Here is a 70,558-nt window from a genome sequence, read left to right as displayed (position 1 = left end):
CTTTTCTTTTTTAAAAATAAATACTTCAGATGAAAAAAAAAAAAGAAACCCAACAACACACGAACTAACAGAAGCAGGTGGAAACCTATCTGCCTCTACTGGCAAGACTCGAAGGCCTCCCAACTCCTGAATAGACAGGTTGTTTTCAGTAGAAGATATCAGTTCCTGATCTAGGAAATGAGCCCCAGAAAAGTGGGTGGAAAGTGAGTTTCCTTAATTACCGTAAGAAACAGTAATTTTCCACACAGGACAGCAGAGCGGGGAGGGCAGAGAGCAGTAGGCTTTCCAGCCAGCGCACTGCAGAGGTAACCGTCCACTCACATTCATTAAGTCACGCTGTAGAGTCGGCCGCCACCAGATAACCAGAGAAAGGGAAGGGAAGGGCAGGCCTGCTGTTTGGCAGCGGAATTAACTACGAGCCATACCTTGGAGAGAAACTTGACGGTGACAGGAGCTGATGGGGGCTTCGAGTAGATACACTCCTTTTTGTGAGGGGGGTTTCTGGAGTGGTGATAGCTCGCTTCTGAGAACCCTAGAAACAAAACAGGAAAAGGGCCCAGTCACTCTAGATCCAGGCTGCTAATTAAGTGTACAGTTCCTTAGGAAGAAAGGGAGAACAGTGCCCGAATGAAGGGCACAGATAGGATAGGGCTGGCTTTCTTCTTAAGGCCCCATTTTCCAAGCATAATCTCAGAGAGAAATCCTCAGCAACTGTAACCCAGTATTCATCAGTATAATGTCTCCGTTTTGGAGGCAATTATGAAAAAAATGCCAACATTCCCAAAAAGGATTGCCAAGCAGGCAATCTGTCCTCTCAAGTCACTCACATGTTCACTTTCCTTCCCCACCTCTCTTTGCTTTACAACAGCTGTGAGTTTTGCTATGCATATGGTTCTGACCTGCGTGGACACATTTTCCTGACAAGGGATGGGACCATGTTACTATTTATTTTGGCAAAGTCTACCACGCATTTTCAAAATTAAAGAAGGGAGTGACTCCAGGCAGATAACATGAGTGAGCTCATATTTGGAGAGGATTTAGCAAATGCCTCACTGATGGTCACTTCTGTTTTCTGGGTTTTGCTCATCAAGAGTCCAGAGACGCCCAGAGTAGAGGGTGAAACCCGCAAGTCCCGAGATCCATTGCTCCCCAGAGTCTGGGACGACCAACTGTGGCTGAGGAATGACAAAATCCTTGCCTGGATGGCAACCAGGCGGCCAGCTAGTCTGCAGACGTTCCCCTACCCTTGGGCTCCTCCTGGCTGCAGGTTTAAGTTATGCCACCAAAGCTGCCTACAGGGGTGACGACGGACGGATGGGAGAGAAAGGATTCAAAACCACCATTAAGGAGCTGGAATGGAAGCTAGATTTTAAAAAGACCCTTATGCTACCACCCTTATACAATAGCCATTTAAAAATATTCCTTCCTAGTATTTCAATATTTTTCCAATTAAAAAAATCCTAATAGTTGTAATCTTATTTTGAATATGAACCTTCATTTAAGTAATACATACACTGAATTTTTTGCTCTATATTATGAGCATTTTCCCACAGTCACAATCTTCATTCTTTTTAGTAGCCGTGTTAATTGAACTGATATACAATAATTTACTTAACTACTTCTCTATTGCTGGGTGCATTTGTAATTTCTGGTGACTATAAATAATGCTGAAGTGCCCATTTTCACACTCATAGCTTTTCCTAGAATTTGGATTATTTTTTTAGGAGAGACTCTTAGTAGGGACGATTATTGGGCCATAGGATGGTAAAGATTTTATGGTTTTGATATATTTTCTCAAACTATTTCCCCCAAAGACTCTTCTAATATACAGTGGGCTACAGAACTCTAGGTCTCCCAGGACATGGACAGGGGATGGGACTCTGGGAGAGAGAAGAGCCTCACGGCTCTCATCCTCAGACCTTGCGGTGAAACCTGACTGTGTCAGCAAACCAGCTCCAGCTACGCTGCTGGGGGGTGTGCTCACTCTAACCAAGCTCAGGAGACTCGCCGCTAATGCTACGTGCCAGTTCATTCACCTGTAACGAGAAATACCGAGGGACCACAGTCTCATATCCTGGGGTGAGCATATCCTCACACCACACAGGAACCCAAATTATAGCCAAGCATGCCAGCATATTCACTGATTAGAAACATAATGCCGACATCATGGGAACTTCAAATCCTCAGGCGAACGCATCTCTCCCTGTCAGGAAGGACACGTGGAGAGCCAAATTATAACCAGAAGATTTATGGTGAGCATGGGAGCAAAAGTGTAGCTGTCAATTGCACAAGCCAAGTATTTAATGGTGACAAGCTAAGACCACTGACATCTTCACCTCTGTAACAGGGGCACTCCTGCCCCTAAGATCTGACACTGGCACTGTTTGGGTGGGAAAGGCCAAGGTTTGGCTCTGACTGTCATCATGCTGCCACTGATGCCTGACAGTTTCCGTGTGATGGGCACCGTTCTAAGCATTTTTCCTGTTTCTGGCCCAGCCCCATTCTGCCTCTCCTCTGAGCTTCAGACACATATTTCAAATTGTGTGCTCATTTCAACCCAACTCTCTCAGCTCTGATTCCATGGTCACAAATTTTAATCCGTGATTGAGCCTCCTAGGTACTTTTTTTTGTTTTTTAATTTATTTATTTTTGGCTGCATTGGGTCTTTGTTGTTGCGTGGGGGCTTTCTCTAATTGCAGTGAGTGGGGGCTACTCTTTGTTGTAGTGTGTGGGCTTCTCATTGCGGTGGCTTCTCTTGTTGCGGAGCACGGGCTCTAGGTGCGTGGGCTTCAGTAGTTGTGGCACGCAGGCTCAGTAGTTGTGGCTCGCGGGCTCCAGGGTGCATGCTCAGTAGTTGTGGCACATGGGCTTAGTTGCTCCACGGCATGTGGGATCTTCCAGGAGCAGGGATCGAACCCGTGTCCTCTGCATTGGCAGGCAGATTCTTAACCACTGTGCCGCCAGGGAAGCCCGCCTCCTAGGTACTTTTGTAGCAGGAATGGGGTGTCCTCGATATGGTATTTCAGCCATCAGAAGGGTGTATACTTCAACAGTAAATTAAGTAAATTTGCATCTGACTTATGCATCAGTCTACTGAGAGCTGAATTACCATAAGTCAGTCCTCCAAAACACTATGAACATTTTAGCTTTCTTGCTCTGCATAGGCACACCTAAACTATTCACCTTCTTTCTTACAATGTAATTTACTTTGAAAGATTAAGGCTTACTCCCTGGTTAAGGATTTCCACAAATGTATTTTCTATAAAGAGTAACTACTATCGGTATTACTGAATACATTGCTTTGGGCTTGGCGCTTTACACATTCATTTAATTTTCAAGCCCTCTGAGATAGGAGATATTATCAGCGCTGGCTGTCAGCTTCTTGAGGGCAGAGCACACCCAAACCTGTTTCATTCACCAGTTCACCCAGTGCCTGGCACATAGTAGCTGCTCAATAAATGAATGAATAGGTCCTGATTTTAAAGGAAAGGAAAAGGCAGCTCAGAGAGATAAAAGCAACTCACTCAAGGTCACTGAGGTCTCTGACTCAGGCGTGGAGGGCAACGCTTTTCCACTGCCCTACTCCACCTCTCACACTGGGGTCCAACACCCAAGTCAGATCATTCAGTTACATTCCACTTGATACAAAACTAGGCAACCATTAAAGAAGAGTAATTATGGAGAAATTGCATTTATAAAAATTTTATGATATGCTAACTGAAGAAAGCAGAACAACCATGTGTCCACAAGGACTGCCACCGTGCAAAAACATCTATGCATGTGATCGGAAAGGAAGATGCGTAAGTGGAAATAGAGCAGGAAACTGTATGAGTGGTGAATTTTCTCCCTTAGAACTTCAAATGCTGTGCTGATATTTTTAGACTAAAGGAAAAAATGCTATGTGTAGAATGCAATTTCCAAACACGGTACACGCACCTTAGAGGGTGTGGTGTAAGAGTTCAAGAGGGTCTCCTCTTCCTCCTCCACTTCAATTCTAAGAACACTGGTTAAGAGAAACAATAAACTTCCACCCAAAATCTAAGGCAAGGGTTGATCAAATAAGAAATCTGAGTATTAGTTACATTTGTTGCTTGTTTCTAAAATTATACATGCAACAGATAACAATAATGCAACGATAACAATAACGATAGATAAATGATGAAATACAATATGTGGTTTGATGCAAAGGCCTTGAGCAGAAAAGGATACAGCTCTTGTATGGAAACAATGTCTCTGGCTCCCGCATGCCCACTGCCCTTGGAGGCACCGAGCCTGGCTTTGGACAATCTTTTGCTCAGAAACTGAGGAAGAAAAGATAATGAATATATTATTCCATAGTCAAGTAATAGGGGAGGCGTTCCCCACAGCCATGAGGTAATAATGGGTATTTGAAACATAATCAAAGATATAAAATTCCTCAAAGGAAGAATGCAGAAGATGCACGATAGACCAAAAATTAAAGACTTCACCTGTGACTGTTTCCCTACAACACATAACAGTTCTAATGTTAACACCAATTATTTGTTGAAGACACAGTTTTAGGTGATTTATGTCCATTCTCATTTCATTCAATACCCATAAAAAGTACAGATCAAGAGAACCACTGAGAGGAGAGGAAACTGAGGCTCGGAGCCATTAGGTTAGTTGGTCCAAGCTCACACTGGGACTGAAATCCAGGCCCGACTCCAAAGCCCACACTCTTCTCAGTACAGCGCACTGCCTCCCGACTGAGCAGACACGGAGAGTTACATTATCAGTTTGCCTGCAGTTTGTTCTTTTTTCTTCTTTTCTTTTTTTTTTACAGTTTGTTCTTACCTCGTGCTCAAAAGAGTTCAGGGTCTCTGCGGTGAGGCAGTCGTTACGTGTACTGGTGCAGAAGGCTATGAGCTCGCCGGCCATTCCCTCTTCATTCTGTCCATACAGAGCGCACAGCTCTATCACTGCAGGGGGAAATTGGACACGTAAGAACTTAGTTCATTGCTTGCAGCTATCATCTTGAAAAGTGAAAATCATCCTCTACTTAAATTCAATCAAAATTTATTCGGCACCTACTAGGGACAGGCACTGTTCGAGGCCCAAGGACACAGCAGTGAATAAAAAGAGACGCACCCTTGTCCTTACGCAGCTCACTATGGAGGGGAGACAGAAAACAAGTAAGTAGGGCTTCTCTGGTGGCTCAGTTGTTGGGAATCTGCCTGCCAATGCAGGGGACATGGGTTCGAGCCCTGGTCCGGGAAGATCCCACATGCCACGGAGCAACTAAGCTCGTGCAGCACAACTACTGAGCCCGTGTGCCACAACTACTGAAGCCCGTGCGCCTAGAGCCCCTGCTCCTCAACAAGAGAAGCCACCGCAATGAGAGGTCCGCTCGCCGCAACTAGAGAAAGCCCGCGTTCAGCAACAAAGACCCAATGCAGCCAAAAATAAATAAATAAATACATACATTTTAAAAAAAGAAAAAGAAAAGAAAACAAATAAGTAAAAGACGCACGTTAGACGATTAAATGTGCTTTGTAGGAAAATAAAGCTTGGACAGGGATGGGGGAGTGGGGGAAGGGGCTGGCAATTAAAAATTTTTTTTTTCCCTGCACCACCAGGGAAGCCCTGGGCTGGCAATTTTACACCCAGTGATTAGGGAAGGCTTCACTGAGGAGGTGACATCTGCGTAAGAACTTGAAGGAAGTAAAGGAGCGAGTCAGGCAGTGTTGAGGGGAAGAGCTTTCAGGCAAAGATCCTGAGGGAGAAGCAAGTTCAGTAAGGCCTCTGGGGCTGGGATGCACGGAGGAAGGAGGCGACAGAAGATGAGCTGAAAGGGTGAAGGGGGTGCAGACCGTTGGCGACTGTAATTATTCTGAGCAAGCCAAGAAATCACCAGAGGGTTTGAACAGAGCAGTAACACGATCTGACTTCCACTGAACAGGGTCACCCTGGCTGCTGCGTTAAGCAGATTGAAGGGGACAAGGGCAGAATCAGGGGGACCAATTAAGAGAACCATGGCAAAGTCCAGGTGAGAGATGATGGTGGCTTGGATCAAGGTGGTGGCAGTGGACGAGGGGGAGAAGTGGTTGGACTCTAGGTGGGAAACACTTTGAAGGTAAAGCCAGTGGGATTTGCTGACGGATGTGGGGTGTGAAGAGAGAAAGGCGTCAAGGATGAGGCTGTGGGTTTAGCCTGAGCACCTGGAAGGGGGCAGTTAACTGAGGTGGGGAGGCAGCAGGAGGAACTATGAGGAGAGGGAACAGAAGCTTAGCTTTAGACACGTAGAGTTTGAGATGCCAATCAGACATCCAGCTGGAGACATCTAGGAGGCAGACCAGCCCGCAGATCAGGCAAAAGGTCTGGGCTGAGATATAAGTTGGGAATCATCAGCAAACACATGAATGTAAACCCAGGAGACCAGGTGAGATCACCAAGGAGCCGAGTGTATCTCGCGGCTCAGGATGCGGGTGAATCTGCAAAGGCTGAGAGAAGGTGACACGCATGGTAGAGAACACCTGGCCGGAGCATCCAAGCAGCTATGAGAAAAAACGTGTTTTAAAGGAGAGGACACGATAAACGGCATCAAATGCTGCGATTCATCCAAACGAAGACTGAAAATGCATCCCTGGCTTTAGCCAGGTGAAGGTTGTCGGTGACCTTGAGAGGAGCAATTTCAGTGAAGTGGTGGGGATGAAAAAGCTGACTGAAATGGGCTTAAAGAGGAAAAATTTGAAGAATAGGTAATCCTGAGGAGGAGGTCTGTTGTAATTGGGAGAAGATAACTGGAGTGGGAAGGCGGGACAATGGAGTATTTAAACGGAGGGGGTAGGAGTCACATTCCTAGGCTATTAGGAAAAAAAACCTTATAGAGAGAAAAAGGGAAAATAAGTAAGGGGAGAATTATTGGAGTGATGTCCTTAAGGAGGAGAGAAGGAATGGGATTTAGGACTCAAGTGGAGCATGTGGCTTTTGCTAGGACTATAGAGAATTTATTTACTGTAATGGGAGGAGGCAAGGAATATGGCACCGACACAGGTCAGTGGGAAGAAGTAATGGGGGTAGCTTAAAGAAGTTTTCTAATTCCTTCTATTCTTCTCAGCAAAACAGGAGGTTCATCGGCTGAGAAGTGAGAGTGGGACAGAAGGTTGTTAAAGGCGCAGCAGGTGACGAATAATCATAGGAGACTCAGGGTGAACAGACCAGGGAAATATGGTATGACTGTCAGTCAATATTTAAGTCCCAGTGAGGTTAGCAATTATGAATTCCAAGTCTAGAATTCCAACAGCACTGCCAATGGAGTCCTACATGAGATGGAAGCCTTTATAAATTCTCTTGTTTTGATTTCAGGCTCACCAAATAAATTTCTGACTATGATTGGCTTTCTCATTCAAGTCTCCTGTTAGGAAGAGAATGCCCTGGAGATAAAAACTTGGAGTATTCTGGTCTCTCATAAATTACCATGTTTGCGTCTTGGTTTTATATATTAGAAAAGAAGTTCAATGTGCTGATGAATGATTAAGGCAGGTGCACGATCACCCTGATTCTAAAACTGAGACTGTCCACACCTCCAAAGACTTTGCTTCCAACAACTCCTTACACTGCCCCAGACCCTGACCAATACGATGGACCAATACAATGGAGCACCGGACTCGGGCACAGGAGATCTGGTTCACAGACCAGCTCAGGCAATTAACTCTCCTTATTTGTTTCTCCATCTGTAAACAGCTGACAAGCTCCTTAAAGTTCCTTCCAAAAGCCAAAATTCAATTTTAGGAACCCACCTAAAGGGACTCATATTTGCACAGACCACCAACAGTTCCGATGAGAAGTGATGGTTCAGCAGAAGTTCAGGTGTAGGCTGGAAAGGGAGGAGCCAGGAATAAAAAGCTACTTTTCAAAACCCCAACATCTCTTGCTTTGTTATTGAGCTTTAAGCAGTTTCCAAACTCGGTGTAACTGCGCCGATTTAAAATCGCTCTTCATATTCTTATTTTTGATTTGGGAATCCAAGCAGTACCCTATGAGCATTTCACAGTCCTCACATCCAAAATCTCAATACTCAGTTTAACTCATCTCACAAACACCGAGAAGCCCCATCTAGGGGAGGTGAACCTCGGAACCGAGCGGGAGCGTGAACCTGGGCTGGGGTCCGGGGAGGGGGGCAAGGGACTCACACTTCTCAACCAGAGCCTCCTCGCATTCTAGGCCGAAGATCTCCAACTCCTCCACCAAGAGCTGGGCGGACACGGCCATGATGACCCAGGAGGGGGGCCGGGCCCACCCAGCTCCGACCTGACGCCAAGAAACCCACAGGCGTGGAGATCGATGAGCAGGACGAGGTCCCTCTGATCCTTTCACCTTCCGAGGGACCGAGACGGAGAGTGACCAAATGGCCCAAAACCTCAGGCCGTCAGAAGGCTCCAGCCGTCAGTCACGGAGAAACACGTTTTCTTTTTTTTTTGAAGTCCCCAAACGCCTGAAGGAAGAGAGCAGAAATCTTGAGAAGTCGTTCTCCTGGGGAGAACGGCCAGCTTCCTAAAAGCCACCACTGAACATCTCAAGGACGGGATCAGAGAAGAGCAGCCCGGAAAAACCCGCCAAATGCTTTGTATGGCGCCCGCATGCGCGAGACCCGGGTTCAACCCCACCCCTTCCCCTCTGCTTCCTGTTCCCAGTTCCCGGACTACACGCGCGCACGCGCGTCCGAGGGCGCGTGCGCACAAACACCTGCGCTCCCGCTCGCGCGCCCGCGCCTGGCGGTCGGCCCGCCCTACGGCGGCTGCGCAGTTATCCCCAGCCAGGCGCGAAAGCAAGGCCTGGGCGCACGAAAACCCCGACTCCCAAAACCGAAACCGCGGTTCTGCACCAGCCGCGGATGCCTTGTTTTCCGGGCTTCGCGAAGCTCCGTGACGTATGTTCGTCACCCTTTCGTCCCGTGCCTTGGTGCGCAGGCTCTGTCGTGTATATGCCCTTAAATGTCCCATTCTGTGCCCAACGCGGGAGAAGACGGGCTTGTCGTCCCTCTGTGTCTCCTGCTTCATGTCTGCACTCCGTGTGACTTCGTTAGGGAATCTGGTTGCCATGGTTATCGTCATGGTTACCACCCACCGTGGTCCCAGCCACAGCGATAGGTCAGTTTTCTGGATCTGGAGCATTTCAGTGGAAAAGAGGTGGAAAGGTGACAGAAGTGATTTAGTTTTGGACACATCAAGTTTGGGTGCCTTTGGAATTTCCAGGTAGAGGTTTCCATTAGGCGCCTGGAAACGGGAGTGAAGATGGATCCCTAAGGGGGAGAGAGTTCAGAGGTAAAATGAGAAGAGGGTCTTTCCCCGAAATATCTCCTAATTCTTTGACCCAAAATCTCCACTGGCTCAGCTTAGATAAAATAACCTTAGGCATCATACTTGACTAATGGGATGGTGGATTGGTAGAGTCTCTAGAAAACTTTGGCGGTGTATATCAGGAGCCTTAAAAATGTTCATCCGCCTTGACTCAGCATTTCTTATCCTAAGAAAACCAGCCAAAATTCAAAGTTTTATGAACAAAGATGCTCTTCGTTTTTTAATTTACGATAAAAAAATACAATTAAAAAATGGAAACTGAGCATCTAAAGGTAGGAAAGTATAGGGTATCACTAGAGCAGTGATTCTCACGACTGCACTAAAGAGACCAAAGACTTTTAGGGGGCACCTCAGGACATGAGATGAGGGAGGAAGAGCCAGGCAGAGCCCTGTCTTGGCCTCAATCCAGCCGTGTGAAACAGGGTGTAGTCTGCATACTAACCACAGTTGGGGGAGGGCTGGAGAGGGAAAACCACCTTACATTCCCCTAAGTCTTCTTACTGGTGGGTACCAAGGGCAGAGGGTGGGAGCGGTCCACCTGGGTATGGGCAGTAGAGCGTATATTTGTTTTCTATTGCTATGTAATAATTTACCACAAATTAGTGGCATAAAACAACATTCATTTATTAGCCCACAGATCTGTAGGTCAGAAGTCTGGGCACAGCATGTCTGGGTTCTCAGAAAGGCTGAAATCAAAGTGTCGGCTAAGTTGCATTCCTTTCTAGAGGTTTCTTCCACCAGCCAGAGACACTGCTTTTAATGGGCTCATGTTATTAGGTTAGGACCACATTGATAATGTCGCTTTCTTAAGGTCAGCTGATTTGGGGACATAACTACATCTGCAGAATCCCTTTATAGCATGTGAAGAGGGCACTGTTCCAACAGGAAAAGACATTGGCCCAATAGAGCGCAACAAAGAAAAAAAGCAAAAGAGGAAGTTACTGGAACAATGGCATGATCTATTTTGAAATATGTAATGTCTTCAATATTGGGTATAGCTTCATTTCATGATAATTACCAAAATAGTCTCGTAAAGTGGCGAGAGTTAAAAAATCATCTGTCTGGGTGTCAAATAGGCTAAGTATGACACTGACCCCCTTCTCTTTCCTTTTCTGAATCATTAGGAGTCTGTTATTATCTGGAGGTGGGTGATGGAGGTTGATAGTCAAAGGACTGGTTCTGGCCTCTTCTAGAAAGCTTTCAAGAGCATGTCAAGGCCCTTCCTCTAGAATGTGGGATTGTCATATATTTACTCTGATAACAGGAAAAAAATCTCTCCACATCCTGTTACAAATGCTTACTGACCATTTGGATTTCCTTTTCTGCAGGTTTACATCCTTTGTCCTTTGCCTTTCTTACCAAGTAGCAGGAGTTTTTGTATATCAAAGATCAGGGGTTGTAAACTATGGCCGTTAGGCCAAATTTGACCAGCTACCTGTTTTTATGAGGCCTGTAAGTTAAGAATAGTTTTTACATATTTATTTAGTTATTTATTTATTTGGCCACGCCAGGTGTCTTGCGGGATCTTAGTTCCCTGACCAGACATTGAACCCGGGCCCGTGGCAGTAAAAGCGTGGAGTCCTAACCACTGGACTGCCAGGGAATTTCCAGTTTTTACATTTTTAAATGGTTGGAGAAAAAAGAATAATAATATTCCATGATGTTATGATGTATGATGGAAATCATATGAAATGCAAACTTCAGTATCCGTGAAGTTTTCTTGGAACACAGCCATGCTTATTTGTATATGAATGGTCTATGGTTGCATTTGTGCTACAGAGACAGACTTGAACAGTGGTGACAGAGACCTTGTGGCCCTCAAATATTTACTGTCTGTCTCTTTACAGAAAATGTTTGCAGACCCCTGCCATAGACAATAACCACTGTCCATCAAATGTGTTGCACACATTTTTTTCCCAACCTTTTTTTTTTTTAGCAAAGGTATTTTTATTTTATTTTCTTCCAGTTTTATTGAGATATAATTGACATACAGCATTGTATAAGTTTAAAGTGTACAGCATAATGATTTGACTTACATACATCATGAAATGGTGACCACAAGAAGTTTAGTGAACATCCATCTCTCCTAGAGATATATTAAAGAAATAGAAAAAAAAAACCCCAAACTTGTGTGTGTGATGAGAACTCAGGATTTTCTATCATAACAACTTTCATATATAATGTACAATGGCATTAATTACATTTATCATGTTGTTCATCACATCCCTAGGACTTATTTATCTTAACTGGAAGTTTGTACCTTTTGACCACCTTCATCCAATTCCGTATCACCCCACCCCTGCCTCTGGTAACCACAAATCTGATCTCTTTTTCTATGATTTTGTTTGTTTTTGAAGTATAGTTGACCTACAACACTATGCTAGTTCCTGTTACACAGCAGAGTGATTCGATATTTCTGTACATTTCAAAATGATCCCATGATAAGTCTAGTTACCATCTGTCACCATACAAAGATATTACAAAATTATTGACTATATTCCCCACACTGTACATTTCATTCCTGTGACTCATTTATTTTGTATTGGAGGTCTGTACCTCTTTATCTCCCTTACCTATTTCTTTCCTCCTTCCACCCCCCTCCCCTCTGGCAAACGCCTATTTGTTCTCTGTATCTATGACTCTGTTTCTGTTTTGTTATGTTTGTTCATTTGTTTTGGTTTTTTATTTTATTTATTTATTTATTTATTTGGCTGCATGCGGGCTTTCTCTAGCTGCAGGGAGCGGGGGCTTCTCTTGTTGCAGAGCACGGGCTCTAGGCTCACGGGCCTCAGTAGTTGTGGCTCACGGGCTCTAGAGTGCAGGCTCAGTAGTTGTGGCCCATGGGCTTAGTTGCTCCACAGCATGTGGGATCTTCCCGGGCCAGGGCTCGAACCCGTGTCCCCTGCATTGGCAGGCGGATTGTTAACCACTGCCCCACCAGGGAAGTCCTGTTTTGGTTTTATAGATTCCACATATAAACAAAATCATACAGGATTTGTCTTTCTCTGTCTGACTTATTTCACTTAGCGTAATATCCTCTAGGTCCATCTATGCTGTCACAAGAGTTCATTCTTTTTTATGGCTGAGTAATATTTCCTTGTATGTGTGAGTGTGTGTGTGTGTGTGTGTGTGTATATATATGTATATGTATCTATATCTATCTATATCTATCACATCTTCTTTATCCATTCATCTATTGATGGACACTTAGGATGCTTCCATATCTTGGCTATTGTGAATGATGCTGTTATGAACATAAAGGTGCAGAGAGCTTTTTTTTTTTTTTTCCAGAGAGCTTTTTGAATTAGTGTTTTCCTTTTCTTTGGAAAAATACCCAGGAGTGGAATTGCTGGATGTTATGGTAGTTCTACTTTTAATTTTTTGAGTAACCTTCATACTGTTCTCCATAGTGGCTGCACCAATTTACATTCCCACCAACAATGCAGAAGGGTTCCCTTTTTCTACATCCTCGCGAACGCTTATTTGTTGTCTTTTTAAAAAATATTTATTTATTTATTTATTTTTGGCTGCATTGGGTCTTCGTTGCTGCACACGGGCATTCTCTAGTTGCGGCGAGCAGGGCTACTCTTCGTTGCGGTGCGCGGGCTTCGCATTGCAGTGGCTTCTCGTTGCGGAGCACGGGCTCTAGGTGCACGGGCTTCAGTAGTTGTGGCACGTGGGCTCAGTAGTTGTGGCCTGCGGGCTCTAGAGCACAGGTTCAGTAGTTGTGGTACACAGGCTTAGTTGTTCCGCGGCATGTGGGATCTTCCCAGACCAGGGATCAAACCCGTGTCCCCTGCATTGGCAGGTGGATTCTTAACCACTGCACCACCAGGGAAGTCCCTGCTGTCTTTTTGATAATAGCCATTCTGACAGGTGTGAGGTGATATTGTGGTTTTGATTTGCATTTCTCTGATGATTAGTGATGTTGAACATTTTTTCATGTGTCTGTTGGCCATCTGTCTGTCTTTGGAAAAATGTCTATTCGGGTTTTCTTCCTACTTTTAAAATTGGGTTGTTTTTTCATGTCGAGTTATATGAGTTCTTTGTATAGTTTGTATATTAGCATCTCATCAGATATATCGTTTGCAAATTTCTTCTCCCATTCAGTAGGCAGCCTTTTTGTTTTGTTGATAGTTTCCTTCACCATTCAAAAACTTTTTAGTTTGATGTAGTTCCATTTGTTTATTTTTTCTTTTGTTTCCCTTGCCTGAGGAGACATATCCAAAAAAATATTGCTGAGACCTATGTCAAAGAGCATCTTGCCTGTGTTTTCTTCCCCAATCTGTCTTTTAACCGTGTTTCTTCATCCAAAGTTTTACAACTTTTATGTCTATCTTTTCCCTTACGACTTTTAGGTTTCCTACTTTGCTAAATAAGATCTTCCCAACTTAAGCTTATGCAACTATTCTTCTAATATTTCTTTCGTTAATTTAATTGCTTTACCTTTTACCTTTTACACTAATCCAAACCTTGAAAACATCATTGAATCACAGTGGACATCCTTGTCTTCTTCCTGTGTCTGATGGCAGTGTTTTCAGGATGACCTCATTTGGCTTGATGGTTGCTACTGGTTTGTGTGAAGAATGCACAATCAGAGTTTAGTTATTTTCTTCTAGTTCTATTTTCCTTAGAATTTATTAGGAACGGCTGCTGAATAGTACTCAATACCACATGAGAACGATTTCCTCTTTTAACTAATGGATATATTAGCATGACACTTTTAAAATGATAAAATATTCACTTTAATTTAAAAATTTGTGCATCAAAGGACACTATCAAGAAAGTGAGGGGGCTTCCCTGGTGGCGCAGTGGTTGAGAGTCTGCCTGCCAGTGCGGGGGACGCGGGTTCGGGCTCTGGTCTGGGAGGATCCCGCATGCCGCGGAGCGGCTGGGCCCGTGAGCCACAACTACTGAGCCTGCGCGTCTGGAGCCTGTGCTCCGCGGCGGGGGAGGCCGCGGTGGTGGGGGGCCCGCGCGCCGCGGTGAGGGGTGGCCCCCGCTTGCCGCGGCTGGGGAGGGCCCTCGCATAGAAGCGAGGACCCAACACAGCCAAAAATAAATAAATTAATTAATTAAAAAAAAAAAAAGAAAGTGAAAAAATAATCCACAGAATAGGGGAAAATATTTGCAAATCATATATCTGATAAGGGTCTATTTTCCAGAATACATAAAGAAGTCATAACTAAATAACAAAAAGACAAACAGCCCAATTTAGAAATGGGCAAAGGACTTGAATAGACTTTTTCCTAAAGGAAGATATATAAATAGCCAATAAAACATGAAAATATGCCTAACCTCATTAGTCATTAGAGAAATGCAAATCATATTACTTCAAAATAGAATGGCTATAACAAAAAAAGATGAACAACAGCTAATGTTGTTGAATTTGTGAAGAAATTGGAACCCTCAAACATGCTGGTGGGAATACAGAATGGTGAAGCAAACAGTCTGGTGGTTCCTCAAGTAGTTAAATACAGAATTACCCTATGATCCAGCAATTCCTCTCCTAGGTATGTACCCAAGAGAATCGAAGACATATGTATACACAAAATGCTTCTACAAAAATATTCATAGCAGCACTATTTATAATAGCCCAAGAGTGGAAACAACTCCAATGTCCATCGACATGAATGGACAAATAAAATATGGTATATCCATACAATGGGATATTATTCAGTAAATAAAAGGGAATAAAGTTACTGATATATGCTATAACATGGCTGAAACTTGAAAGCATTATGTTACGTGAGAGAAGACAGAAACAAAAGGCTACATATTGTCTATTTCCATTCATGTGAAATGTTCAGAATAGACACATCGGTGGAGACAGAGAGTAGATCTGTGGTTGCAGGGGCTGGGGAGGGAAGAACGGGTAGTGATTGCTAATCGGTACAGGGTTTCTTTTTGGGGTGATGAAAATATACTAGCAGTTGATAGTGGTGATGGTTGCACTATAGTGTGAATATACAACATTGTGAATATACTAAAAAACATCAAATGGTACCCTTTGAAAGGGTGAATTATCTCAATAAAGCTTTTATTTTAAAAATGTTCATGTAGCTGTTTTGTAAGCAATATAGTCCAATATAAGTGCTTGTTATATAGTATCTCACATTAAAGAAAATAATATAATTCCTGTTAAGCCACAAAAAACCCTTCATATCCTGAAGGGCTAAGGTGGGTAGGGTTTATCGTTATTTTTTCAAGTGGCTTGTCATCTCAAAGGAACAGTTTGGTCAGGGAATAAAATACAATGTTTCATGTAGTGACATGCTGTTCTCCCAATATAAAGTCTGTCTGTGGGCATAAAACCCAGGCTATCTATGGTGGAGAGAGGCGTAGCTTCTGGCCCACGTGGCCGTGTGGCCAGTCAGGGAACAGCCACTCTCTGGGGGGCCTTCCAGACCAGGCTGTGCTCTAAGAGAGCCCGTGGCTACCAGGTACTGCACACCTGCTCTGGGACAGCTCTTTGACCTTCACTGTGTCATGTAATGATGATGCAATCCCTGAGTTATTGGTATTGTTACCTCTATTTCCCACATGCAAATAAGGAAACTCAGAGAGGGAAGTGACACGTCTGGAGAGAGTTCTAGCTTAAAGGTGGAGGCAGATCCAGCCCAGCCCAGGTCTCCAACTCAAGTTCATGTTTTAACTGCAGCCCCAAACAAAACCCCCCAAAACCAAAAAAGCAAAGAGAATCCCATCTTAACATAGGAATACAATACTTGCATAGTGCTTTACAGCTTATAATGCTTTTACTATACCTTATCACTTGATTTTTAGCACATTTTTAGCACATGCAAGAAAGACGTTGTTAGTCCCATTTTACTGACAGGGATTCTACAAACTTGGAGAGTTTAGATAATTTGCTGGAGGTTACATTGTTGGTAAGGAACAGACTAAACTGTGGACCAGTTCTTTTATATTGCAGCTGTGAGTAGGTGTAGCAAAACCATTGTGGGGAACTCCCAGGGAACAATGAGGTGAGATTTCAAACCAGCTCCTGTCACGGATCCTGGACTTCGATTGCAAATGGGGACCTCATGGACCTCACATTTGCTAGAAATGATTGAAAGGCTTAAGGTCAGGGCCAATTGTACACTGCTGTTGGCACACACAGGGTGGATAGGTCACATGTATTCTGTACGCCAGCAAGAGCTGATGCAAAGTGGAAATCATATGGAACACGATGCTGAGAACCTATGTTTGGAAAATGCAAACTTAATAAAGGGTGGCTTTTGAGCCAAGAGCAGCAGTATATATAAATATAGCATATAATATTTTATATACTATATAGCATAATTAATAATACATGTATAATAGTATATAATTATATACACCCCCCCAAAGGTTGCCAAATAGAAATTTTAAAGGGCTTGAGGGAAGTGTAGAGATAGGACAGAAATACTTTGAACTGTCATGTAATAATGTAATTTATAATAATGAGAAGTAAATTTTGAGACTACAACATAATCCCAAGATTAAGCAATGTTATATCCTAAATCAAGTGAGAAAGGACTTATTTTACACTTTTAATTTATTTTATTAAAAAAAAATTATTCCATTCTATATATAATAATTTTATTTATTTTATACTTTTATTATTTTATTTATTTTTATTGTGGTAAAAACATAAACGAAAATTTACCATCTTAACCATTTTTATTTGTACACTTCATTAATGTTATCTTTTATTTATTTTTGACCCATATTGCCTGGAGGGCTCTGCTCTGCCGTGTGGACATGTTACCACCAGGTGGCGGTAGTGTAGTACAGTCCCAGGGACTGCGCTTCTGCAGGATTGTTATTCAAACCCTTCCCAAATTCCCCACGCTGTTGCTATGGGAAACTAAGGCTTTCTGGAGAGGGGGAGGCAAGATTTTAAAAAACAAAGCTATGAACCTTGAACCAATTAACTACAGTTTATTGACTTACTACCACGTCTGAGGCGCTGCGTTGGCCCCGTGGTGCGGAGATGGTGGGAGGGGGACGGGCGTTACAAAGACTGTACATCCGGGGAGGGCTGAGGGCCGGGGCCATACCAGCAGCTGATGTCTACTGCGCACTCACCCTACTGGGTGCCTCTCCTGTGTAGTCCTTACTCCTAAGGCAACCCGGTGTGCGTTACTGCGACTAGCCTCTACTGCCCAGATCGTTTCCTTACTATGGCCACTGCGATCTGTTTGAAATTCAAGTATGGTCATGTCAGCCCCAGCTCCCGCGTAGAACCCTTTCAGTGGGTTCCTCTTACCTTTGGACCCCCAAGGTCCAGCCTTTGTTCTCCTGTCTCAGGCCACACTGGTCCATCTGCCACAGAGCTTTAGTCCCTGCTGTGGTCCAACTCCTCTTTCTCAGGCCCTCTTCCTTGACCTCCAGAGTGTCTCCTTCATAAGCCTTATCACAGCTTTAATTTCACATTTGTCCTTCTTGGATTCATATCTCTCCAACTCATTTTACTGTAAGCTCCCTGGGGCAGATCACATGTCTGTTCTTGTTTTTTAATGTTTTTTTTTTAATTAATTAATTTTTGGCTGCGTTGGGTCTTCGTTGCTGTGTGCAGGCTTTCTCTAGTTGCAGTGAGCGGGGGCTACTCTTCATTGTGGTGAGCGGGCTTCTCACTGCGGTGTCTTCTCTTGTGGAGCACGGGCTATAGTCACGCGGGCTTCAGTAGTTGTGGCTCGCGGGCTCTAGAGTGCAGGCTCAGTAGTTGTGGTGCACGGGCTTAGTTGCTCCGGGGCATGTGGGATCTTCCCGGACTAGGGCTTGAACCCATGTCCCCTGAACTGGCAGGCAGATTCTTAACCACTGCGCCACCAGGGAAGTCCCACATGTCTGTTCTTATATTCTGGTGCCTGACGTGTGGCAGGTAGATGCTCTCAGGAGGTGCTTATTGACCAAACAAAGGAAAGAAGTGGAGGTTAGAATGCCTTGCTTAGGGTCCAGCAGCCAGTAGAGATGCCAGCCTAGACTGGGTGCAGATTTCCACTCTGTCCACTCAAGTTGGCTTTGAGCCCTTTGTGACCTTGGACAGATGAACTTCAGTTCATCTGCACTTCAGTTTCCCAGTTTGTCAAATGGGTATAAAACCAGGTGGACTCCAGGATGGCTGTGAAAATGAAATGAGTTGACACATGTGAAGGAAGCATCTGGGCATTGGAGTGTTGGCTGGAGACCAACGAAAGAATGTAAAATATCTCATTAATAATGGTTTATATTGATTACATATTTAACCCAAAATATTGGGTTAAAAGTGTTATATTTTACTATAATGTATATTATAAATTAATTTCTTTTTTAAAAAAGTAATGTGCCTATTTATTCATTTTTCTGACAAGTCACAATAGATTTTTAAAAAATATTTATTTATTTGGCTGCATTGGGTCTTAGTTGCGGCACGTGGGCTTCTCTCTAGTTATGGTGCACAGGCTCCAGAGCGCGTGGGCTCAGTAGTTGTGGCACGCGGGCTCTCTAGTTGTGCTGCGTGGGCTCTAGAGTGCGTGGGCTTAGTTGCCCGTGGCATGTGGGATCTTAGTTCCCCAACCAGGGATCCAACCCGTGTCCCCTGCATTGGAAGGCAGATTCTTAAGCACTGTACCACCAGGGAAGTCCCTATAAATTAATTTCTTTTTACTTTTTTTAATGTGACCACTAGAAAACTTTAAATTACACATGTAACTTGTGTTATACTTCTACTGGTGCTGTTCTAGATCGTGGTTCAGATGTGGAATTAGCTGGGTGGTCCAAATGCAGGCTTTGCCTTGCACTACTGGGTGGACTGGAAAAATTTGCCGATATTCCTGAATCTCAGTAAGTGTAAGGCTTGTGAAAATCGTGTGATAATGTAAGTGAAACCCTTGCACAATGCTTGGTGCCTGGAATGCCCTTGATAAATGTAAACTATCCTGCTTATGCGCGTGGCAGGGATTAGACAGAACTCTGATGGTGGGAACAACTAGTTGCCCCATATCCATATTTTTCTTCTTATGCCAAGACACTCCTGCATTTTAGCTGGGCCCATTGCTGCCCAGAATCAAGACTGCATCTCCCAGCCTCCATTGCAGCCAGGTGTGGCCATGTGACCAGGCTCTGTCCGATAGCATGTGAGTGGGCATCCTCTGGGCTGTGCCCTTAAGAGGAAGAAAGGGCATGCCCGCACTTCGCATTCTTTCCCTTCCCTGTGGCTGGAATGGGGACATGGTGGTAGCCATCTGGAATGGGGACTCTGAGAACAAAGGAAATGCTCAAGGGATGACAGAGCTACAAAGAGAATAATCTTGGGTGTCTGATGCTGTAGAGACATATTCTTCCCAGCCCTGAGGCTTATGCCTGGCTTATTACAGAAGAAATTAATTTTTTAGGGAATTCCCTGGTGGTCCAGTGGTTAGGACTCAGTGCTTTCACTGCCAAGGGCCTGGGTTCAATCCCTGGTTGGGGAACTAAGATCCCACAAGCTTCCTGGCGTAGCCAAAATAGTGATCATAATAATAATACAATTTTAAGGCCACTGTTATTGTGGCTTTCTGTGTACTCTAACTCATGCAGCTCTGGTGCCCAGAAGTTGCCCAAGCTGGCACCTTGGATACCAGGATTCCCATGCTTGCCTTGGTCCAGATCGGTTCAGAACCAGGCAAGGCTGAGCTTGTGTCTTGAGGTCCTTGGTGTGGCTGGGGGAAGCTGGGCATGGACATTGTTGCTTCTCCGAGGGCATCCATCTCTAATCCTTTGTCCTGTTTCCTGAAGGAAGAGCCCAGCAGGCTGGGTGTTTGGATGCACTTAATCCCTGGTGGCTGACCAGGTCCTCTTGGAGATGCCCAGAGTGGCTCCGTATGGCCCTAGGTGGACCTGCATTCATAAGGCCTAAAAGATTCCTGGGAGGCCACAAGAACAGAGGTGTTCTGGTTTATGAATTATTCTAAGTATTTATAAACTAGTCTCTCAAAAATGAGTTTAGTGGGGACCACTTCTCCAGATCCTGGTTATCTCTGAGGATGTGATACGTGTTGTATGTTGTTTCCATCACAACAAACATGTGATGCATGTTTGTTGTTTCATGCAAAGCTGAGGACCAGAATCTGGAGGATGAAGGAGCCATGAAGAACCAGTGTAGACAGTCAGGGCTTCATCAGTGTCAGTTCCCAGCTCGCAACTCACCTTTTGTGTTCTCAGAAGGACAAAATGAAAGCCCTGGGCTTAATTACAGGTGGTTACTGAAGAGCCAGGGAAATCAGTGGATGTGGGTTCGACAGCCACTCCCTCTGAATGTGGAAGGCCATGGAGAAACCCAGAGGAAGGAGCTGATTCTTGTCAAAGAATTTGACTGTGTAATTTCAGTTTAGAGGTTTAAAATATGTCCACAGGGCTTCCCTGGTGGCGCAGTGGTTGAGAGTCTGCCTGCCAATGCAGGGGACACGGGTTCGAGCCCTGGTCTGGGAAGATCCCACATGCCACGGAGCAACTGGGCCCGTGAGCCACAATTACTGAGCCTGCGCGTCTGGAGCCTGTGCTCCGCAACAAGAGAGGCCGCGATGGTGAGAGGCCCGCGCACCGCGATGAAGAGTGGTCCCCACTTGCCGCAACTAGAGAAAGCCCTCGCACAGAAACGAAGACTCAACACAGTCATAAATAAATAAATAAATAAATAAAAGAACATGAATTTCTTTTAAAAAAAAAAAAATGTCCACAAATTCATTGATACTTCTCCCTTTAAAATGTGAAGCCTCATCCCCCTCCCCTTGTGTGTGGCCTGGACTTAGTGACTTGTTTTTAGTGGACTGAATGTGGTGGAAGAGCCTGTGTGTGACATCTGGAACGAGGACATAAAAGCCAGCCTCTCTCCGTTCACTTGCTCTGGGGGAACCAGCTGCCATGTCATGAGGACACCCAAGCAGTCCTAGGGACAGATGTACACAGCAAAGACTGAGGCCTCCTGCCCACAGCCATGAATGAGCACCTTGGAAGCAGATCCTCCAGCCCCATCCAGATTTCAGATGATGCCACCCCAGCCAACATTCTGTCTGCAACCTCATGAGGGACCCTGAGGCAGAAGCACCCAGCTCAGCTCCCCCCAGCTCCTGACCCATAGAAACTGTGAGATAGTATGTTTGTTGCTTTAAGCTGCTGAATTTTAGATGACTTTGTTTCACGGCAATAGATAACTAACATACTCAGGTTTTCTGAGATTTCTCTGCGTGGGAGCTTCCCTTGAACTCATATCCTTCTTGGCTGGATGAATTCTTATATTGTATAAAATCTTAGGAATAAAAAGTTTAAAATATTTATTCAATGATTTGATTACAGAACAAGCATACACAAGAAGGTATATAATTTTTATAAGTTTACAAATGATCCAAGTGGTGTTGAGGCAGTCTCACCCCAGGCGCCACCTCTACACGGATGACTCATGGATTTTTCTTTTATTTTGGCCGTGCCGCACAGCTTCTGGGATCTCAGTTCCCCAACCAGGGATTGAACTTGGGCCACGGCAGTGGAAGCCTGGAATCCTAACCACTAGGCCACCAGGGAACTCCCAACATGGATTTTTATCTCTAGCTCAGACCTTTCCTCTGAGGCCAGAGGTACAGGCACAACTGCTTTTTTGGTGCCTCTTTTAGAGAGGAAGCATCTTAAATTCAGTATTCCCAAAACTAAATTAGGGTTTCGCGTACAACCTGATCCTCTTCTAGCATTGTCTGTCCCAGCAAATGACACTAGTGTCCACCTAGGTCCGCACATCAGAAGTCTAGGAGTCCCCACGACAAAGCTCTCATCCCCTCCCGCCACATCACCTATTCTGTTTATAGGCATACCTCATTTTACTGCACTTAGATTGAAGGTTTGTGGCAACCCTTCGACAAGCAAGTCTATTGGCACTATTTTTTTCACGGCATTTGGTCACTTTATGTCTCCGTGTCACATTTTAATTCTCGCAATATTTCAAACTTTTTCATTATTGTCATTTTTTAAAAAAAATTATTTATTTATTTTTGGCTGCTTTGGTTCTTCGTTGCTGTGCGCGAGCTTTTTCTAGTTGCGGTGAGCGGGGGCTACTCTTCGTTGTGGTGTGCAGGCTTCTCACTGCGGTGGCTTCTCTTGTTGTGGAGCACGGGCTCTAGGCGTGCGGGCTTCAGTAGTTGTGGCACATGGGCTTAGCTGCTCCGCGGCATGTGGGATCTTCTGGACCAGGGATCAAACCCGTGTCCCCTGCATTGGCAGGTGGATTCCCAAACACTGCACCACCAGGGAAGCCCCAGTCATATTTTTTATGGGGATCTGTGATCAGTGATCTTTGATGTTACTACTACAACTTGCTGAAGGCTCAGATGATAGCATTTTTTTAGCAATAAAATATTTTAGAATTAAGGTATGTACTTCTTTTAGACATACGCTATTGCACATTTAATAGACTACAGTATAAACAAAAATTTTATATGCACTGGAAAACCAAAAAATTCATGTGACTCGCTTTATTGTAATATTCACTTTATTGGGGTGGTCTGAACCTGAACCTGCAGTATTTCCAAGATATGCTTATTTCACTCTCCTGTTCCCATTGAAACCGCCTTCCTCTTTCCATCACCATCATGCTAGTCCAGGCTACCATCCTATCTCACCGGGATGGCTGGTAGTGACCTACCAATTGGTCCCCACACCACTCTGGCTCCCTTCCAATCTATTTTCTACTCCGCAGCCAGAGCAATCTTTTCAAAAAGCAATGTAATCCTGTCACACCGGCCACCTCTCACCTCTTGCCCCATCTAACGTAAGACCAATCTTTCATTTCCCATTGCTTATAGGATGAAGAACCACATCCCCATTGAGGCCTCAAGCCTCTGCCCAGTCTGGCCCCAGCTACCTCCCTCCAGCTATCAGCCTCTGATATTACTCTTCCCCTTGATTCCTGTGCTCCAGCCCCAGTGGTCTAGCTTCCATGAAGGAGCCAAGCTTCCTCCTGCCACAGGACCCTTGCACATGCCCTTCCCTCTACTTGGGTCTCTCATTGCCTGGTAGCTCCCACTCTTTCTCCACATCACAGACCAACAAGAAACTCTCCTCGACCCACCTGACCAGGCCAATTACCCTTCATCACACTCTCTCATAACTCATCTTAATGGAAACTTTATACTATTTTTGACCCCATTCTAGATGGTAGGGGCCCTATCTATATATTCACAGTTGTGTTTCAGTGCCTGGCATGTAACAAGTGCTAGTAAGTATCAGTTGAATGAATGAATGAATGAATAAATGAATGTTACCTCCTTTAATCTTCAGAATAGCCCTATGAGGTGCACGTTATTATCTCCATTTTCCAGATGGCGAAAGTGAGGCTAAATGACTTATCGAGGTCATGTAGCCATAATCTGAACTCACCTCCAGCTGACTCTAGAGACCAAGTCATCTATCCCTCTGTTGCACCTTTGCCCAAATACCTTTCTGAGTTTTGTCTCATTTTGTTCACTTTCTTTTACATAACCAGAAAATTTCCTGAGACTCTCTTAACAGCCTCCTCTTTAAAAAAAAAAGAAAGTAGCTATTGCTGTGAGGCTTTAAGAATTATCAGTAAACTGTACACTATAGGAATTGGGCCAGGCAAATTGCTTTCCTCCTATTGTAGAACAGCTTAATGTTTAGTGATTAAGCAGAACCTCTGAGTGCAGTTGTGCAGGCTGTTCACTGAGCAAGGAGGCCTGGCCAAATGGGTGAGGACAGGCTGCTGAAATTGAGCCTATGTTTTACTGGCCAAGCTGTGCATCCTGCTGTGAAGCTGTATCTCCCTGGGGGTGGCGTGGGCACCATTCACCCACCAAGCTGGGTGCCCAGGATGCTGCATCTTCCTGGAGGGGGTACCTTTTTCAAGTTCACTCATGTGTGATGTATGGACTAGGTGGCCCTGCATTTATGGTCAGTTGTGGTCAATCCACTCGCATGTTTTATCTTTTTTTTTTTAAATTAATTAATTAATTTATTTATTTGGCTGCACCAGGTCTTTAGTGTGGCATGCAGGATCTTCGTTGCCGCGTGCAGGATCTTTAGTTGCGGCATGCAGGATCTTTAGTTGCAGCATGCGGGATCTAGTTCCCTGACCAGGGGTCGAACCCGGGCCCCCTGCATTGGGAGCACGGAATCTTAACCACTGGACCACCAGGGAAGTCCCCTCACATGTTTTAATTGAATCAAGCGCCCTGCACTGTAAGAATTTAGGAAGAAAAGGCAACTTGTTTATTTGGGGAGTGTTGTGTATAAAAGGGAAAATATGGAAATGCCATCAATCTTTCTTCCCCTCACCGTCCCAGCCCTGTTCTTGAGGTGCACGATCCTCAGCATCTAGACATTCTAGGACGTGATGTGAACTAGAACCAGGGTTGGCCTGAGCTGGGCCCCGGGTTTGGCTGTTTATCTTGTCCTTACAGGTGACACTGTGGGAGATAAGTTGTGTCTCCAAGGATCATGTGAGCGTATAAGACGAACCGTGCTTCTCCCTTCAGGAAGCACTCACTGAAGGGAAACCCGAGGCGACTCCTTTTTCCACTGTGGTCCTCTGGCCTTCCCCACCCCCCGCATTTATCAAAGAAGAACTGTTCCTCCCCGGCCCCTCTCCCTCAAGGCTGGCAAGTGGGTGGGGACAGCAGCCGAGGAGGATTGCTGTTCCCCTTCTAAGGTGTTTCACCCCGAGGTCCAGCCAGAGGAGAGCTGTTGTCCCAAGCACTTCAGCTTCTTGGGCTGGAGGGGTGGGCAAGTTTAATGAGTCCAGATGTTCTTCTGGCTGGTTGTGGGCATAGTATAAGCTTTCAGGAAGACAAGCTGGGAAGATGGAGCTATCAAGAAGGCAAGATTTTTTCTGTTTTGTTTTGTTTTTTAGAATTAGCTGATTTTGTATTAATGAACAAAGCAAAACAAATACCGAAATACCTGTGTGCATGTAGCTAGCAAGTGACCACAAGCTGTAGTGCATTTTTAGCTCCATTTATTTGGAATTAAAGCTACAGTTGTTATACATCCTCCTACTTTAGTAAACATCAGATTTTCAATTTGTGTTAGTAGTTACAATGAGCTTCCTCATCAAAATTAGCAGGCTGACTCTGACATTCTGTTCTTTCCCATTTCTTTCTTTTTTTTCTTTTTTTTTTTTGTGGACGTAAAAAAAAAGTTTAATCTTTTTTTTTAATTGAAGTATAGTTGATTTATTTCCTGTTTCTTTTTTTTTTTTTTTAAGTACATATTTTTTTTTAAATTAATTAATAATTAATTACTTTATTTTTGGCTGTGTTGGGTCTTCGCTTCTGTGCGAGGGCTTTCTCTAGTTGTGGCAAGTGGGGGCCACTCTTCATCGCGGTGCGCGGGCTTCTCACTATCGCGGCCTCTCTTGTTGAGGAGCACAGGCTCCAGACGCGCAGGCTCAGTAGTTGTGGCTCATGGGCCCAGTCACTCCGCGGCATGTGGGATCTTCCCAGACCAGGGCTCGAACCTGTGTCCCCTGCATTGGCAGGCGGATTCTCAACCACTGCGCCACCAGGGAAGCCCCTATTTCCTGTTTCTTTATCTTGTTTTCTTTTAACTAATGTATTTATATAGTTTATTAGTTACTTCTTCTTTCCTAATCGGGCCAAAAGAAAAAAAAAATCTAGAACATTTTGAATCTTTTTCAGATACAAGAGGACATTAGCTATTTCTTCTTCTGTGTGTAATATTTAAGTATTCCTTTATGTTCTAAAGTCACTTTGTTGCTTTTTAAACCATCAAAAATGTATTGCATGTAGTATGGCTTGCTGATAAATAGCAGTGTCTTGTTTGGCATATTGAATGAAAAATTATCTTTACAAGTTTGTTGGTTGAACTTCCTTTCAAACACTTCTTAGTTTTTACCTGTTAACATGAAATCAGGCAAAAGTTTGGGAAGAGAATAAACTGTCAACATCACGGTGAAACAAAGTTACAGCACGGAAACCTTTGTTATGTGTCATTACAATTTCTCTGAAGAGGAATTCCCTGGTGGTCCAGTGGTTAGGACTCTGCGCTTCCACTGCAGGGGGCGCGGGTTCGATCCCTGGTCGGGGAACTAAGATCCCACAAGCTGCGCATGTGGCCAAAAAAAAAAAAAGAAGAAAAGAAAAAGAATTTCTCTGAATAGTTATGCTTCTGCAACAAGCAAGCATTTACCCCTTAAATGCCTGGACCCCAGGGGCCCCGGAGGTGGCTCTGCAGCTCGCTGACCCCCGCTTGGCTCTCCATGGCTGCTGCCCAGCTCTTCACTCCCCCCATCTCCCTGCCTGGCCTGTCTCTTGCTCGAAGATTAACGCCTTCCATGGAAAAGGTCAGGACCAGCTACATAATTTGCAAGGCTCAGTGCAAAGTGAAAATTCAGGGCTCCTCGTTCAGAAATGATTGAGAATTTCAAGATGGCGGCAGCAGAGCATTAACCCAAACGTGGGACCCTTCTGGGCGTGGGGTCCCGAGCAACCGCAAGGTTGCACATCCATGAAGTCAGCTGTGTTCACAGCCATTCTCACTAACGCCAGAGCTTTCCTTTGCTTGAAGTCAGCACTGGGCCAGGATCACGTGGGCTGGCTGCCCTTCTCTTGACTTGGGCTTCTCAGCTGCTTCATCTCTGCTTGACGGGTCTATTTTATAATCCTCACTAAGTCCTTCTGAGATGGGAGGCTGGTCTGTGAGAGGGGAGGGGTGTTCTGGGAGCAGCCCTGGCTGGGGAACCAGGAGACCTGGCTGGGTTCTCTCTCCAGGTAAGGCTGGGTTGTGGCTAGGATTATATGACGACTGACCTTGGGTGAGTGCTTGATAAAGAGAGAAGTGGTCCTGGTGCCGGGAGCTGATGAAAGGCTGCCCCGAAGAGATAACAATGGTAGCATTATTTTAAGGTTTTTTTTTTTTTTTTTTTTTGTATTTTGCACAGTCATGCTCTCTGGAAACTTTTGTCTAGTAGTTGGAAATCACCCAGGAAAATCATATTCTTTATCCATTACCTTATCTTTAAAAGTAATCAGGGGACTTCCCTGGTGGCGCAGAGTCTGCCTGCCAATTCAGGGGACACGGGTTCAATCCCTGATCTGGGACAATCCCACATGCCTTGGAGCAACTAAGCCCGTGCGCCACAACTACTGAGCCTGCGCTCTAGAGCCCACGAGCCACAACTACTGAAGCCCGCACGCCTTGAGCCCGTGCTCCGCAACAAGAGAAGCCACTGCAATGAGAAGCCCACGCACCACAATGAAGAGTAGCCCCCGCTCACCGAAACTAGAGAAAGCTCGCGCGCAGCAACAAAGACACAACACAGCCAAAAATTAAAATAAAATAAAATAAATAAATTTTAAAAAAAGTAATCAGGACTCATTAAAAGAGCTGCCTCCTTGCAAATGAAGGAGAATCTATGCCCAGTGTCCCCTCAACTTCCCAACAGTGATGACCCTGTGGTCTGAGACAGCGGGAGAGGAAGTATCTAGAGCAGGGTCATGGTGGAAATTTCTAGCTCTGTGCCGCTTGATACAGTAGCCACTAGCCACATGTAGCTACTGTGCACTTGGAATGTGGCTAATGAAACCAAGGAACTACGTTTTAAATTTTATTTAATTTTAATTAATTTCAATCTCAGTAGCCACAGGGACCCAATAGCAACCACACTGGACAATGCAGACTAAATCTGGAGTCTAGATTCAGAACATCGTAACCCCAAACAACTTTAAAATATTTGTAAAGACCCAAATAATGTCCCAAAGTGGTTATAGTAAATGTTTTAAGCAGGCAAAGCACAGTGCTGGGAACCAGAGGGAAGGCTGCAAAGCAACCCACAGTTCCTGCTTCTAGAAGCTTGTATTGACAAGGAGACAGGATATGGAATATTAACTAAGATGTAAAAGTTATAGAATCTATGAGCTGATGGGATCTAAAATTTACTCAGTCCCTTTCCCACTGTGCTGTTAGACTCTCTGTTGTATAACAGAAACAACCTTGCGTCATGATGATGAGGGTAATGTCATCAATGTCATCCATGAAGAGTCAGCAAGGACAGTGGGCCTTACGGCGGAGTAAGGATCTGCAAAATCTTCTCCTGCATAAAACCATGTGAACACTGGCAAAAGATGTTAAACTCAACTTTTCCAGAACTCTGAAAATTAATCAAAATTAATCAAAGGCTTGCAACAGATGCTCAACAGATTAGTCATTAAGGACATGCAAATCAAAGCTGCAATGAGATACCACTTTACACCCACTAGGATGACCATAATTTAAAAAATGGAAAATAACAAGTATTGACAAGGATGTGAAGAAACTGGAACTCTCATACATTGCTTTGCTGGTGGGAATGGAAAATGGTGCAGCCACTGTGCAGTGCCTCAGAGTTACCTGATGACCCAGGAATTCCTCTCCTAGGTATATAACCAAAAGAATTGAAAACAGGTATTCGAACAAATACTTGTACACGAATGTTCGGAGCCACACTATTCACAATATCCTCAAAGTGGAAACAACTCAAATGACAGTTAATTGATGAATGGCTAAACAAAGTGTGGTTTATCCACTCAAAGGAATATTATTTGGGCATAAAAAGGAATGACACACTGATACACGCTACAATGGGGATAACCCTTGAAAGCATTATACAAAGTGAAAGAAACCAGACACAATAGACCAGATTTTATATGATTCCATTTATAGGAAATATTCAAAATAGGCAAATCTATAGAGACAGAAAGTAGATAATTGATTGCCAGGTATTAGGAGAAGGGAGAAATGGGGAATGACTCCTAACGGGTACTGAGTCTCTTTTCGGAGGTGATGAAAATATCATAAAATTAGACAGTGGTGATGGTTGCACGACTCTGTGAATACACTAAAAACCACAGAATTATGAACCTTAAAAGGTAAACTTTATGATAGGTGAATTATACCTCAATAAAGCTGTTATTAAAAACCACCACATAAAGCTACCAATTAAAAAAACTAGTTTGTCCTTTAGCTTTTTTGTTTTGTTTTGTGGTTTGTCTGTTGTTTGTCTGCAGAACTGAACCAGAGTCTGAGCCCTTCCCGCCTCCTCCCGTGCTGCCCCCGGCCCACTCCAGCCTCGCCTCTCACCAGGTGACCGGAGGAGCCTCGGGACCGGCCTTCCTGCTCCTGTCCTTGAGCCGCACAGCAGCCGGAGGGATCCCGGCAAATGCCAAGTGAGACCAGGTCAGGCCTCTCCTCAGCTCGGAACCCTCCAGAGGCTCCCATCTCACTCAGGGTCAAGGTCAACGTCCTTAATGACCACCAGGCCTAAGGGTCTGCCCGCATCGCCCTGAGCTGTCACGCACCCAGCTCCGCTCCAGCACAAGGACCTCCTGCTCTTGAGCCCGCGAGACACATTCCCCCCTCAGGGCCTCTGTCTGGAATGCTGGCCCACCCGCCTCCCTCCCCCCGCCCCGTGGCCACAGGTCCCCCTCCCTCACCTCCCTCAAGCTTAGCCCAGAGTGACCCCTTCCCAACAAGGCGGGTCCCCGAGCCAACAAAACTGCTGATTCTCCCCTCCCCGCACCGCTCTCATTCCCTTGCTGGGCTTTAGTTTTCCTCAGTCGCCCTTATCACCTTCTAACACACTACACAACTCGCTTATTTGTGTTGTTTATCTGTCTTACTGCAGGAGAACACGGACCCCACAGAGCATGCTCTGCTCGTTCACTGCTGCACCTCCCACACCTAGCTGCGTGCGTGTGTGTGTGTGTGTGTGTAGTGGTTAGGAGTGTGTGTGTGTGTAGGGGTGTGTGTGTTGTGGTTAGGAGTGTGTGTGTGTAGGGGGTGTGTATATGTGTGTGTGTAGGGGTGTGTGTGTATGGGGGTGTGTGTGTATGGGGGTGTGTGTGTAGTGGTTAGGAGTGTGTGTGTGTAGGGGGTGTGTATATGTGTGTGTGTGTGTAGGGGTGTGTGTATATGTGTGTGTGTGTAGTGGTTAGGAGTGTGTGTGTGTGTAGGGGTGTGTGTATATGGGTGTGTGTGTGTAGTGGTTAGGAGTGTGTGTGTGTGTGTAGGGGTGTGTGTATATGGGTGTGTGTGTGTAGTGCTTAGGAGTGTGTGTGTGTGTAGGGGGTGTGTATATGTGTGTGTGTAGGGTGTGTGTGTGCTGTGCTTAGGAGTGTGTGTGTGTGTGTTGTGGTTAGGAGCGTGTGTGTGTAGGGGGTGTGTATATGTGTGTGTGTAGGAGTGTGTGTATATGGGGGGTGTGTAGTGGTTAGGAGTGTGTGTGTGTGTGTGTAGGGGTGTGTGTATATGGGTGTGTTTGTGTAGTGGTTAGGAGTGTGTGTAGGGGGTGTGTATGTGTGTGTGTGTAGGGGGTGTGTGTGCTGTGGTTAGGAGTGTGTGTGTGTGTGTGTGTGTGTTGTGGTTAGGAGCGTGTGTGTGTAGGGGGTGTGTATATGTGTGTGTGTGTAGGGGGTGTGTGTGCTGTGGTTAGGAGTGTGTGTGTGTGTTGTGGTTAGGAGCGTGTGTGTGTAGGGGGTGTGTATATGTGTGTGTGTGTAGGGGTGTGTGTATATGGGGGTGTGTTGTGGTTAGGAGTGTGTGTGTGTGTGTGTGTGTAGGGTGTGTGTAGGGTGTGTGTATATGTGTGTGTGTGTGTTGTGGTTAGGAGCGTGTGTGTGTAGGGGGTTTGTATATGTGTGTGTGTGTGTAGGGGTGTGTGTATATGGGGGGTGTGTTGTGGTTAGGAGTGTGTGTGTGTGTGTGTAGGGTGTGTGTATATGTGTGTGTGTGTAGGTGTGTGTGTTATAGAGGTGATTCTAGCATGAGATGGGCCTTGGACCACCGTTCCTGCCTTCAGATTCCATGAGCCGTGGCTGGACGTCCACCTGGAAGAATGAGGCAGGTGGGCTGGGATTTGCTGAGATCCCCTTGTGAGCTCAGTGCCCTTTGCTGTCCTGACATGGGGCGGGGGGTGTCCAGTGTGCTGGCCTGGTGCGTCCTGGTTCTCTGGCCCCAAGGTTCCCTGCTACCCCGGGATGCAAGACCCATCCCGTCTTTGTCAGCAGAGTGAGAGCGCTCAGGTCCTCCCGGAGGCCTGGTGGTGTCCTCAGGAGCAAACCAAGTAATTAGAGGGACACGGAGGCGGTGGCTGGCCTGTGTCCAGGGTGAGCTTCCTCTGTCCACGGCGCTCTCTGCCAGAGCCACCTGCGAGCTGCCTGGAACCAGCCTGCAGTGAGCACTGACCCTGTTGCTTTGGGGGTGGGGACATTCCCACCTGGCACCCAGGAGGCCAGGCCTCCACATGGCACCAAAGGGAAACCCCGCCCCTTTCGGAGCCACATCCTCTCAGGGCTCCTGCCGCCTCGGGGACCCCTGTGTCTCACCTCGCTTCCGTGGCCCACACTGAGCCCACACCGAGCCTGGCACACAGGAGGTCCTTAGTAAGTGCTTATTGCTGACTAACTCACACAGGAAGTGAACCCAGCCCTCTCAGCTTGCAGATGGGCAAACGGCAATCCAGGGTCCACGGCTCACTGCTGGCAGGGCCACCACTGAGAGCCCAGGTGTCCCGAGAACCCTGGTGGGAGGTTGTGAGTTGAGGTCACCGGATGAGAATCCCAATGCAAAGACATCCAACGATGGGGCTGCCACCCCCTCCCCCCGCAAGCCCCCTCCCCTCCAGGCCCCTCCTTGGCTGGACTTACCCAGAGAGAGGGAGTTTAAGATGATGCCAGAGCAGTGGTTAAGAATCCGTCTGCCAATGCAGGGGACACGGGTTCGAGCCCTGGTCCGGGAAGATCCCGCATGCCACGGAGCAACTAAGCCTGTGCGCCACAACTACTGAGCCTGTGCTCTAGATCCCGCGAGCCACAACTACTGAGCCCACGTGCCACAACTACTGAAGCCCGCGTGCCTAGAGCCCATGCTGCACAACAAGAGAAGCTACTGCAAGGAGAAGCCCGGGCACTGCAGCAAAGAGTAGGCCCCGCTCGCCTCAACTAGAGAAAGCCCGTGCGCAGCAATGAAGACCCAACGCGGCCAAAAAAAAAAAAGATGATGCCTGAGAAGGTCATGCCCATCAGGAACCGGAAGAAGCAGTAGGCGCCGAAGGAGCAGAAGTACGCTGTGGCTGCCCACGAAACTGCCAGCTGCAGGTACGACCAGACCAGGGGGCCTTGTGGCCCAGCCTGAGCCCGGCCATGCGCGCAGGGTTAGGGTTCCTAGGAGGCAGCAGTATCCCCCATGCGGGCTGTGGAGGGAGGGTAAGAAGAAGCTACCCCCTCACCATCTGAAAGCCACTTGTCTGTAATAGATGCGCACCCGCTGGGGCCCAGGCACTGGCAGGACCAGGGAGGGAGAAGTCTGGTGTGGAAGGAAAGTGGGGATGAAGAGATGTATTCCCTCCTTCGTTCTTTCACTCAAGGAATATTTCTGGCTCCCTACCAAGCCCCTACTCTCCCAGGGTCGGGGAAAGACAGAGATTCTGCAAAGGCTCAGAGGCAGGTGCAGTGGGTTATGAGAGGGTCCCCTGAACAGCTCTCTGGCAGGAGGGAGCCCTCAAACCAGAACTCATGGGGGGCAAACCCTTGACAGGGCCCAGGCTGGTGGGAGCAGGACCCCAGAGTCCAGTCTTTTGGTTCAGACTGAATGAGAACCTTCAGTTTTCACTTTTTTGTGAGCAGCGCACAAAACCCCAAGTTAACCCTCCTCTATCTCATTCTTGAATTTCCCTCCAAAAGAAAACTGCAGTTAAGAAGAACCTTCATTCACGTCTACGTGGCACGTGCGTACCATGCCCGGGGGCGCCCCACTCACTCTGAGGGTGAGAACTTTAAAGATCTCTCCTAAATGGTGAAGACCACTTGACTCAAGTCTAAAATTGCTGAGGAAGAGAGGATGACCCCCTGACACCCTCGTGAACGTCTCTGGAGGGGGGTGCAGGCTTGGTCCTAGCCTGACCAGCGCCGCTCTCCGTATCAGCAGCCCCGCAGGGAACCTTGCAGGAGCTGCTTCCCTCCATCCGTCAGCCAGGGGACCACGGCTCATCCTCCCGGGTCTGGAGTCACCTGGAGACAGGGAGGGGCGATGCAGCAACAACTAGGTACACGGGCACACTCTCACTGGCTAGCTCATGGAAGATTTGTGCTTGCTTACAAAGACCAGTGTTTCTAATAAACAGTATCATAAACTTGACTTTTTTTTTAAATTAATTTTATTTATTTATTTTTGGCTGCCTTGGGTCTTCGTTGCTGCGCGCGGGCTTTCTCTAATTGTGGCAAGCAGGGGCTACTCTTCGTTGTGGTGCGCAGGCTTCTCATTGCGGTGGCTTCTCTTGTTGTGGAGCACGGGCTCTAGGTACATGGACTTCAGTAGTTGTAGCACGTGGGCTCAGTAGTTGTGGCTCATGGGCTCTAGAGCACAGGCTCAGAAGTCGTGGTGCACGGGCTTAGCTGCTCCGCGGCATGTGGGATCTTCCTGGACCAGGGCTCGAACCTGTGTCCCCTGCATTGGCAGGCAGATTCTTAACCACTGCACCACCAGGGAAGCCCATAAACTTGACTTTTGTAAAACAAACTGGACTAGTCATTTTGGGGAGGCCAGGGTGGGGCAGGCCTTGTTACACCACAGAGGGGTCCATGGCCAGGGTAGGGGGGCCTTGGCACCGCCCCATTTGTAAGTGAGGGTCCAGGGCTGGAGCCCCAGCTTGGCCAGGTGAGCAGCATTTCTCCTCCACACACCCCATGATAGACTCATTCCCTCCCTTCCTCCCTTCCTTCCTCCCTCCCTTTCTCCCTCCCTTCCTTCCTTCCTTCCTTCTGTTACACAGATGTTCATTGATCACCTCTAAGTGGCAGGCCTGAGCTGGGGGCTGGTGACGAACAAGACACTATGAATAAGATACAGGCTCATACACAGAAAGACCGGACATGTCTTGACATGGGGCGACCAGGGCTATGACAGGACCACCCGTGAGGGGCCTGAAGCACCTTGCACACTCCAGGGTGTGGGGTCTGCAGTCCAGGAGGGCCCCCAGAACCTGAACAGTGAGAGGAGGGGCTGCAGGGAGGGGAGAGGAGGGGGGAGAGAGAGGGGAGGAGGAGCAGGGAAGGAATGGGAAAGAGGATGGAGGAGGCAAGGAGCCGACTCCATCAGAACCATGGTGTGTGCTGCATTTCCGGGCGTCTCTCTATCCTCAGGGGCCCTTTTGGTCAGTTGTGGCTCATCTGCACAGTGGGATGCAGCCCGGACGCGGGGAGGACAGGAGAGCTTTTTCTGAAGGAATACGCAGAGGCCACGAATGACGTAAAAGCCATATACAAAACCATGTATGGGTGTGTCAGCATTTGTATAGAAAAGGGGGATGGAGCACATGTACATGTTCACCTGGATTGTATAAAATCATAAAAAATCTCTGTAAGGTACACGGAAACCAGGCTGCCCTGTAGAAATCACTGGAGTGTGGGGCAGAGGGGAGAACGCTTCCTTGCACACCCGCTTGTACCTTCTGGAATTTTGAACCTTGTGAATGTATTGTATGTATTATCTATTTTAAAATACACAAACTTTAATAAAGAAAAGTTAATGAAGAGGCACGGGAGGCTGGGACCCTCGTCCCCAAAGGCTCACCTGTCTGCAAGGCTGCCAAACACCACAGCGCCCACCAGCACCCTGGCCATGTAGACGGACTGAGCCAGGTCTTGGAGGGCGCGGGTCTCACACACCAGATCCCACTGTGGGGAAGGGAGGGACGCTCCAGCCTTGGCCTCGGGCAGCAGCCCCCCCGGCCCCCCCCCCCCGACCTCCATCATGATGGTGGACGGGAAAACACTGCGGTCATAGACTGAGTCATCCTTGCGGCCCTTGGTGGCTGCCCCGTGGACGGAGGTGTTGGGGCCCAGGAGGGCCCACTGAGGCTGCGTGAGGTGTCGGCATGGCTCGGGGGGCCCCAAGCAGGTCCAGGGGTACGGTGGTCCTCAGCCAGGCCCCCGAGCCATTGACAGTGGCCGCAGTGTGGTTGGCGGGCCTTTGGCAGTAGTGGCGGGGCACGGCGGCCGTGAAGTTCAGTTGTGGCAGGCCAGCAGGCTGCAGGGCAACAGCAGCAGGGCCGTGTAGACCAGCTGGAAGCCACCCATGCCACCCAGGGCGTCCAGCAGGCCTGTGAAGGCCATGGCCACGGGCCTGACCTGAGGCCCAGCCTCGGAGCCTTATGTAAAGGGGCTGGGATGGGGCCCTGGGAGGTGGAGGAACAGGCCAGGGTTAGGACCTCAGATGCCCCGTGTCCCGCAACTCAGAGGGTTTGGGTTACACCTCACAGGAGGCCTCCGGTGTCCCCAGGTCTGCAGCGCTCCCCCTCCTGCCAGGCCCTTTCTCCTCATTTCTCCCAGCCTCTCACCTCCGAGTTAGAAAAGTGAGGGGTCCTAGAGGGCCGCCTCACATCCCACTGCCCAGATCTGCAGGCTCAGCCCCCTGCCCATGGCCCTCGCAGGGGGGACCCCAGCAGTAAATGTGGCACCATCATCACCCTCCCCTTTTCTCTGGAGGCCACTGTGAGGCATCTTCAAGAGCCCAATTCCAGGGGACTCCCCTGGCAGTCTAATGGTTGAGACTCTGCGCTTCCAATGCGGGGGACGCGGGTTCGATCCTTGGTCGGGGAACTAGGATCCCACAAGCCAAGTGATGCAGCCAAAAAAAAAAAGTGCGCAATTCCAGCCTCAGCACACGGAACCCAGTCCTGTCCCTGGGCTCCCTTGACACCGGAGCCTTAAATGCTTGGAGGTCACATAAGGGGGTGCCAGTGATTACAGCTGCTTGCCCCTCCCTCACTTCCCTGGAAGTCAGAGGCTGCATAGGAGACACTTGGAAAAAAGTCCTTGAAAAATGCCCAAATAGGGCAACCAAGAGGAAGTCCTGCTCTCCCTGCCCCAACCCCAGGTACTCTCAGGCTGGGGGTGTGGGAGGGGTCAGGGTCTCCGCTCATCCAGACCCACAGTGTTCCAACCTCTCATCAAAGGAAACCCAATACAGAGAACTAAGCAGGTGGGGCCTGGTGCACCTGGCCCGCCGCCCCTCCACCTGGCCCCTCTCACAAACCAGCCCAGGAGTCAAGGAAGTGACGGACCACTCCCCTTGCTGATGAGGATGCTGAGGCCTAGCAGGACTTGGCCCAGGGACTCCCAACGGCAAAATGCAGATTCCAGGCCCTGTGCCCGACAGTCTGCCACTCGGGGCTCCACCTGGGGCTCCTGGTGGCCGAGGGCAGCCCCCACCCCCCAGCTGGGCTCCTTCAGTCTTTGCTCTGCAGACGCTGCTGCCCTGGTTTGCGGCTCACCCCTCCCCATGCTGTCCCAGCCCCTCCTCTACCCCCACCTCAACCTACTCTTTTTCTTATCTCTGGTAAGAAGAGCTGGGATCCCAGAGGGGCTGGAGCAGCTTATAGAAGCTGCAGGTGTCTGGGTCACAGGGGCAACTCCCCTCCGCCACCCTCGAGAAGACTTAAAGGAGGCTCTGTGTCCTGGGGAGCTTCCTGGGGGTCAGGTTTGTGCTAAGTTAGGGGTTTGGGTTTCAGCCAGAGCCTCACGGGCAGAGTGTGCGGGGAAAGAAGGGGTCAGGGCTTAGAGGAGGGGGGCATGTAGGACCAGCAGGGCCATGTGGGACCTCAGCAGTATGGTCCTGTCCCTGCAGCGGGGGGGCCCCATCCTCCCCTCCCAGATGCCCAGGACTCCAGCAGAGGTGCGAGCCTCCAGGGCGATGGGGAAGGGGATGGAGGGCAGGGCAGGGGCGGGTGTGAGGCCCTGAGCAGTCCCTGCAGGACAAGGCTTGCTGTGCCCTCCTGGGCAGCAGGTTGAGGCAGAAACACACTCCAGAGTCAAAGGTGGGGCCGTTTCCTTTATTATTTGGGGTTTCTCTGCATGGAAACATGAGACTGCCCCACCCCATGCCCAGGTGCCTCTGGCACCCCCATAGGTGGTACATCAGTCCCCACAGAGGCCCCTTTAAAATCACCAATATAAAAAAGGAGGGAGGGAGGGAGGGAAAGCCTGACCACCCCGCAGGCCAGGCCGCTCCTGGTCGGCAAGTGGGGACAGGGCTGGGGGGAATGTGGGGCAGAGGGGGGCACTGGCTTCGGCACAGGAAGGAACAGGCATTCATTCCCAGCCCTGCGGAGCAGGCCCCAGCTGGGAGGGCGCTCCGCACGGCTAGACGGCAGGCTGTGCAGAGCTAGTGGTTATAGTTTAAAGTCTGCAGGTGGGGCGTGGTGGGCTTGGGGGTGGAATGGGTGGCCTGTGGAGGGAGGGGAGGGGACACATCAGGATGTCCAGAGGCCTGGGGCCGTCAGCTCCCCCTGGGGCCCCATCCTGAGGCAGAAACTAGCAAAAGCTGCCTTCCCAGTTTGGCAACCGGAGGGGCTGGGGGAGTCCATCTGAGCCCGTGGCCAGTGGAGGCAGGGAGGGTCACACAGCTCTGCCCAGAACAAATGAACTGGGGCGGCCGGGAGGTGAGGACGAGGACGAGGCCGCCTCCTGCTCCAAGGAAGGCACTTGCAGCTGGTGTGGCCTGGCGTGGCGTGGCGGGAAGGCACGGCCCGGCAGACGAGGAGGGCAGAGAAGCACAGCAAGGGGCTCATGCAAGAGCCCCTCATGCGAACATGGTCAGCTGTAACCACTGCCGGGCAGAAGGCGGAGAGAGGGGTCAGCCAGGGCAGAAACCCCAAGTCCGGCCTCCCAGCTCCATGGCTCAGGAGTCGCCATCTCCTCACCCCCTTGAGTGCAGGTGGGCGAGGGACCCTCCCGGGGAGGGGGGCGGGACACTCTCTTACCTCCTCGACCCCTGGGAGCCCAGGCTGCTGGCTCCTGTACAGGCCTCCAGGGGTCTGGCCCATCCTTCCCAGGACCCAGACACCCAAGCGTGTCCTTGCAGGACCCAGGTGGCCGGCCTTAGGGCTGGCGCTGGCACTGAGGCCGCAGCCTCCAGCCCAGGAGGGTAAGAAAACACCGCCCCTGAGCACCTTCCCCAACCCGACCGGAGGACAGCCCCACCTTAAACAAGTCAAAGGTCACGACTCCATCCAGATCCGTGTCCAGAGTCTTGAAAAACCCTGTGTGTTCAAGAAATGATGACATGGGGCGGAGAACTCAGTGGGACCTTCAGGCAGGGCCAGGACCAGGCCCACCTCCTGCCTCACCCCCACCTCCCCACAGCGCCGCAAGCTCTCTCACCCTCACAGCCGGGGAGCAGCCCTTCCTGCTGCTCGAGAGCCCCCTCCAGAGTTCCCACCCAACTCCCTGTCGCCTGGCACTCAGCCTGCCTGGACCTCCACCTCCCCGAGACGCTCGTTGGGGACGAGTTGGGGACTGAGCTGGAGGGGGGAGCCGACGGGGACACTCACGGAACATGGTCTCCAGCCGCACTAAGCAGCACACGAAGTTATCGAAGTCCACAGCCAGGTCGGGTTCCGAGTAGCGGGTGATGATGAGCTCGTACAGCTTCTTGCTGAGCTTGAAGCCTGGCGCAGGAGAGCAGGTGAGGGCCAGGGAGGTGCAGCCGGGCCAGAGGGGGCGGAGAGGGGGACTGAGGCGGGGCAGGGTGAGCCCCAGGGCTGGGGGGCATGAAGACCTCCTGGGCAGGGCCGGGAGCTGGGCAAGTGCTGGTCCAGAGGGAGCTTGAGGACCCAGACTGCCCCAGGGAAGTAGGTGCTGGCCATCAGGGCCCAGGGTCCAGTTTCATTTGTTCTGAATGCCCTGGCCTCATCCTGACGTGGGACTGCGAGGAGAGCCCTGCACTGCTCCCTTTGGAAGCTCTGGAGGCCAGCTCCATGCCTCCCTGGCTGTGTGGCCTCAGGCCAGTCACTACCCCTCTCTGAGCTGCACTTTTCTCTGCTCAGTGGGATAATAAAAGACCCTATCCTCATCCGGCTGCAGTCGGAACAAAAGGAAATGCTGATAAAGCGCTTGGCTCAGTCACCAGAAAAAGGCAGTAGACGGCTGTTACTACTTCACCACCATTGCCATCACCCCCCACTCCCAGGGACAAGGGCTAGTGGGTGGGCCACCGCCCTGGGTAGCTGTCAGAGAAGCGACCCAGGGCCATCTCCCTGGGGCCCCACGAGTGCCACCAGCCCTCAGGCCTCACCTGCAGACTCGATGGCCATCCGCATCTCGTAGGCACTCATGCTGCCCGACTTGTCCAGGTCAAACTTCCGGAAAATGGACTGGGGGTGGGGGTGGGGGTGGGGGGCAGAGGGTGAGGGCTTGGCGAGCATCCAGCCCTTCCCGTCTGCCCAGGGTGGAGGGCTGACGAGGGTGGAGGGGAGAGGCCCGAAGGGGGTCAGCCACTGGGATACGTGGGCTCGGAGAGGCAGACCCAGGGCCAGGGCCTAGTCCACGCAGCTGGTCTGGGAGCCGGAGCCCGGCCGCCCGCCGTGACTGAGGCTGCACAGGAGGGGAGGGTGCTGCCAGCAGGGACCACCTACCAGGTAATTCCGGATGCGGTTCCACAGGATGTTGAACTCCACCAGGCCCAGCTTCCCGTTGCCGTCACGCTGGGCGGCCATTAAGAAGAAAACTCCACAGCTTAGACCAGGCACCGGGTGAGTGAGCACCGGGGAGAGCAAGACGAGGAGGGGGAGGGGAGAAGGGGCAGGAGCCTGCAGACGCCTGCCTGGGGCCAGGCCGGAATCGGGGTGGCTGGGAGGGGCGCAAACAGAGCACCAGCCTTAGGGTCACCTGCAGACGAGGCCCTGCCCGCCTCTCACTCAACACAGGCCTGTGCCTCGGTCCCCGCCCCACCCCGATCAATGGGAAGATGCCAGGAAGGAACTGGTCTGTCCACACTTGTCTGTCTCTCTGCGCTGCTCCTGGGATGGGTCACCCAGGGCTCTCCCCATGCCTACATCCCAACCCAAAGCCCGGCTCAGGAGGCAAAAGCAAAGGGAGGATACGTCCATGAGGTTCACCATGCTGCGGCAGGACTCCAGGCTGAAGCCCTTGGTCCGCAGGTCTTTGTCTGCAAGAAAAACCAGTCCCAACACCTCAACCCAGCCAGCTTCCCGGGCCTGCCCCGTGCTGGGCACACTGGCGGGACAGGGGTCCGGGAGGCACCATTCCTGTCCCGCGGTGTGTAAAATCTAGGCTAGTAGGTGTGTAGGATTGTTTCTATCATCAGAAAAAAGAGTTTAAGGTATTTTAGCGGTCAAGCCGGTGTCCCAACAGGCACGTCAACACCGCCATTAGACCCGAGTGAAAAGGAACAGTGCTAAATAGAAGTGAAAGAAACACAGTAGAAACGTGCAGCATAGGTGGTCACGGCAGGGGTGGGGTTTGCTGCAGGCCCCGAAGGGTGAGAAGAGCAGGAGGGGGGTTCTGGGCTGAGGGAACAGCATGGACAGAGGTCGGAGGTGAGAGGTCAGAGGCGGGGGCAAAGGGAAGGTTGAAGGGCGGTTGCCTTCAGTTTTGCACGTTGGGGAGTGAAGCCGGCCACCTGCCTTCTGGGAGGAAATGGGGCCCACACACTGGCCCTAAGGTGCTGTCAGCCGGCTAAGCTTCTAATTACACCAGGCACAGCACTCAGGCATGGAGAACAGCAAGACGGCATAAGGAGTTTGGGAGGAAAAAGGGGGTGAGCAGGGCTCAGAAAGGTGGTGGAGGGTGCCGCACCCACGAAGACCAAGGGGTTGGGTTCAGCCCAGGGTGGGAGCGGAAGGCTAGATTCTGGAGCTTGGAGGAACGGAGGTGGGGGCGTAGGGGGGTTGGGAAGCAGGACATGGGGTGGAGAGCAGCCCCTCAGGGATGCTCACGTTTGCTGATGATCCTGTTGAGGATGGTCCGCAGCTCCTTGACGCTGATCTCCATGTCCTGGGGGAAGAGGGAGGATGGCACCCACTCTGGGGAAAGGCTGCCCCTCGGTGCCGCCGAGCACCCGTCCACCACGCCCAGCCTACCTCCCCTGCCAGTTGTCTGAAGAGGGATTTGAAGTTCTCATCAATCTCCTCTTCTGAGAGCACTTGCTGGATGGAGAAGCGGGGGGAGAGCAGGTCAGGGGTGCCCCAGCCAGGCCCCTGCATGGGCAGCTGCTGGAGGCAGGGCTGGGACCACTCATCAGCTATGTGGCACTTCACCTCTGAGCCTCACTCTTCTCATCTGTAAAATGGGAACCTGGCCCCTACTCTATCCCTGTCCAGGCCTCTGTGGCCTAAATGTGGAGGGTGAAGGTCAGCTCAATGATGAACAGTGAGGCTTTGATTCCCTGCTGCACGACCTTGGGCAAGTTCCTTAACCTCTCTGAACTTGAGTTTCCCACTGAGAGGGGAGATAGTGACAGCACCCTGACACAGCTGTTATGGAGGAAATGGGGTGACCCAGGTAAAGAGCTCAGCACAGACCCAGCAGAGAGCAAGAACCCAGGGACCCTGTGCCATTATTATCACAAAGTCCTTTGCAAACTGTAAAGTGCTGGGCAAATGAGGGATTAGTATTACTCTTACGGCTCCTGCCAGGAGGGGCTCTGCGCTGCCAGCCGGAGCCCAGGGCACAGGACACCCAGGGTGAGGGAGAGGAGGAGGGTGGCTGGTGGGGGCAGGGCACGTACCTCATCAGGGAGATTGGCCTGTATCTGGTCGTCCAGCTCTCTGCAGAGGGTGGGGAGACAGGGGGCCAGTCAGCAGTGGGGGTGGGGCAGGAGGGGCATGGGGGGGGGCGCGGAGAGCGGGGAGGGGGTCTTCTACTCACTGGGTCCCAGCGCTCTTCTCTGAGAAGAAACGCAGCACAAAGTCGCCCTCCTTGTTGGGCTCGAAGGTGGACGGCACCACCACATACTCCCCGGGCGGCAGGCGGAAGCGGGTGCTGACCTCCCGCAGGTTGATGAACTGCTCGGAGCGGGCCCGAGACGCGTTGGCCAGGAAGAAGTCCCGCTTCAGGTGCACGGCCGGCTGGCCCATCAGCTGGCGGGAGGGAAGGAGGGAGCGGGGGCTGCAGCTGCCCGCTCAGCCCACCCTTAGGAGCTGCCCCCAGACCCAGAACCAGACCCCAGGCTCCAGGTTCTGGCCACGCGGCTGGAGAGCTGTGTCACAGCTCAGTCACCCACAGGCTACCCGACCCTGACAAGTCATAGTGCTTGTTGCCTCATCTGTAAAATGGGGGTAACAGCCCTGCCTACTGCACCGGGTGGAGGGGAGGAGACACCATGAGGTGAATGTAGATACTGTGACACCATGAAATAACTTTCTCATTATCCTTACCCGGAGCTTCCCCTGTGTCAGACACTGCAGGGCCTTTTACACATGTCACCTCACTTAACGCTCATGACAACTCATTTTACAGACACTGACGCCAAGGCTTAGAGCCTAAGCAACTTGCTCAAGGGTACAGGACACTCAGCCCACTCACCAACCTGCTCCTAACCAGCACCCCAGATGGCCTCAGTGTAAACAGTAAGACAGGAAGAGCCTCATGGGTGCGTGTCAGGTGGGGCTCTGAGGGCCAGGGTTCAAATCCAGCTCCCTTACTTATTACCTGCTCTGACCCCCAGGAGGACAGTGTTTGCTCTGCCCACTGAACAGTGGGCAGGGGGCAGGGGCACCGTGTTAGCCCCAGAATGAGGAGACTTCCTAGCTCTCTACGTGTGGGCTTGCCGCCGTCCTGCTCCCTCTGGGCACCATCGGGCCATGTGTGTTCAAGGGTGTGCAAATCCAGACGAGTCAGATGCCACACCTACCTCCGGAGGGACCTGCCAGAGAGATGAGGGAAGTTAGAGATGCTTGCTTGGCCCAGGGGCAGACGCTGTGGTGTGTGCTGGGCAGCGGCCCTGAGTTCTTAAGATGAAAATGATGGGATGAGGAGACCAGGAGACAGGGTCCTGGACAGGGGCCAGTGTTGACCCAGACCTGTATTCATGCCAGAGAGGGACCCCAGGACCCCAGGAGGGAGGCCCAGGCAGGGCCCTCTTTGTCCCTGGAACGCCCTGCACCTCAGCTCTGAACCAGAGCCTCCAGGACTGCCCCCCGGGGTGGCCAACTGCAGAGTCCTCCAGCCCAGGGAGGTCCACCCCAATCTGCTACAAGGGGCTGTGGGCCTGGGCTGAGGCTGCGACTGTCCTTTACCCCCACCAGGGAGATCCAGACGTTTCTGTCTTGAATACAGTGCGTGAAGCAGGGCCCTCCGTGGCCAGCCTCTGCATACATACTTCCAAGACAGGGAGCTCACTACTCCTTCAGGGAAGACCACTTGCCCACTTCTTTCTGAAACTGAGTCAAAGTCTTTCTCCCAGGTGTCAGCTAAGGCAGATCCCTCTGCCCAAAAGCAGCCATGCAGCCTCTAAGGACAGGGGAGAATCCCAGAACCTTCCCCTCTCCTAGCTAGCATCTTCCTCATCCTCCATCCGCCTCACGGGATGAATTTTAGGCCCTTGGCTGCCCCAGTCCTGGCGGAGGGCCTCAGCAGGTGCCTCCCGAAGGCTCAGTCTAGGGCTGCGTGCCTCAGGGGTGTGACTGGCCCCAGTCGGCTCAGGACGGGCGGGCGCCGCCTTGTCCTCTGGCGCCGCTGGCGCCCCCTGGCGGAGCTTGCCGGGAGGCCGCTTTCTCTGCCGGGTGCTGGGCGATCCGCCGGCTCACTCGCCTCGTAGACAGCGAAGCCTATGGTCTCCATGTCGCGGCCAAATCGGCGCTCCCGACGCCGGTGCTTCTGCATGAGGGCGAGCAGGAAGCTGCAGCCTGACTCCCGACTGCTGTAGTCGTCGTCTGGGTCATCCGTCTCCTCCAGCTGGATCTTGAACTGGGGGTTCACCCAGAAGGTGGCTGCAGGAGGTAGGGAGGCGGGATCAGAGGAGAAGCAGAGCAGTCACCCCAAGCCTTCCCTCCCCCATGTTTTCATTCATTCATTCTTTCAACAAATATTACTGTGGCCACCGTGTGCCAAGTGACAGATGTGCCACAGGGATACACAGGGTCCCTGCCCTCATGAACTCCCACGCCAGAACGAACCGGAGGCAAAGCATGACCAAGTCAGGTTAGTTAATGGAACAATTACAAAGAAAGCAAGCTGAAGTCGGGCAGGGAAGGAATCTTCGAGGTGACATTTGAGCTGAGACCTGAAGGGGAAGCCCTGGGAAGCCTAGGCAGAGGGAGAAGAAAAGACCCACACCTGGGGCTCCAGTGAGCACAGGGGATCCAGGGAGGTTGGCAGAGGTTGGCGGAAGCAGGGTCGGTGATAAGAAGTGTGGATTGAATCAAAGAGCAAAAGGACCCCCTGACAGGTTTGCACTGGGAGGGGCATGATTGGATCAGGATTTTAGAAGGTGGCTGCAGGAACTTCCCTGGTGGCGCAGTGGATAAGTCTCCGTGCTCCCAGTACAGGGGGCCCGGGTGCGAGTCCTGGTCAGGGAACTAGATCCCACATGCACGCCGCAACCAACAGTTCGCGTGCCACAACTAAGGAGCCCTCCTGCCGTAACTAAGGAACCCGCCTGCTGCAACTAAGGAGCCGGCAAGCTGCAACTAAGGAGCCCTGGAGCCGCAACTAAGGAGCCTGCCTGCTGCAACTAAGACGTGGCGCAACCAAATAAATAAATACTAAAAAAAAAAAAAAGGTGGCTGCTGTGTGGACGGTGACTTAGAAGAGGGCGAGAGAAAGCAGGGTCTGAGAGGAGGCCACTGAGCTGCAAGGGCTGAGGGGGACTTGCATTTCTGGCAATTTAGTGATTCAGCTGCCTGAACAATCCTCCTGACTAAAACAACCAAGTGCCGGATAGAATACGCAAAACTTCTTCTTTTTTTTTTTTTTAAATTATTATTTATTTATTTATTTATTTTTGGCTGTGTTGGGTCTTCGTTTCTGTGCATGGGCTTTCTCAAGTTGTGGCAAGTGGGGGCCACTCTTCATCGCGGTGCGTGGGCCTCTCACTGTCGCGGCCTCTCTTGTTGCGGAGCACAAGCTCCAGACGCGCAGGCTCAGTAGTTGTGGCTCACGGGCCTAGTTGCTCCGCGGCATGTGGGATCTTCCCAGACCAGGGCTCGAACCCGTGTCCCCTGCATTGGCAGGCAGATTCTCAACCACTGCGCCACCAGGGAAGCCCTCAAAACTTCTTTTTTAAAGGCACCAGTAAGTCCAGCATTTCCCTCTCCCCACATACAAAATTAACATTAATCAAAAAGACAGATAATAAGCAAGGACGTGGGGACTTCCCTGGTGGCACAGTGGTTAAGAATCCGCCTGCCAATGCAGGGGACACGGGTTCGAGCCCTGGTCTGGGAAGATCCCACATGCCGCGGAGCAACTAAGCCCGTGCACCACAACTACTGAGCCTGTGCTCTAGAGCCCATGAGCCACAACTACTGAGCCTGTGTGCTACAACTACTGAAGCCCACACGCCTAGAGCCTGTGCTCCACAACAAGAGAAACCACTGCAATGAGAAGCCTGTGCACCGCAACCAAGAGTAGCTCCAGCTCTCCACAGCTAGAGAAAGCCTGCGCACAGCAATGAAGACCCAACGCAGCCAAAAATAAATAAATTTATAAAAAATAAAAATAAAAAAAATAAGCGAGGATTTGGAGAAATCAGAACCTCACGCACAGCTGGTGGGAACATAAAATGGTGCAACTACTTTGCATAATAGTCTGGCAGTTCCTCAATGGTAAAACATAGAATTACCATATGACCCTGCGATTCCACTCCTCTGAGGGTGTGTGTGTGTGTATATCCAAGATTAATGACAACATACACCCACACAAAAAACATGTGACTGTTCCAAGTAGCATTATTTATAATTGCCAAATGGTAGAAACAACCCAATTTAAACAAAATGTGATATAACTAAACAATGGAATATTATTCAGCAATTAAAAGGAATGGAGTACTGACACATGCTACATAACACGGATGAACCTTGAAGACATTATGCTAAGTGAAAGAAGCCAGTCACAAAGGACAACGTGTTGTATGATTCCATTTATATTAAATTATTGTCGGGAACAAGCAAATTCATAGAGACAGAAAGTAGATTAGTGGTAGCCTGGAAATGAGGGGGAGGAGGGGCTTGGGAGTAAGAGGCAGGGGGTATAGGTTTTCTTTTGGGGGTAATGAAAATGTTCTAAAATTGATGTGATAATGGGTGCACAACTCTGTGAATATAGTAAAGGCCACATTGGATTTTACACTGTAAATGGGTGAATTATGTGGTATGTGAATTATATCTCAATAAAGCTGTTTTAAAAAATGGAAACTGGGAGCCATGAAAGGTAAATAATGCCAAAGGATTTCTGCAGACTCCTAGAGATCTTGAGTCCTGCCTGGGCTCAGGTGCAGGAGATAAGGTCCAGTAGGAGATCACAGCCATAAAACTGGAAGCCCCGTGAGGAATGCCAGCAGGGTAAGTGTGAAAGAAAAATAAAACCACTGGGAGGAAGTGAAACATTCTCTGAGGATTTATAACCACAAGCCAGCCTTCTCATGAGCTTGCAGATTTAATTCATGCTGCCCATGAGGTCAAAAAAAAACCTTAAGGAGAAAATTTATTTTTAAGAGTCCTGGGTTGGGAGTATCCCAGGTGACTGGCAGAAACACTAGACGAACTTAACTTCATCCAATAACTCAAACAACTCCTGAAGATAAACTTCTAGGTCAAATAAGCCAAAAACCTCAGAAGGTTGAGAACCAGCAGCCACAATGGATGAACCTCATGATGGCTGAGAATGAGCAGCCACAACGACGAACAACAACTCACCAAGACTTCAGATACTGCAATTATCAGACACAGAATATGAAAGACTAGGCTTACTATACTTAAAGAAATAAATGAGATGCTTGAATATATGAGCAAGAATGAACAGATTAGAAAAAGAGCCATTAACACTTCCAGAAATAAACTTTTCAAGTGAAATTAAGTATTTGTTGGAAGGATTAACCAACAGCAAAAAAGAAAATTAGGGCATTGACAATGGATCTAAAGAAACTACCCAGAATGCAATCCAGGGAGATTCAGAGATGGAACATTTAAGAGATGTTAAGAGATCTGGAGGGTTGACTGAGGAGGTCCAGCTTACATTTGATTGGCATTCCAAAAGGAGAAAATAAAGAGAGTAGGAAGGTGATATTCTACAAGATCATGGCTAACAATTTTCTAGAATTGTTGAAAGACATCAATCTTCATACACAGGGAGCTCGACAAATCCAAAGCATAATAAAAAGAAATCCCCACCTCAACACATCATGGTCAAATTGTAGAATATCAAAGAAAAAGAATCTTAAAAGAGAGAAAAGACAAACCATTTCAGAAGGCATGGTAGACAGACAGACTCCCGACTCACATAGTGACAGTGGAAGCAGAGTGAAGAGTAATAGCATATTCAGGGAAGTGAAAGTAATGTCAATTCAGAGGTCTATATCCAGAGAATTGTCAAGAATGAGCACACTATAAAGGCATTTTATACAAGTACTGAGAAAGTTTATCACCAAAAGACCCTCAGTAAAAGAAATTCAAAAGGATATATTGCAGACAGACAGAAAATGATCTCAGATGAAAGGTCTCACCGTTCATGAGAATAGTGAGCAAAAATACTAATATTATGTGGGTAATCAAACAAATACGGGCTATAACAAATAATGGGGATGATGATGGTGCTTAATTTAGGACAGGCAGAAAACCGTTAAGAATTAAAATACTAGCTAAAGATAGCAGATTGAACAAAGGGAGGGTGTGATCCAACTTAAATATTCTCAAGTCCTTACATTATTCAGGTGGAGGGTAAAGATACTGATCAACTAGCTTTGGAACTTATTAAGCAAGCTCTTCTGTCTTCCAAACTCACAGAGGGAAAAACTGGCAGAGAGAAAAGAAAAAATTCTATCCAAAAGAAGGCATAGCAGGAGGGACAAATCGAAAATGCATAGTAAGTCTGCTGAAATAAATACAAATATATCAGTAATCACTATGAATGTAAATGGATTAAACTTTCCAATCAAAGGACAATGCTTTCCAAATTCAACTATTAAAAAAATCAGTTATATGCTATTTATGAGAGATAACTAAAACACTGAGCTATAGAAAGATCGGACATCAAACGGTATAACAAGACATACCACAAAAGTACTAGTAGTAACTAACAGAAAACTGCAACAGCATAGTAACACAGACTGAAACAGACTTGAAAGTAAAAAGAATTATTAGAGATGAAGGTGGTCACTAGATAGTAAAAAAAAAATAAAAAAGTTTAATTCACTAGGAACTTATAACAATTTTAAACTTGATGCACCTAGCTCAACATATGCAAAGAAAAATAACTGACAGAAATAAAGGGAGAAATTGGCAAAGCCAGCAAGATGGTGTGAGATTTTATTATTCCTCTTCCAATAATGGATAGATTAAGCAGACAAAGTAATCAATAAGTTTGATATAATGAACAATTATAGAAGATTCCCCCTAACATTCAGAGAACAGTATACTGGTCAAGAGAACAGACTCCAGGTTCACACTGACAGGGTTCAAATCCCAGCTCTGCCACTTACTAGTGACTTTGGCAAATTGCTTAATCACTCTGTGTCTCACTTTCCTTATCTGTAAAATAGTGATAATGTAGTACATCCCTCATAGGGTCAGTGTGAAAGTTAAGCAGGTTGTTATATTTAAAATATTTACAGGAGTGCTAACACAATATATGTGTTAGCCAGTCTTTTCAAGAACACGTGAATATTCATGAAAACTCACCACACGCTGGGCCATAGCACCAGCTTCTGTTTATTTCAAAGCTATGATCTCATATAGATCATATTTTCTGACTGCAAGGAAATTAAGTTAAAAATCAACAATAAAATAATAACTGGGAGGTTTGATTATTGATTCAATCTCTTAAGTGTTACAGGTCTATCCAGATTTTTATTTTTCTTGAGTCAATTTTCATAGTTTGTTTCTTTCTAGGGATTTGTCAGTTTCATCTAGGTTATCTAATTTGTTGTCATACAATGGTTCACAGTATTTTCTTATAAATCATTTATTTCTGTTGGGTTGATAGTGATGTTCTCTCTTTAATTCCTGATTTTAGTAATTTGAGTCTTCTGTCTTTTTTCTTGTTCAGTTTGGCTAAAGGTTTGCACTTTTTGCTGAGCTTTTCAAAGAACCAACTGTTGGTTTCATTGATTTTTCTCTATTGTTTCTCTATTGTTTCATTTATTTGGCTTTCTTCTGCTTGCTTTGGGTTTAGTTTGCCCATTTACTAGTTTCTGAAGGTGGAAAATTAGGCAATTGTTTTCAGTTCTTTCTTTTTTAATATAGGTACACAGTGCTTTAATTACTATTCTATGTGATTTCTCATTTACATTACTATTTCTTTTAATAAACTAACTCATTCTACGGGGCCAGCGTTACCATGATACCAAAGCCAGATAAAAACATCACAAGAAAAGAAAATTACAGACCAGTAACATTTATGAATATCAATACAAAAATCCTCAACAAAATACTAGCAAACCAAATCCAACAGTATATTAAAAAGATTACATACTATGAAATAGGATTTATCTCAGGAATGCAAGAATGGTTCAACATAAGAAAATCAACCAATGTAATACATCATGTTAGTAGGACAAAGGGAAAAAAAAACACATGACCATCTCAACTGACATGGAAAAGGCATTTTACAAACTCCAAAACAAATTCATGATAAAAATATTCAGGACTTCCCTGGTGGCACAGTGGTTAAGAATCTGCTGCCAATGCAGGGGACACGGGTTTGAGCCCTGATCCAGGAAGATCCCACATGCCATGGAGCAACTAAGCCCATGCGCCACAAATACTGAGCCTGTGCTCTAGAGCTCGCGAGCCACAACTACTGAGCCTGCGTGCCACAACTACTGAAGCCCGCGTGCCTAGAGCCCATGCTCTGCAACAAGAGAAACCACCGCAATGAGAAGGCCACACACCACAACAAAGAATAGCCCCTGCTTGCCACCAACTAGAGAAAGCCCGCACACAGCAATGAAGACCCAGTGTAGCCAAAAATAAATAAATTAAATAAATAAATTTTTTTAAAAATTCAGAAATTTAGGAATAAAAGGGAACTTCCTCAACATGATAAAGGGCATTTATGGAAAGCCCACAGCTAATATCATACTCAGTGGTGAAAAAAAAAAAAAAAGAAAGCTTTCCCCCCAAGATCAAGAACAAGATGCCCACTTACACCACCACTATTCAACACTGTATTGGAAGTTCTAGCCAGAGCAATTAGTCAAGAAAAAGAAAAAGTATCCAAATTGAAAAAGGAAGAAGAAAACTATCTCTACTTGCAAATAACATTATCTTGTATATAGAAAAATCTGAAGAATCCACAAGAAAGTTTAGAGTTAATAACAAATTCAGCAAAGTTGCAGATTACATCAGAACACAAAAATCAGTTGTGTTTCTATACACCAACAATGAAAAAATCCAAAAAGGAAATTAAGGAAACAATTTCTTTACAACAGCATCCAAAACTATAAAATACCTAGGAATAAATTTAACCAAGGAGTTGAAAGATTTGTACACTGAAAATTACAAAACATTGCTGAAACAAATTAAAGAAGACATAGAAAAGTCAAAAGACATCTCATCTTCATGGACTGGAAGACTCAATATTATTAAGATGTCAGTACTACCCAAAGTGATCTGCAGATTCAATGCAATCCTTATCAAAATTCCAACAACCTTTTCCCACAGAAGTGAAAAGCAGATCCTCAAATTCATATGGAATTGTAAGGGGCCCAGAAGCCAAAACAATCTTGAAAAAGAACAAAGTTGGAAGACTCACACTTCCTGACTTCAAAACTTACTACAAATATATAATAATCAAAACAGTGTGGTACTAGAATAAAAATAGACATACATACTAAAACAACAGAACTGAGAGCCAAAAGTAAACCATAAATGGCCAATTGATTTTTGACATGGGTGCCAAGACCATTCAATGGGGAAAGAACAGTATTTCAACAAATGAGGCTAGGACACGTGGGTTTCCATAAGCACAAGAAATAAGTTGGGTACCTATTTTACACCATAAACAAAAATTAACTCAGAATGGATCAACAACCTAAATATAAGAGAGCTAAAATCATAATGCTCTCAGAAGAAGACACAGATAAATGACCATGGATTTGGCAATGGATTCTTAGATTATGACACCAAAAGCATGAGCAACAAAAGAAAAAATAAAAATTGGGCTTCATCAAAATTAAAACCTTCTGTGCTTCAAAGGACACTATCAAGAAAATGAAAAGACAACCCACAGAATGGGAGAAAATACATACAAACCATCTACCTCATAAGGCTCACATCCAGAATATATAAAGAGATATATATATATATATATATAAAGAATATATGAAAAGACAACCCGATCTAAAAATGGGCAAACTATTTGAACAGACCGTCCAAAAAAGATATACAAATGGCCAATAAATAGATGAAAATATACTCAACATTATTGGTCATTAGGGAAACGCAAATCAAAACTTCAATGTGATACCACTTTACACCCGCTAGGATGGCTATAATAAAAAAGTTGGACAATAAGTGTTAATGAGGATGTGGGGAAATTGGAACCCTCATACACTGCTAGGAGGAATGTAAAATGGAAAGTAAAATGGCTGCCACTTTGGAAAACAGTTTACAGTTCCTCAAAAAGTTAAACATGGAGTTACCATACAACCTAAAAATTTCACTCCTACTTTAGACCCAAGAGAACATATGCTCATACAAACACATGTACATAAATGTTCAGAGCAGCATTACTCATAATAGCCCCAAACTGGAAACAATTCATCAACTTTGGAATGAATAAGCAAAATGTGGTATATCCATATCATGGAATATTATTCAGCCCTACAAATGAAATAAAGTACTGATCACACTACAACATGGATGAACTTTGAAAACACGATGCTAAGGGAAAAAAGCCAGGCACAAAAGGCCACATATTGCATGATTCCATTTATATGAAATGTCCAGAATAGACAAATCTATAAAGACGAAATTAGATTAGTGGTTACAGGGCTGGTGGGTGAGAGGGTTAGGGAGTGACTTCTAATGGATACAGGGTTTCTTTTGAGCACAGTGAAGATGTTCTGGAGTCAGGTGATGGTGATGATCACACAGCCTTGTGAACATATTAAAATGACTGAACTGTACACATTAGAAGTGTGAATTTTATGGTATGTGAATTATATTACAATTCTTAAAAACACTACATATCAAAATTATGTAACTCAAAGGTACACTTGGAGGGAAATTTATCATTTTAGGTGCATACACAGGAAAAAAAATTAATGAAATAAGTGTCTAATTTAAGAAGTCATAAAATTACAATTGCATCAAAAAGAATAAGATACCTAGGAATAAATCTAACTAAGGAGGTAAAAGACCTGTACTTGGAAAGCTATAAGACACTGATAAAATAAATTGAAGGGGACACAAATGGAAAGATATACTGTGCTCATGGATTGGAAGAATTAATATTGTTTAAATGACCATACTACCCAAGGCAATCTACAGATTCAATGCAATCCCTATCAAAATACCAATGACATTTTTCACAGGACTAGAACAAATAATTCTAAGGTTTGTATGGAAACACAAAAGGTCTTGAATAGCCAAAACAATCTTAAGAAAGAAGAACAAAACTGTAGATATCACACTCCCTGACTTCAAACTATACTACAAAGCTACAGTAATCAAAACAGTATGGTACTGGTACAAAAACAGACACATACATCAGTGGAACAGAACAGAGAGCCCAGAAATGAACCCACACTTATATGGGCAATTTATGACAAAGGAGTCAAGAATACAAAATGGGGGAAAAGACAGCCTCTTCAATAAATGATGTTGGGAAATCTGGACAGCTACATGCAAAAACATGAAACTCGACTACTTTCTCACACCATATACAAAAATAAACTCAAAATGGATTAAACATTTAAAGGTAAGACCTGAAACCATAAAACTTCTAGAAGAAGCCATAGGCAGTAGGCTCTCTGACATGGGTCTTAGTAAAATTATTTTGGATGTGTCTCCTCAGGCAAGGGAAACAAAAGCAAAAATAAACAAACGGAACTACATCAAACTAAAAAGCTTTTGCACAGCAAAGGAAACTATCAACAGAATGAAAAGACTGCCTACTGAACAGGAGAAGAAATTTGCAAATGATATATCCGATAAGGGGTTAATAGCCAAAACATACAGAGAACTCATACAACTCGACATCAAAAAAACAAACAACCAAATTAAAAAATGGACAGAGGAACTGAATAGACATTTTTCTAAAGAAGACATACAGATGGCCAACGAACACATGAAAAAATCCTCAACATAACTAATCAACATCGCAATGAGATTTCACCTCACACCTGTCAGAATGGCTATTATTAAAAAGACAACAAATAAGTGTTGGCAGGGATGTAGAGAAAAGGGAACCCTTGTGCACTGTTGGTGGGAATGTAAATTGGTGCAGCCACTATGGAGAACACAGAGATTCCTCAAAATGGAATTCCTCACTATGGAGATTCCTCAAAAAATTAAAAATAGAACTATCATGACATCCAGCAATTCCACTCCTGAGTATTTTTCCAAAGAAAATGAAAACACTAATTCAAAAAGGCAAATACTGGATGATTTTGTTTATATGTGGAATCTAAACAAACAAAACAAATGAACAAACACAGCTAAACAGTAACAGAGTCAGAGATACAGAGAACAAACAGGTGGTTGCCAGAGGGGAGGGGGAGAGAGAGAGAAGACAAATAGGTAAGAGAGATTAAGAGGTACAAACTTTCAATTACAAAATAAATGAGTCACAGATATGAAATGTACAGTGTGGGGAATATAGTCAGTAGTTTTGTAATATCTTTGTATGGTGACAGATGACAACTAGATTTATTGTAGTGATCGTTTTGAAATGTACAGAAATATCGAATCACTATGTTGTGGACCAGGAACTCACACAGCGCTGTAGTTCAATTATACTTCAAAAACAAACAAACAAACAAACTCATAGGAAAAGAGATCACATTTGTGGTGATCAGAGGCAAGGGGTGGGGGCAGAGGGAATTGGATGAAGGTGGTCAAAATGTATACATTTCCAGTTTTAAAGTGAATAAGTGCTAGGGCTGCAATGTACAACATGATAAATAGAATTCACACTGCTATACGTTATATATGAAAGCTGTGCAGAGAGTAAACCCTAAGAGCTTAAGAGTGCTCATCACAAGGAAAAAATACATTTTTTCTATTTCTTTAATGTTGTATCTATATGAGATGATAGATGTTCACTAAACTTACTGTGGTCATCATTTTATGATGTATGTAAGTCAAATCATTATGCTGTGCATCTTATACAGTGCTGAATGTCAATTACACCACAATAAAACTGGAAAGAAAAAAAAGACGTCATAAAATAAAGTCTAAAAATAAATCCAAAGAAAGCAGAGGAATGAGATAACAAGCTAGAAAGCAAAGATTAATAATACAGAAAAAATACTAAAAAGGATCAATAAAGTAAAAATATCATTTCTATTTAAAGACTAATATTGACAAACCCCTCATAGGATTAATAAAACAAAAGAGGGCTTCCCTGGTGGTGCAGTGGTTGAGTATCTGCCTGCCAATGTAGGGGACGGGTTCGAGCCCTGGTCCGGGAAGATCCCACATGCTGCGGAGCAACTAGGCCCGTGAGCCACAACTACTGAGCCTGCGCGTCTGGAGCCTGTGCTCTGCAACAAGAGAGGCCGCGAAAGTGAGAGGCCCGCGCACCGCGATGAAGAGTGGCCCCCGCTCGCCGCAACTAGAGAAAGCCCTCGCACAGAAACGAAGACCCAACACAGCCAAAAATAAATAAATAAATAAAATAAATTTAAAAAAATAAAAAATAAAAAAATAAAAATAAAAACAAAAGAGACAATGCCAACAAGCAACATTATCAATAAAAGAGATGATATCATTACAGATGAGGTATGGTATATTACGCATGACTTCATGCTAATAATTGTGAAAACAAGATGCAAAAGATAAACTTCTAGAAAATAAAACTCATCAAAATAGTCTCCACATGAAAGAATGCTCAACATCCTTAATCATTAGAGAAATGCAAATCAAAACTACAATGGGGTATCATCTCACACCAGTCAGAATGGCCATCATCAAAAAATCTAGAAACAATAAATGCTGGAGAGGGTGTGGAGAAAAGGGAACACTCTTGCACTGTTGGTGGGAATGTAAATTGATACAGCCACTATGGAGAACAGTATGGAGGTTCCTTAAAAAACTAAAAATAGAACTACCATACGACCCAGCAATCCCACTACTGGGCATATACCCTGAGAAAACCATAATTCAAAAAGAGTCATGTACCAAAATGTTCATTGCAGCTCTATTTACAATAGCCAGGACATGGAAGCAACCAAAGTGTCCATCATCGGATGAATGGATAAAGAAGATGTGGCACATATATACAATGGAATATTACTCAGCCATAAAAAGAAATGAAATGGAGGTATTTGTAATGAGGTGGATGGAGTTAGAGTCTGTCATACAGAGTGAAGTAAGTCAGAAAGAGAAAAACAAATACAGTATGCTAACACATATATATGGATTCTAAGGAAAAAAAAAAAAAAAAAAAGGTCATGAAGAACCTAGTGGCAAGATGGGAATAAAGACACAGACCTACTAAAGAATGGACTTGAGGATATGAGGAGGGGGAGGGGTGAGATGTGACAGGGTGAGAGAGTGTCATGGACATATATACACTACCAAATGTAAAACAGATAGCTAGTGGGAAGCAGCCGCATAGCACAGGGAGATCAGCTCGGTGCTTTGTGACCACCTAGAGGGGTGGGATGGGGAGGGTGGGAGGGAGGGAGATGCAAGAGGGAAGAGATATGGGAACATATGTATATGTATAACTGATTCACTTTGTTATAAAGCAGAAACTAACACACCATTGTAAAGCAATTATACTTCAATAAAGATGTAAAAAAAATAAATTAATTAAAAAAAAAAATAGTCTCAAGAGGAAATAGAAGGCCTGAATAATTCAATCACCATTAAAGATACTCAATAACAAAAGTTAATCTTCACACAAATAAAAAAGCAGGCCTGGGCTTCCCTGGTGGCGCAGTGGTTGAGAATCTGCCTGCCAATGCAGGGGACAAGGGTTCGAGCCCTGGTCTGGGAAGATCCCACATGCCGCGGAGCAACTAGGCCCGTGAGCCACAACTACTGATCCTGCGCGTCTGGAGCCTGTGCTCTGCAACAAGAGAGGCCGTGATAGTGAGAGGCCCGCGCAACGCGATGAAGAGTGGCTCCCGCTTGCCGCAACTAGAGAAAGCCCTCGCACAGAAACGAAGACCCAACACAGCCAAAAATAAATAAATAAATAATTCTTTAAAAAATAAAATAAATAAATAAAAGAGCAGGCCTGACAGCTTTATAGACCAGTTCCACCAAACATTCAAGCAAAAAATCATACCCACCTTATGCAAACTCTTCTAGAAAACAGAAAAAGAGAAAACATTTCCCAGTTCACTTTACCAGCCAAATACAGCACCAATACCAAAACTAAACAAGGTAAGTATGAGAAAGGAAAACTATAGGCAAATCTCAGTTATGAACATGGATGTAAAATTATTGTATAAAAAAAATTATGTCATGACTCTGTTGTTTTTATCTCAGGAATGTAAGGTTAATTTAATATTAGAAAAGTGATCAGTGTAACTTACCTTTTTAACAGATAGAAGAAAAAAGCTAATTCTAATAATAAAGTATTTAATAACATTAAGCTTCATTAATCTGATAAAAGGTGCATACAAAAATGAAAACAAGGGGCTTCCCTGGTGGTGCAGTGGTTAAGAATCTGCCTGCCAATGCAGGGGACACGGGTTCGAGCCCTGGCCCGGGAAGATCCCACATGCCGCAGAGCAGCTAAGCCCGTGCGCCACAACTACTGAAGCCTGCGCACCTGGAGCCAGTGCTCCACAACAAGAGAAGCCACCGCAATGAGAAGCCCACGAACCGCAACGAAGAGCAGACCCCGCTCACTGCAACTAGAGAAAGCCTGCACACAGCAACAAAGACCCAACACAGCAATAAATAAATAAATATATAAACAAAAACAAAAACAAAAACCTAGAGTAGAAAAGTTTTTAGTGATGAAATCTACAGTCAACATTTACTAGTAAAAACTTTTCCTTTGAGAGAGGGGTAATACCAGGACATAGCCAGCACTAGTCAGCATGCTGCAGGCCTGGCCAGCACATTACACAAGAAAATGCAACAAAAATAATAAGAATTGGAAAAGAAACAAATTCATCACTATTCTCAGATGCTATACTGTCAGTTAGAAAAGCAAAAAGAATCTACAGAAAAATGAGTAAAGTTAACTACAGTTTAACAAGTTTGCTGGATACAGAATAAACTTAAAAGGTCAGCTGCATGCTATAGTATCAGCAACTACTTGGGAGAGGTAATTTTAAAAGAGATACCATTTACAACAGCAACAAGATGATAAAGTATCTAGGAATAAATCTCAACAGATGTATAAGCCCTTTATGATGAAAGACATTAAAGAAGGCCTAAATAAATAAAGAGATATACCACATTCTTGGATAAGAAGACTCAAAATTGTAAAGATGTCAATTCTCCCCAAATTGGTCTGCAGAGTCAATCCAATTCCAAAGTAAAATCTCAAAAGGGCTTTTTGTAGGACTTGGTAAACTGATCCTAAAATTCACATAGAAAAAACAAAAAAAGCACAGAGCACAAAGAGCTAAGAGACTCTTGAAGAAGGAATTCATCCTGTCCAATTTCAGGACTTATAAATCTATAGCTACTAAACCAATGCACTCTTGGCAGTGGGATAGGCCAAGGGACCGAAAAGCAACTCAGAAACAGACCCACACATACGTGGGAAGAACTGTATGACGGGGCTGGCGCTGCAGGGAAAGGATAGACTTCTCAATAAGTGGTACAGGGAACAGTGGTCATCTGTTTGGGGAAAAACTGAAATTAGATCCCTGCGAGGGAGAAGAATGCTTGAAAACAGAGGGCTGTGAGCCAGCCTGAGAACTGCTAAAGGGGGCAGGTCATGAGAGCAGAGCTGTAGTGGTGGACGCGACACAGCCGAAGCTGGCCAGTGAGATGCTGCAGCACCGGGGTGGGGTGGAAGCTGGGTTGGAGGGGGTTAAACACTGAACTGGAAGCCAGCAAGGAAACGCCGAGGGCGGCACTCCTGAGAAATTTCACTTTGAAGGGGAGCAGAGAAATGGGCTGGGGAGTGGGTGGAGAGACAGGCGACTGTTTTGAGGCAGGCAGTTCTCTCATCATGACACGGAGTGAGAGGTGACAGACGAAGGAGCAGGAGGCTTTCAGAGTGAGGGAGAAGGGAGTCTGGAGCAGAGGTGGGGGGTCCCCACGAGCAGGGACAGTTCTGCCACTGTCCCGGGTGGCAAGGCAGCAAAGGCAGGCACAGGTCCAGACAGGCTGGGGGATTTGGGGGTGGGAATGGGACGGGTGTCCCATGAAATCAGATGAGAGTGACAGTGGAGGCAGGTCCGAGGAGAGAGTGGGAACGTACTCACAGGAGCTGCTGGGGTCATGCAAAGTGCACAACTGAGGTTTGCGTCTGTGAATTTACAGGGAAAATACTGCCCCAGGTGTGTAACTTCTCTCCAGGCAGAGTCAGCGGTCCTGGAGCCGGTGGAGAGGGTTCAACTAGGGTTATGGTTGTACCAGGTAAGAGGAGCAGAGGGACACAGGGGCCGGGAAACGCGAGCATTTGCAGGGGGGAGATTAAAATGGTGACTCCAACCTGGTAAGGATGAGGACTCTAGCCTGGTAAGAAGAGAAGGCAAGATGGGAGAGGAAGGATACCCCACGCATCTAGACGCCCAGGGAAAGGTGACAGAGAATCAAGGAGGGAGACAGTGGGCCAGGAGGAAGGTCTCGGAATGAGGAGTGACAGGAAGGTGTCTGGACAGCAACGAAGCCTTCTCCCCTTGTCAGCACTCTGGCTCAGACCCCAGCAAGGGAATCAAATGTGGCTCTTTGGAATTTCCAAGGACATTCAATATTTCATCCTCAAAGCAAATTCTCGAGGTCAGCACAACTACCCCTACCTTACAAGCGAGGAAACTGAGGCTCAGAGAGAAGACATGTCCAGGGCAGCAGGGCCCAGACCCCGCCCCCCTGCGCCCTCAAGGCCAGGTCACCTGGGTAGTTGCGGCAGCCCCCCGCGGTGCTCCCCCGCCGCCAGGTGCCCTCGTACAAGGTGGTGTTCCAGTTGCAGAACCTCTGGCTCTTGAGCGCGTCGGGCGTCAGGTTGCAGATCTCCAGGCGGGTGAACTCACGCAAGAAGTCTCGGAAGGACATCCTGGGGCGGGGGTCGAGGTGAGAGGTGAGCCAGGGCCCCCAGCCAGGGCACCGAGCGATGTGGCACGGCTGGGTTTGGGGGGATTGGGAGTTGGGGTGCCTGTCCCCAAGAATGGCCAGACTGAACAGGGTCTGCTCACCAGAACTCCCCGTCCTCCATCTTGACCCGGAGCTGCTCCCGAACATAAGGGTCTATGTTGTTCCACTCCGAGGAGCTGTGGGGAAAGGGCACTGCCAGGGGCTGCCGGCCACTGACCTGCCCAGCCTCTGTCCCTGAGGCCTGTCCTCCCCTGGCCCGGGTCAGGAGGCCTCCTCCAGGCCAAGTCCAGAGATCCCAGTCCCAGGGGTTGTCTTACAGGGGCCGGGTCAGATGCCCCGAGGACGCTCACAGGCTGGGCACAGCGGCCCGCACAGCCTGAGCTCTGTCAGGGCAGTCCTCAGACCCAGTCGCATGCAGATGGGCCCCTCTGTCCAATCCCGAGCCCACCGTGGCCTGGCAGAGCCCCCGGCAGAAATGCCAGTGGCACTGAACAGCCTCCCCCAGCCTCCCTGGCCGGTGTCCACGGCCCCTCACCCGTCACTCCAGGCTCCTGTCCACTCCACCTCGCCCCAGGGGTTCCGCATCCGGATCAGGTTCACCATCTGGCCCTGGTAGTTCACCTGTTCCCCAGGCCTCCCATCAGTGCCTGCTTCTGGCACACACTTTTAGCACCCCTTCCCTCCACCTCACCCTCGCCGAGCCCAGCTCAGCACCCAGCACCCACCATGGGAAGCATAGCTGAGAAGCCTGATGGGGAATAACCTGCTGAGGAAGGTAGCTATGTGCACAAGCTAGAGTAAGTCAGGGTGGCACAAGATAAATATCTCTGGATGAGTCCCCAGGAGATAGAAAAGGTGCTGCAGGAGGTCAAGGGAAGAGTCGGCCTCTCCCACGGCCCTGGCCACGGGCCAGAGAGACAAGGAAGCAGGAACCACCCTGCAGGGAAGACCTCCACGTGGGGCAGTACCTGCTTGGCCCCGGTCACAGAGTAGGCGTGGCCCTTCACTAGCTTCTTGAAGGTGACAGCCTCCATATCCAGAATGCTGGAGATCTGCAGAAAGACCCACATACTATGGCCAGTGTTCCCATCCCCGGTCAGCAGATGAGCCCCAAGTCTTGGCATTCCCTTGCACACACAACAGCTATGGGAAGTGACAGGCAGGAACCCTGACCCCATCTCAGCCCCTGGAAGGGGTGCTGCCTGCTACTCCACCAATGTTACCACTGGTGGCGGGGCCTGTGCACCCCACTGACACTGCTTTTGGCCAGAGCTGGCCAGACCCCATGCAAACATGCATGAACACATACATACAGCCATGCATAGCCCCTCCCCTCACCACAGAGCCACGAGGTCCTCAGAGGACCTCGTGTGGAGGGACACAGTGAGGCGGAGAAGAGGGCCGAGAACCGACTAGAGTCGGGTAGGACTGGGGAAGAGCGTGGGGGCGGGGTTAGAGTGGAGGATGCAGTGATGGGGGAGGTGGAGGCTGAGATCAAGGATGAAGGAGGTCTGAGGATGAGTCGTGGGAACAGAAAAGCAACTGAGGGAGTGAATGGAGTACGGGAAGAAGCGGGGGCCCACGGGAGCTGGGACTAGGAAGGAGCTGAGGTCTGAGGCTGCGAACTGGAGAGCAGACAGGCAAGGCCTTAGATGACAGGAACGTGGAGCTGAAGTCAGGAAAACAAGCTGAGGTCTGAGGTTTTGGGGACCAGGATGACGCCAGGCATGGAGGTGGAAGATGGGACTGAAGTGATGGGCGAGGCTGGGTGAGGATCCGGGGATGGTGTGAGGTGAAGGATGGGGTCTGGAGCCAAGCCTGCAGCGAGTCTGAGGCTGGGCTGGGTAGGGAGAGGGAACCACTCGGAGACTCAGGTCACAGGATGGCGCACTCACATCAATGGAGCAGCCCAGCAGGGAGCCTCGCTCCAGCGCCTTGAGGATGATGCTGTAGAGGTCGCTGGGCGCCTTCCGCAGCTCGTACCATTCGGTGACCCCACCTGTGAAGTCCTCAAAGCCCTCGGAGGTGCTGCCTCCTGAAAGGGCCTCGTAGCTGCCATTCACCCTGTGGGAGGCCCAGGTCAGCACTCTGCACCAAGCGGGACCCCACACTCTGGGGATGGCCTGGAGCTCTCGCTGGGCCCCTACTCACTTGGCATAGGCCTTCTCCAGCAGAGCACTCCAGAACTCGTTGCCTTGGGCAGAGTGCACGAACACCAGCTTCCCGTCCTTGGTGGGCAGCAGGTCATCCACCACCACGTCCACCCACTCCCCAAACTGCCACAGCTGGGGGAAGAGGGGCATAGTGAGTACCTACTTTGAGATCCCCTGGGCCTGAGCTCAAGCCTCAGCAGCTCTCCCACTTACTAGATACCTGATTCTAGGTCATATACCCTAGACACGGGATCTGAGCAAGTTATCCTCTCTGAGCCTCACTTTCCCTCTCCACGAAAGGGAACAGCAATGCCTTCCTCATGGGAAAACTAAAGAAGATTAGGAAGGTAGTTTTTAGGGCAGCATTGCTGATAGTTTTTGAAATAGACCAAGGTGACTCTTCAGGTATGGAGAGGTTGCAAAGCCCTTGGGCCTTGGCTCTCCCGGAACCTTTTAAGGCCATGACCCCTGCCTTTCCCCCTCCCCATTCTAGGCCGGGGTGTGTGTGTGTGTGTGTGTGTGTGTGTGTGTGTGTGTGTGTGTGTGTGTGTGTGTGTGTGTGTGTGTAGGGGGGGTGCGGATACCCATGTAAATTAGGTGTGGAATGAAAATGTGTCATCCAGATCCTTCAACCACAAGGTGGCCAGCAAACCGCAGGGTTTGCTTCATAGATGCCTTGAGGGGCAAGATCCCCAGAGGGGTAGGAGTCGGCCCGTCGAGGCCAAAAGTGACTCAGTGCTACGGCATTCGGGGCTGTGTGTGTGCGCGGAACAAGGGGGCGAGGGGAGGAGGTGGGCCCACCGTACTGTCTGTGAGGGAGTGAACGGGCCAATCAGAGGCCGGGGAGGAGCGGATTGGAGGAGTGAGGGGAAAGGGTGGGGAAAGGGCGGTGAGGCCACGCCCCAGTGGGCCAGCGCTGGCAGGTGCCGCACTTGGCCAAAGTAGTTGCCACCGCACGGTGGGTCCTGCAAGTCAAGCTGTAGGCGCTGAGGCGGGTGAGGACGAGGTAGGGCAAGGGGCTCCCTGGCTAGGCGGAAGGAGAGGACACCGGGGCCAGAGATTCTCATCCAGGCTTCCTGGGGGTGGGTCTCTCCCAAAACCAGCCTACTGAGAATTCATTAGTGTAATTTGAAAAATGGGCCCTGTGAGCAAACAACATCAGGAAAAGCTGGTTCAGACAGGCTTAATCCCGAGTCTTTCTTTTCTGCAAGGCTCTCTAAGAGGCTGGCGATTGCCAAAGTGCAGGTGGAGTTGGGAGTGGGAGTGGGTGGGTGGGTGGACTGATGCCAAGGGTGTAGATGGCCACATGTGCTGGTCGGTTTTCCCCGGCAGAACACTCTCTGTTTCTCAGATAGGGAAACTGAGACCCTGAGGAGGAAAAGGATTTGTCCCACAGGACATAACACAGAGATCTTTCTACTCTTCTAAGCACTTTTTTCCCCCGATGTGCACAAGCATCCAGGAAAACTGCCAGCCGAAATACCTGCCCAACCGTTTCACACATGACAGATTCTCACACATGACAGATCGGAGATGGAATCAAGAGGTCAAATACAATACTTTCGAGAGGGAGGACTGGCCCTGCAAGGTGTGGCCCTGAGCCACCCTAACTTCAGTGTCCCCACCACCTCCAGTGCCTGCTACCCCTCTCCCTCACCCCCCTTGCCCAAGGTGCATGTGGGGCTCCTCACCTGGAAATGGAAGATGCCGACATAGCCATCCTGGAAGCTTTGGCCATGTGGAACTACTCGGTGCAGAAGGGTGTCATTGAGGGTAAGGGAGGCGATGGCCGCCAGGAGCCAACAGTCCCCTGGGATGGGAAAGAGCCACGTCAGGCCTGCTCTACCAATCTGCACCCAATGGTGCACACGAGTGCCATGCTGGGGAGAAGCTGGGGTTCCCTGGGCAGGGTGCCCCTCAACTTACAGAAAAGACCCAGGAATCTGGGCAAACCAGCCCCAGCACTGATAGCCAGAGCCTGCTTGGGCTTGCAGAAGGGAGGGGCTGAGGCAGAGCAGGAAGGAACGGGTATAGGGAACTACTTTGGAAAAACACTCAAAACACCCCAGGGCCTACCCAGTGCTCCCTGGCAGATGTCTGTGCGGGTGGCTCCATCCACGATGAACTGGGGGTTTGAGAACAGCTCCTGCAAGAGACCCAGAGTCCTGTCTCTGGGCCAGCCCCTCCTAGAAACTGGAACCCAGCCATCCCAGACCCCACTCTAGGGACCTGGAGTCCTATTCCCACTCCTCACCCAGGAAGGGGGTAAACTGGATCCCACCCAGGGTGGCCCCTCTCACCGTGGGACGCTTCCACTTGATGCCATAGGTTTTGGAGGAGCTAGGGCCCAGGTCCTTGAAGCCCAGGCTCTGGGGCACTGGGGGGAAAGCCTCATCACGGAAGAGGGCCCCACTCTGCAGGCAGTGAGCCCGCAGCTGAGCATAATCCTGGCCCAGGTACTTGATGGCGTTTTCATGGCGGCCCAGGCCCAGCTCCTTGGCCCGCTGCTTTTGCACTTGTGCAGACACCCCGGTGCAGTACACCGGAGTGATGACCTCCTCAGCCATCCTGTGGGACAGATGGGCCTGCTCAGAACCCAGGCCTTCCCAGGACTAGAGCTGGGGCTCCTGTCTGCTAACACTGCTCTCCAGCCCGCTGCCATCCTTCCTCCCCAGACCTGGGGTTTCCTCCCCTCACTGCTCCTCTCACTGAATCAGGGCTGCCACCTCCCTTTGCTCCCAGAACCCTGGAGAGGGGCTTCCCATCCCCCCAGGTATGCTGGCCACCATCTCCCTACCCCCACCCAGTGCTACCACTTCTCTTCTCCCAGATGCCCATTGTCCTGGGTCTGCAGTCCTGTGGTCAGCCAGTCAGGTTGGGGAAGGGCGGAGCCCGAAATAATAACACAAGGAACCAGGAAGGTGGGAGACCCCAGGGAAGGCCTCTTTGACTATTTCCCTGCCTGTAACCCCCCTCCTCAAACTAGCCGAGCTCCTGTACACTGGCCCCTTTCCCTGGCTTGGGGGCTGAGTACTCCAGGCCGTCGGGGTCCCCCTCCCCAGGCTCCTGAGACAGGTTGAATGATCAGGGCTGCTACGCCTCAGTCCTTTCCCCTCCGGCCCTCCCCCAGCCCAGCGCAGCCCGGCCGCTGGAGGCAGTGAGGAACGCAGGCTGGGGCGGGCGCCGGAGCTGTGCGGCTTCCCCAGCCCCCGCCCCAGTCCCAGGCACTCAGAGAGCCCGGGGTAGAGGTAGCCCCTCAGCCCGGGAGCAGTGGCCAGGCTCCGGGAACGCCGGCCCGGCCACCCACCTCCTTACCTGGGGGAGGAGTATTCGGGGGGTCGCTGCGGTCCCTGCGGCTGGCTTCCCCGGTGGTAGCTGAGGACAGGGCCCAACCAGGAAGAGCGCTCCTCCCCGCCCTCCTCCCGCGGCCCCTCCGCCCTCCTCCCTCCCTCCCTCCTTCTGCTCCTTCTCTTCCTCCTCCTCGGGCTCCAACCCCGCTTCCTCTCTGCACTCCCTTATCTCTCGGGCACCTTCTCAGACTATCTCTCTCACTCACGGTGTCTCCCGCCCCTCCCTCCGCAGACGCCGGGCCAACTGCGCGAGAGGACAAATTAGTAAAAGGCAGAGTTGTCCCCGGGGAGGGGCCAGCGCCAGTCGGGGTGGGGAGGGCTGGGGCCCGGGCGGAAGGGCACCGCGGGGGATGGGGAGGGAGAGGACAGGACAGGACAGGGGGTATTTTTAACCAGGGGCAACAGCTCGAGTTGCAGGGCCGGGCGGCCCCACCCCACGCGGCGCCCCCAGAGAGCATTCCCGGAGTCCGGCCCGGCGGCGCCGCCGCCCACAGCCCCGGGTCCGTTCCCCCGGCGCCCCTCCTCCGCGGGGCCGCAGCTGTCCCTCCGCCCCCGGCCCCGCGCGTCCTAAGCGCGGGGCCGAGATTACCTCGGGCTGAGGCAGCTGCTCGGAGGAGGGGCCGGGCTGGCGGCGAGTCGACCCCTGCCGGACGCTCTGCAAACGGCAGCCCCACCCTGCCGGGTCCTCGCCGCAGCCCGGCTCCTGGGCAGGGCCGGCTCCCCCCGACCCCACCCCCACGCCACCCCCGCGCCCTGGGACGCAGGCTCCGGGCGCCGGGCGGGGCTCGGGGAACCGGTCCCCCACGCCCGGGCTGGCTGCGTGACCTTGGGTGAGTCCCTGCCCCTCTCGGCCTTAGTTTCCCCATTCGCGCAGCGACTGTGATGAAATGAGGAACTGTGGAAGCCCATCTTTCTCTTGCTCTCTGAGGTTTCTTGAACCTGGAAATTACGAGGTCGGCATCCCTGCCCTCTCCTCCAAGCCCATCCACCTGGGAACGCCCGTGTGCCGCTTTACCCAGGAGGCGGCGGGAGAGACTGCGAGCGGAACAGTAGGCCCACCCGGGACCCGGAGAGACCCCACCTCCGGAGATGCAGAAGGTGGAGAGCCGAGAAGTAGGAGGGAGCGAGACTGCAGCGGTCCGGTCCCCCAGCTCAGGGCTTTTGATTGACCTTGGGGGCCCCGACCCAGCAGGTCGCAGCCCTTATATGATGTACACACAAGCATTTTGTTGGGGAAACAGTGCATAGCCTTCCTAGGATTTGGGGGCCCATGACCCCAAGAAGGTTAAGAGCCACTGATCTAATCTGACTCCATTCTCACTCCTAGTTTACAGATGAGGAAAACTGAGGCCTGAGAGAGTGCGGCTTGCTCAGCTCCTTCAACTGGTGAGTCAGGGCTAGAACCAGCTTCTGAGCTCTTTGCTCTTCACCACTGGGCATTAATGTGTCCAGTCTTGACTAAACCCCCGACAGGTCTTTGCCTAACAGAGACCCATGACTAAGGCAGACCAGCCCGTGCTAGTGGAGGCTGCTCTCCTGGTTCAGCTTTGGGGATTAAGGAAGGTGAATCCTATTGGAAAAGTCGGAATTAACTAGGCAGTGAGGTGCTGGAAAGGGTGTTCTTAGCTGAAAGAACTGTGTGTGCAAAGGTCCAGAGGCTGGGGGAACACAGGCCAATAAGGGGAATTGCAAGTGTTCCTTGTGACTGGATCACAGGGAGCAGGGGCCTGGGAGAGGAAAGATGCTCTCTGGAGAGGTAGCAGAGGCCGCCTCTCCCCCCAAAGCCCTCTGGCTCAACCTACGTGTCCCACAGTCCTCAGAATTACTTCCACCAAACTGTCACTCCTGCTGACTGCGTTTGACTGTTCATGGGCACTGACCACCTCCTGTATGTGCAAGGCACTGTGCTCACCTGGGCACAAGATGGTGAAGACCTATGGCCTTGGCTCCCTCTGAAGGAAGCAGACATCGCCTCAGCTTTTAGACCCACGATTAATTGGGAAGAAGAATGGTGTGAAGGAAGCCCATAACTGAAGCCTTAGCTAATCTAGGTGTTAGAAGAGGCATAAATCAGACAAAGGGAGTTATGGCAGGGGTGGGCGAGATGCCAGTGAGAGGAATTAATTGCCTTGGCATATGGAGGAACTGAAACGTTCTTAGTGTTGCTTGAGCACAGAGAGAGAAAGGGAGAGAAGAGTTGTGGCAGATCTGGGTCAGCCATGGAAGATGGATTTTGTTCTACATAGAAGACTGCTCAGATTTGTACAAATGAAGGAGAAGGATGCCTGGGAGTGGGTGGATCAAACTAGGGAGCTGGTAGACACAAGTGGGAAATAGATGGATTTGATAACTATTTAGGATACACCATATCAAAATGTAACTCCAACTGGATTATACACCTAAATATAAACTCTAGGACTGTAAAACTTCTAGAAGAAAGCATAGGAAAAATCTTAGCAATCTTGGGCTTGGCAAAGATGTCTTCAATATGACACAAAAAGCTGAAACAATAGAAGAAAAACATTAAATTGAACTTTATCAAAATAAAACACTTTGTTTTCAAAAGGCACTATTATGAAATTGAAGAGACAAGCCACAGACTAGGAAATAATTGCAAATATATATATGTGTATCTGATGAAGGACTTGTATTTAGAATATATAAAGAACTTTTACAACTTAAAAAAATAATCCAATAAAAATGGTTGAAAGATATGAATAGACATTTCCCAAGAAGATATTGGATGGCAAATAAGCACATGAAAAAATGCTTATTCACTGTGAAAGTGCAAATTAAATCAACTAGAAGGACCACCATTACAAACCTGGAATGGCTAAAATTAAAAAGACCAACCATGCCAAGTATTGGCAAGGATGTGGAGGAGTTGGAACTCTCATACGCTGCTGGTGGGAATTCAGAATACCACCACTTTGTTAAACAGTTTGGTAGTTTCTTTAAAAGTTAAACAGCAAAAGTTTAAAAGTTATTCAGCAATAAATAGAAATAACCTATCAAGCTACAGAAAGATGCCAGAAGCTTAAGTGCATATTGCTAAGTAAAATAAGCCAGTATAGGGGCTTCCCTGGTCGCACAGTGGTTAAGAATCTGCCTGCCAATGCAGGGGACACGGGTTCAAGCTCTGGTCCGGGAAGATCCCACATGCCGTGGCGCAATTAAGCCCGTGAGCCACAACTACTGAGCCCACGTGCCACAACTACTGAAGCCCGTGCGCCTAGAGCCCGTGCTCTGCAACAAGAGAAGCCACCGCAATGAGAAGCCCGCACACCACAATGAAGAATAGCCCCCGCTCGCCACAACCAGAGAAAAGCCAGCACGCAGCAACAAAGACCCAAGGCAGCCAAAAAAATTAATTAATTAAATAAATTTATTTAAAAAAAAAAAGAAGCCAGTATAAGAAAACTACATAATGTATGATTCCAACTATATGACATTCTGGAAAAGGTAAAACTAGAGACAGTAAAGAGATCAGTGATGGCCAAGGTTTCAGGGAAGGTGGGGGAAGGGAGCACAGGGCATTTTTAGGGCAGTGAAACTCTTCTGTGTGATACTGTAGTGGTGGATACATAACATTATGCAAAACCCATAGAATGTACAACACTAAGAGTGAACCCTAAAGTAAACTATGGACTTTAATAACAATGTATCAATATTGGTTCATCAATTGTAACAAATATACCACACTAATGCAAAATGTTAATAGGAGAAACTGTGTGCAGGTGGGAAAAGGGATATGGGAATTCTCTACACTTTCTGAGCAGTTTTTCTGTAAACTTAAAACTGCTCTAAAAAAATAGTCTATCTTAAAAAAAGAAAAATAAAGTTAAATACACACCTACGACATGACCCAGCCATTCCACTCCTAGGCATTTACCCAAGGGAAATAAAAGCATGTGTCCACACAAAGACTTGTGTGTGAATATTCATAGCAGTTTTAATTTTAACAGCCAAAACTCGACACAACCAAATGTTCATTAACAAATTGTGAATGGATAAGCAAATTGTGGTGCATATATATACAATAGAATACTACCCAGTAATAAAAAGGAACAACAATGGATGAATCTCAGAATAATTATACTGAGTGTAAGAAACCAGACAAAAGTACATTCTTCTATATAATTCCATTTCTATGAAAATTCCAGGAAAAGGATGGCAATTTAGTGACAGAAAGCAGATCAGTGGTTGCCTGGAGGGGCTGGCAGGTGGGAAAGGGTGGGAGGGAGAGATTACAAACGGGCTTAAGGAAACTTTTTGGGGTGATGGATATGTTCATTACCTTGATTGTGATAATGGTTTCATGGGGGTATACATGTCAAAACAAAAATGTACCTTTTAAGTATACAGAGTTTATTGTATGTCAACTATACCTCAGTAAAGCTGTTAAAAACACCTATAGAACTTAGCCACTGATTGGATATGGCTCTTGGGAGATAGGGAGGAATCTGAGTGGATTAATGGTGTGGGGGACACTAATCTGGAGGGGATACTGGAGGATCAGGTTTGGGAGGTACCTTTGGGACCCACCTCCATCCAAGGGGAGATGCCTGGGGGTGGGACTAGCCCTCAGAATAGAGGTACAGATTTGGGAGTCACTGGCCATCGGTGCCACCTGAAAGAAGTACGTAGAGGCAGGGGACAGACACTTCATTCTGGACACAAAGATGCTTCATAAAGATGTCTGTTCTTAAAGTAATCTATAGATTTATCGAAATTAACAATTCTAGGGACTTCCCTGGCCGTCCAGTGGTTAAGACTCTGCGCTCCCAGTGCAGGGAGCGCAGGTTCCATTCCTGGTCGGGGAACTAAGATCCCGCATGCCGCGTGGCGTGGCCAAAAAAATAAAAAATAAAAAATTCTAACAGATTTTTAAAAATTCTAACAGATTGTTTGAGGGGAAGAGGGACTAGGAAAGCTGATTTAAACTTCATATGGAAAATTGAACAAGCAAGAATAGCCAAGAGGGACTTCCCTGGTGGCACAGTGGTTAAGAATCCACCTGCCCATACGGGGACACGGGTTCGACCCCCCTGATCTGGGAAGATCCCACATGCCGCAGAGCAACTGGGCCCGTATGCCACAACTACTGAGCCTGTGCTCTAGAGCCCGCAAGCCACAACTACTAAAGGCCATGAGCCTAGAGCCCGTGCTCCACAACAAGAGAAGCCACCACAATGAGAAGCCCGCACACTGCAACTAGAGAAAGACTGTGCACAGCAACAAAGACCCAATGCAACCAAAAATAAATAAATTAAAAAAGAAAAAAAAAGAATAGCCAAGAGACTCCTGAAGACAGGAGACTAACCCTACCAGATATTAAATCCAATCTATAATAATTAAATGTAATGAAGAGAGGTACTG

General features: G+C 48.2%; 2 protein-coding genes and 1 pseudogene across 6 annotated transcripts in view; all 3 read right to left on the bottom strand.

Annotated features, from left to right (window-relative positions):
- POLA2 (DNA polymerase alpha 2, accessory subunit) overlaps positions 1-8,613 on the bottom strand; it is a 27,242-nt gene extending 18,629 nt beyond the window's left edge. Inside the window, exons 1-6 of one of the 4 annotated variants that reach the window (XM_036861999.1) lie at positions 8,154-8,593; positions 5,053-5,129; positions 4,816-4,940; positions 4,210-4,301; positions 3,937-3,994; positions 426-532 (exon numbers count right to left, since the gene is read on the bottom strand). In XM_036861999.1, coding sequence (XP_036717894.1) covers positions 426-532; positions 3,937-3,994; positions 4,210-4,301; positions 4,816-4,940; position 5,053 — 383 coding nt within the window. In that variant the 5' untranslated portion in view covers positions 5,054-5,129; positions 8,154-8,593. Of the gene's footprint in view, positions 1-425; positions 533-3,936; positions 3,995-4,209; positions 4,302-4,815; positions 4,941-5,052; positions 5,130-7,760; positions 7,816-8,153 lie in introns of those variants that run through there. The other 3 variants (XM_036861998.1, XM_036861997.1, XM_036862000.1) reach the window with 3 other exon arrangements.
- Positions 8,614-31,795: 23,182 nt separating this feature from the next.
- Positions 31,796-35,434, bottom strand: LOC118899613 (annotated as a pseudogene).
- Positions 35,435-37,131: 1,697 nt separating this feature from the next.
- Positions 37,132-65,702, bottom strand: CAPN1 (calpain 1). 2 transcript variants are annotated; one of them, XM_036860509.1, is made up of 22 exons: positions 65,386-65,702; positions 64,130-64,397; positions 63,906-63,975; positions 63,521-63,639; positions 61,828-61,961; positions 61,572-61,740; positions 60,645-60,728; positions 60,212-60,297; positions 59,778-59,852; positions 59,478-59,638; positions 43,874-44,052; positions 42,975-42,986; positions 41,990-42,201; positions 41,850-41,889; positions 41,203-41,268; positions 41,059-41,116; positions 40,204-40,268; positions 39,736-39,804; positions 39,396-39,474; positions 38,653-38,769; positions 38,303-38,361; positions 37,132-37,928 (listed from the first exon to the last, which is right to left on the bottom strand). In XM_036860509.1, the coding sequence occupies exons 2-22, from the start codon at positions 64,394-64,396 to the stop codon at positions 37,902-37,904; spliced, it is 2,148 nt and encodes a 715-aa protein (XP_036716404.1). In that variant the 5' UTR covers position 64,397; positions 65,386-65,702; the 3' UTR covers positions 37,132-37,901. The 2 variants fall into 2 exon arrangements, with proteins under 2 accessions (XP_036716404.1, XP_036716403.1); XM_036860508.1 differs by lacking the exon at positions 65,386-65,702 and adding an exon at positions 65,145-65,298.
- Positions 65,703-70,558: the final 4,856 nt, after the last annotated feature.

The sequence above is a fragment of the Balaenoptera musculus genome, chromosome 8 (assembly GCF_009873245.2).
Source record: "Balaenoptera musculus isolate JJ_BM4_2016_0621 chromosome 8, mBalMus1.pri.v3, whole genome shotgun sequence".
Lineage (NCBI taxonomy): Eukaryota > Metazoa > Chordata > Mammalia > Artiodactyla > Balaenopteridae > Balaenoptera > Balaenoptera musculus.
The sequence above is the reverse complement of the archived record's forward strand: the minus strand, read 5'-3'. Positions and strand labels throughout refer to the sequence as shown.

What these genes read in the sequence shown, in the direction of transcription:
- CAPN1 (XM_036860509.1), bottom strand. Translation starts at nt 64,396, where the DNA reads ATGGCTGAGGAGGTCATCACTCCGGTGTACTGCACCGGGGTGTCTGCA. An exon ending in CAACAGGATCATCAGCAAAC is followed by an intron (nt 40,269 to 41,058) that starts GTGAGCATCCCT and finishes TTTTTCTTGCAG; the next exon opens with ACAAAGACCTGCGGACCAAG. An exon ending in ACCGCATCCGGAATTACCTG is followed by an intron (nt 39,475 to 39,735) that starts GTAGGTGGTCCC and finishes CCCCACCCCCAG; the next exon opens with TCCATTTTCCGGAAGTTTGA.